A 72089-nucleotide genomic window follows, 5' to 3' on the forward strand; every position below is an offset into this window, starting at 1 on the left:
GCTTCTTGAACATCATCGTTTTCAATCACTAATGTGTCGTTGGGTTTAACGTAGATGTTCATATCATCTGCTAAAGATTCTAACGTAACATTTCCTTTATTGAAATTGTCACAGATTCCCGTAGACATGTTTAAAACAGAGTCATTAGCATCAGGTTGCTTGTCAAAAAATACTACCAAGGAACTTTTAAAATTTGGATCGTTTACGTTAGCAAATCCCACTTCTACAGGATACTTTTTACCACGTATGTATTGAAAATGAACATAAGCACTTAACAGAATTTGATTAAACATTTTTTCTCTTTTTTTATAAAAAAAATGATTAATAAAGTTTATTAAGATGTATTGCAAAAAGTATTGAAAAAGCGCATGGAAAGATTATAATTATTTTGTATAATTGTTAAAAAAAACAGCTTTATTAGTTTATAACTATAATCATATAATTATTATTAATAAAAAAAATCTATATATATATATATATATATATATATATATATATATATATAATCATAATTATAAACCAATAAAGATTTTTTTTTTTTTTTTTTACAGACTATGTAAGGTATACCACATTTTATTGCGAACAAAGTATACCAACAAATTGTATACTTTTTTACCTAAATCAAGATACTAATAGGATCAATATCTTCTTCCCATTAACAATATCCGAGATGCTGTTAAAGATTCCTACGTTATTTACAACGTTCAAGGCAGTATATACTATGTTAAACATGTGTACTGAAATCAGTTTTGTAACTTTTTTACTCGCACAACTCAAGAACAATGTTTTTTAACTATGGATTTATGCTTAGCTGTTACTCATTCCGTTATATTTGACATTGATATAAAATATCATGTTGCCGTAGAAGAAAAAATTAAGGAACCATTACAAAATTATTTAGACAGAATACTGAATGTAATTTTAAAACCATTATTTTTATCGAGCATTAAACATTTTACCTGTATTTTAAAATTTAGAGAGAATGGAGGTGTACATTTACATTTTCCTGAAATGATTATTGCTCACGATGATTATATTCGTTTATGTCAATCGTTGCAATCACAATTTGCTTATCAACACGAGTATTTTTCCTGTCAATTGGATGTTTTAAAAAATGCATTTTTAACAAATTGTGGAAAACCCCGTGTAGTTACTTATACACCTTATTATATATATTTTATTAATGAAGAATTTACTCATTTCATAAATTGTCGAGAAAAAGAAACTTTTTTAAAAGTAAAATCTACTTTTAAGAGGCAAAAAAAAAAAAAAAAAAAATATGGATTCTTATTTTAGAAGATTATTGTTATTCAATTCATTTTCAGGCGCAATTCAAGAAGCACATGAATATATGATGCCAGTTGTACCTACGTGTCTCCCGATATATAAATTGGTTTACAATACTTGGATAAATACCGATAAAGAAGTAGGTCCTAACGAAAGTATTGTAGGTTATTTTACTTATCGTCAAGAATGCCGGTATATTCACAAGGATAACGAATTAAAATTTAACGGAGGAAGTGCATGTTTATAAACATACAATTATTTAACATATTCTACAGTTCTCATATCCGACTTGGAATCAACAAATTATTATGAAATTATGAAACGATGGTTTGAAATTAATAATAGTAAAATTCCCATTGAAAATGATATTTTTCGTAACATAAACATGTTGCTGAGACAAGACAATTTGACCTTTTCCGAAAATCAAAATCCATTAAAAACTATTCTTCAATTTAATAACGGTTATTATTTCTTACCAGTGTTTTATTCACTAACGAAATGTTTGGAAATTTAGTCTCGAAAATTAATTCAACATTTACGAACACTCATTTACGATAGTGAGTTATTGAATCGATTGGAGCAAATTGACGATACATTGATTGAATACACTGCGAAAGATTTTGGTATCAATACAATATTATATTGTGGATCAAATTTAAATAAAAAACCAAAATCCTTAAAAGATAAAATTAATTTAATTATTCAAAATTTAAAAAATTTACTCTTGTGTGTAACAACCGAAGAACAAATTATAGATTATATTAAAAGAATCCCAGAACGTCATTTCCCTATGGTGATGATAAATATGTTGAATACGTCTAAAAAACCATCAAGATACATGTGGAATTTTATGAATGAATGTTGGCAAGAATTGACTAATCAAACAGATGTTACCAATTTAATCAATACAATATGGGCATCTATATTAATGTTTTTAAAAAATAACGAAAAAGGTGACATAAAAAATGTAAATATTAATTTAACAGTATCGTCCATCATGACAGAAACTAATGTTGAACAAAAATATATTGAAATTGACCGTCACAAATGGCATTTACGTGTAGAAGAAGGTATATTTGATTTAATGACTGGTTATCTCAGTGGAACTGTGCCAGAATTTTACATTTCCAATCGACGAATGAGAATAAATTAAAAAAATGTATCGGAATTGAGATCACGTGCCGGTTTAATATATACTTATCAACTACTTACAGACAAACAATTTTACTTGATGGTAATCTGTCCGACACACAAGAATATATAGACAAAGGCTGCCCAGACGAAGACGACTATTAAGACTTTTTTTCAATGTCAAAAAATGTTAATTTATATGATGTAAATAAAATGTCAATTTATAATAAAAGTGTATTGAACAATTTTCGTTTGTTAATAAAAAAAGACTTGTAATGTAAAATAAACTTCCAAAGTTGGTGATATTAAAAAAACTTCCAAAGTTGGTGATATTAAAAAAACTTCCAAAGTTGGTGATATTAAAAAAACTTCCAAAGTTGGTGATATTAAAATAAATTTCAAAAGATGGTGATATTAAAATAAACTCTCAAAGGTGGTGATATTAAAAAAACTTCCAAAGTTGGTGATATTAAAATAAATTTCGAAAGATGGTAATATTAAAATACTTCCAAAGTTGGTGATTTTAATTTCTTTTTCCAACAAATATTGCCTTTTTCAAAATTTGTCGATAAATTGAAAGGTTTTTTTTTTCACATTATTTACATTTTAATCTCCCATTTAGTTTACATTTCAGTCACCTTAAACTGGTATAAAAGCTAGAGAAAATTAGAAAATTATATCCTCTTTACTCGTTCGAGTGTTTCTAGTTTTTTTTAAACATGAGTATCTTGAACGATATTGGGTTTACAGCCCACGTTCATTTAATTCAATACAATGATTATTTACATCTCGTGGAAATTGCCATTTCCGACGTTTATTCGGAAAAGACTTTTGGAACTTGTGTGGATGCTCCGTATTGTTCTAGCACGTATCGAGATTTTGATAAAAACAATTACCTGTCTAAATACGTGCACAAGGTCAAATTTCCACCTCCAAAAATGGGATCTTTACCTTTGGACAAGGCAGAAAAAATATTTAAAATCGCATTATTTATGGCTCGATCGAGGAAGAGGTCAAAGTTTGGCAGTTAGAAGTTTCAGTCAAAAACGTTTTTTTCAAGCTCTTGGATTTCGAGTCGTCGATGGGGAAACTGACATGTTTCAACGAGACTGCACGTCTTTGTTCAATTATCGTCAAGAAAAGCTACAACCAGAGACAAGTTTTAACGAACGCAGTAACAGTATCGTGTTTATAAATGACGAGTCTCATCGACATAGAGTTCACGTGTCTGGTGACGATTCTCAGTGTGCTGGTCGTTTAGCTGCAGAACTCGCCAATTGGATTCACAAATTAAAATTGGACAATTTTCAAGACTTGACAAACAAGACTTTGTTAAAGTTTAATTTATTGTAAAAATTGTATATATAGAAAAATGTAATTGTAAAAATTTAAATGTAGAAAAATGTAATTGCATTCTATGGAAAAGGTTATAAATGTTTTTTATTCAAATTGCGAGTGTTTTTTTTTTCTGTATTTTTATTATTTGAAGAATAGCAAAATCTAATGCTTGGAAAAAAAATTTAGAAAAATGTAACGTTTGAAATATTAAAGTGTTTAAAATAATAATCTTTTGAAAAATTTAAAGATTTGTTACGAGTCATAACGTCTGTTACATTTCGTCGCAGACACCCTTGACAGGTGTTTATCTAACTTTATCGCCGGAGCGTGTATAACCTTGAATAAAATATGCGAGTCGTAAGAATTAATTTGTGAAAATAAAATTTTAGTTGTGTAGATTATTGATGCATAGCAAAACGAAACTAGATACATCAATAATTTACACCGGCTATTTAGATTAAAATGTATAAAATTGATTACTGGTATTATTAAAAGTACTTTTAAAATGGTAATTATTCAATTTTAATTTATTTGTTTCTGAAACAATTTAAAGTTTTAAATTTTTTATTTTGAACTTAAACTATCTCTTTTTTTACGTTCAGAACAACTAATACATCTAATTGCTTTTTCTTTAACCTCATTGCATTTATATCTATTACATCTCCTAAATGAAATTATATCTTTACAATCTATGCAATAATATTTTTCGCACATTATCTTTTCAACTTGTTATATTATAAAATAAATTAAATCACTAAGCTTATAAAAAGAGCCAATGTGTAAAGAAATACAAACTGTTTAAAAAATTAAATTCAATTTATTTTTTACTAAAATGTACAATTAATAATACAAAAATTAATATGAATATTTACATGTAATGAATAAATGTATATACAATAAATAAATAATAAATAAATATATAAAAATTTACACAAAAACAACAACTAATCAAACAAATCTTCATACAGATCCAGTGGCAAGTCTGGAGGATTTGGTTCAAGGTTTTGTATAAAGTCAAAATTTGGGCTCTTTAATCAATCCTTTATTGCATCTATAAGTTGCGCATCATTAGGTAATTGCGTTGGCATTTCTATAGATGCATTTTCGATCGGGATATTTAAATCCCGATCGTCCAGACCAAAATTGTTCAAATTATGAATCTAGAGACTATCTAGTTGTTGAGTTTGCAACGGTTGTGGTTGTGCATAAGGTTCGTACAAGTACTAAACCCCTGGCACATTGTTCATTTGACCAATACCGGGTGGTGGTTCGACAAAACTAGAATGTTCAAAGTTTGTTGTCGAGTATGGCACATTTTGTCCAACACTGTAACTCGGTTCGTTGTTTGACATGAATGAAACACTCTCACCAAAGCTAGTTTCTGGAATGGACGTAAAACTTGGCACAGAATGCTCAAAGCTAGTTTCGGTGACCATAGATTCACTTGTTTCAAAGCTAGTTTCGGTGACCATAGATTCATTTGTTTCAAGGCAATTTTCGGTGAGACAAGATTCATTTGTTGTAGTTTCAAGGGAATTTTCGGTGACACTTGCAGTAGCTTCAAAACTAGTTTCCATACTTTCAAAACTAGTTTCTGGAGCATTGTCACTTTCGGGAATGGTGGATTCAAAACTGTCATCATTGTTGGGCACATGAGGCAAAAAACTCGACGATTCACACTCTTCATCAACTTGCATCGTCGTTTCCATTTCTCGAGATGGTCCAGGTGGTGCAATTTCTGTTGATGAATAAGTGCACGAAACGACACTTTGAGAAACTGAGGGTAAAAGGGGTAATTTAAAACCCACAGAATCTCGTTTTTCGTGTCGTTTCTTTCGCCCTCTTTTGGATTTGAAAAAGGATTCTGCATTGGGAGAATAGTCTCTAGGAATCACCTTTTCTTCCTCCTCTAAATAAAAATCGACCATTTGATCCATGGCCGGTGTTGCAGGTGGTAAAAAATCTTCACCAGATTTTTGGGTGGTACATTTGGACTGCCTCGATTTTTCATTTACTTTCAAAAAAGTAAATTGCTTTCGCAATATTTTAAAAGTGTCTTTGCTCACAACGTCGATGGCAAAAAAGGATTTTTGGCACACCATCAAAACATAGTTTGTTTCCCTCAAAACATAATATAATGTCTCTGGTTCGAGGGTAAACGTATCAAATTGGTTTTGTGGCATGTTCATTGACCGTTGAGGCACATTCAAAGTTTTTTCACGTCGCTGCTTGTAAAAAACGATCGGGCTTTTACCAGTTTGGATCAAATGGTATTCGTCAACGTTTACAGTTCTCAACCCAAACGTAAAATACCACTTTACAAGAAATATAGTTTTGTACCGAAAGCACATTCTTTGGTCACAGTTTTTCGACTTTACCAATGGCTTTTGCAGTTTTTTTATCACATTGTTCCCCAAAATAGGTCTCACCTCCGCTACAGTTCCTGTCGCATTTCCAATCGACGAATGGGAATAAATTTAAAAAATGTATCGGAATTGAGATCACGTGCCGATTTAATATATACTTATCAACTACTTACAGACAAACAATTTTACTTGAAATATTTAAAAGCATTATTTACGGATTTGACGGATGATTTATACGATACGTTACGAGAAATTTTTTCCCAACATGGAGGACAATTAAATTCTATAACAGAAAGCATGCTGCAATTTTATGTTCATATTTGCAAGTACACTTCATTCGAATACGATATCATGATGTATTTGTTGGACGTTGTTTCAAGTTTGCTCATTGCAACCAATTATGTAAGAAAATTTTTTGTATTTAAAGGAAATACGAGAAATGGCAAAAGTAAATTTTTCCAAATGCTTCCCAAAGTGTTTGGAGGATATAGTTATACTGTGCGATCTATAAATTTACAAGCTGGAAATTATGGATTACAAGCTCAACCTGAATTGGCATCATCTATATTTAATTGTAGAATAGTCACTGTGGAAGAATTATCCGGTAAAATTAACGAAAATATGATAAAAGAATTGACTGGAAATTCGACAGCTAGTTTTCGAAAATTATACGAGCAAAGTCGAGGCGGAATTCCAACAGCAAAAATTTTTGCATCTACGAATTCTTTGCCGGTATGTACTGCAACTGAAGCATTTAAAGATCGAGTTGTTGCGATTCCTTTTGAAGCTACTTTTTCAAATGATGCGCCCGAAACTACTTCCGAGCAAGTAGAAACAGGAATATATAAATTGGAAACAAATGACTCTGTTATTGATGAATCCTATCAAGGGTTTTTTGCATTCATTTATCAACATTTTTTATACAATGTCAATTTAGAAGAGGGAGCAATCGATTATAGCAAAGAACCAGATTATTTGTTAGAGTACAAGGAAGAATTTTTAATAATGACAGACATTTTTAATCAGTTTAAACAATTTATGGATGTTCAAGTAGTTCCAGGTTGTGTAATTACTTTGCAAGAGGTTCGATCCGCTATTCGACAATTTTTAAAACAAACGCGCTTCCTTTGACGAAAATGAATTATTTATCCAAATTGATATGGAATATAAGCATTTTAAAAACATTGAACTGGATTTAAATTCCTTTTATCCTTCTACATCTGAAGAAAATTTTGATTATATGGATAATGAAGACAATGAATCTCTTGAAGAATTGTATGAACCTGCTTCCAAAAAGAATGAAATGGAAGAAAAAATTGTAATTTATCGAAATATTCAAATTAAAAACTTGAGAAAAGAAAGAAAGTAATGCCTTCCTATTTTGATCTCGAAGTTTTGAAATATTACAATTTAAAAATTGATTAAATAATTACTTATGTATATTTACAAAATCCATATATAAAAGAATATTTTGTTAAAAATAACATGTATCCAGAATTTAATAATGTTACTATTCAACTAGTGCGCGAGTTTCAGAGAAATGCAGGATCTCACATTAAACACATTTTAAATAACATGAATAGTTATGGATTTTTATACAAATTGGTTGAAGAACCTCATTTTAATGCAATAGAGTTGGATTATAAATATTTTCCTTTACTCTCAAATCGTTAAGAAGTTTTAAAAGAAATTGAAAAAATTGCTGAAAAATATTTTGAAAAGTACACTATAAAATTTTTGGCAACCTGTTTGTATTTACTATATTATTATGCATTACTTGTTAATCCTCAGGCAAACTGGATAATAATGGACTATTTAAATTTTGGCAATAAATTTCACCAATATTTTATAATAAATGATGCATATAGAACAACGAATGTAATTTACAAGTGTGATTTAAGATAAATTTAAATTGTAAAGATTATCAAATAAAAAAAAGTTTTATTTTTTTACCTTGAATGTTGTGAAATGAAAAATTCTGGTGAATCTGACATTAAAATTGGAGTTTTAAAATTGAGAACAGAATTATTTTTATTTGAACAATAAATTGGTTGTCTTTTGAATGAATGGTCATTCATACATTCAACATGTCCCATTAAATATTTATTATTTTCTATTCGAGTGTAATCGTAAACACAATGAGATTTTGGATCATTCGGATTGCTATGAATGTACATACCACAATTACATTTTTCTCCATCCCAACCGATAGTCAATTTATTTGTCATGGTATGTAAACAATAATCTACTGAACATACAAAAGGTAAAGTGTTTATCATTCGATTTCCACGTCTATCGAGTGAATCACATTTACATCTAAATCTATATGAATCATCTGGCAATTTTTCATAATAATTTTCGACTAGTAAATCTGCAGTTTGATTTAATTTATAGTCCTATAGTATATTTTGACTGTTATCTTGTAAAATGTAAAACAAGGAGGAAAAAACAAAAATGTAAAACAAGGAGGAAAATGAGCACCCCGGTACACCCCAGGTCGTTCATTTTAGAGCAATTCAAACTTGAAAATTGGACCAAATTCACTCGTAAATTTATTATTTTGGAAAACTGAGGGGGTAACATGTATGGCATTAATGGAGAAAAATTTAAAGTAACATTACCAAAATAAATAGCCAGACACAAATGTACAAAAAAATTTACTTTATTTTCACAATTTTACACTTAATAATGAATATACTTGTATTTTTGTTGATCATCACTAAAATAGTATACAAGATACTTTTTTTTTACATTTGTCAATTCTCTTTCACAGTCTCGTAAGTCTGCGTTCACTCCAATTTCACGCTTTTCTGTATGCGCCTCTTTTAAATTAACGATAGCACGTTTAAAGTCTGCAGAAAGAGCATTATAAGCCTCGGTAGGTAATTGACCTATAAATTCCAACAATGCATTTGCCAAAAGTTGATTTTCGTATTTTTCGATATTTATTTGAAACAGCGATAGTTCTTCAAATAAACTTGCATTTTGTTTATTGTCAAAGTTTTCGTAAAGATTGATAAGGTGATTTATATAATCCATCACAATTCGTTGATATATTGTGTACTCGACATTTGCTTCGTCAGTGTTTAATTCAAAAATTGAAAATGAATGTGCATCGTCAATCGAAAAGTTCAATTTTGACATGTCTTCCCGTATCTTTGTTGCATCGGATTCTAATCTCATGACATATTTTTTATTTCTAAATTGCAAACAATTTTTCAGCAATTGCAAAATTAAAGTATTTATATGAGGAGTCACGTTTATCAATCGGACGTTTTTAAAGTATTTGACGATATTTGATATAGAACGAACGTACCTATTTACAAATTCTTTGTGAAGTTGAATTCGTTCGGCTTCCTTTTCACAATTTCTATTTTTCCTCCACTCTTCAAACATGAAATATGGTATAGGTTCTTCATCAACCAAATCCCAATCAATGTTGTGCTTTAACGGCTCCAACGTTTCTTTTATAATGCCGAGATTAGAAAAACACTCTTGACAAAACACGCCGTTATATTTTTCGTCTTTACGTTTTCCACACCAGTAACAAGAATCGTGTAGGCAAAGGTAATCGTCTTTTACAAACATTGTATGGCACAACGGGCATTCGTCACAATTGTCATTTTTAATATATTTTCGAAGGCACTCGACGTGAAACTTGTGATTACACTCTGTCTCAAAATTTTCTCTGGGAGTGCAGGATAAATTGAAATGACAAATGTAGCATTCAAAATAACGGGGTATAACGCTTTCAGTCTCCATTTCTGTAGAGGGTGATGAAAAATCTTGGGACATTTTGAATAATATTTTTTGTATATTTTGCATTGAATTTATATTGGATGAATCTCTAAACATTTTGCCTTGAGTGAATAGACAAATGTGAGATGTTGTTTTAATCTTGAAAAAAAAAATGTTTACTAATTTATAATTTAAATATATTTCAAATATATATATATATATATATATATATATATATATATATATATATATATATATATATTTGGAAATTTATTATTATTATTATTTGAAATTTATTTAGATTATAAACTAGAAAAAGTTTTTTTTTTTTTTCAATGTTCTAAGAGAGGTTAGTCTAGTGACTAAGCATTTTGTGATTAAGCAATTTCTCTTTTGATAAAATTGATAAGCTTAACTATAAATTTCTGTACATTTCATTTCAAACAGGCATCATCAAAAAAATTATCACTATGGAGAATCCAGTCGATTGTTTAAACGTCGATTATGTGTTGTATGCCAAATTTATTCGGTGGAATAACCGTGATATTCCTGTGGTGATTTCCGTTACCAGTGTCGAAAATCCGGAAAACGTTAAACTCTTTTTTATTGAATATTTATCATTTAAAAAGAAAAATCAATACAAGTATGGTAGACATGTTTGTAAAAGGAGTTTTAGAGATAAAGACCTATATCCAGATGGAGGAATTACCTGAAATTTTGAAATCGTTTATAGAATATCAGGAAGATGGCTGGCCAAACTTTTTGCAACGTACGGACATCGGCAAAAACTATTGTTTGAAAAGTTTTGTCCACCGTTGGCAAACATTCAACCCAAAAATGACTATTTGTGCAATAGAACGTGTGTCTTGTGTCTCTCTAAGCAATAGGCCCAAATGGTAAAAAATGTAAAGACTCTATGGGCCGAAAATAAAAGTGTGGTTGCATAAAATTTTATAATTTTTCAATTTTAATGTACATTTTTTTGTTAAAATAAAAAATATTTAACAGATTTTATATGTGTATTTATTTGTTTACTTGTTTATTTTTTCTTAATGGTTTGAAGCAAACTTAAAATTTAAAATTTTGTAACCAAGATTAAACTTGCTACTTTTAAATTTTTAACCAAGATTAATTAAATTTAAAATTTTTTTTACCAAGATTAATTACATTTTATTTACATTTCAAATAAATTTTATTTCCACCCAAAAAAAAAACTGACCAGTTTTAAAATTCCTTCTTGAAATAAAATTTTTTCCACCCAAGATTTGAAAGGGTACTTTTGCATTTTTCATATGTAGGTTTTGTAAACATACTGACAATTTTAATATTATTTTCAAACATTTCCAAAAGTTTTTCGTTCATTTCCCCCTCACACAATTTACAATCCAATTTGTAAGCGATGGCTTGCAACTCATTTACGTATTCTGTACCAAAGTAACCCCAATCGTAAGCGTTCCACATGACATGTTGGTAATCCTCAAACGTATTTAAATGTCTATCATATTTTTTAAAGTCCACAGGAGGTAAATTAAATTTATCTTCCAATTCATTCATAAACTTTATAGTTTCTTTCATCATTAACGGAAACAGTTCACCATTTTCACATCCCTGCTTAATATTTGCAGTTTTATTAAAATTGGATTGCATTTCATCAGACAACTCGCCATTTTTTTGTTTGTATTCGACAATTTTAACGACAAATGTACTAAACTTTTTTATAAACACGCTATACGTGTAATCTCTGTCGTTTCTACATTCTGAAGCTAATTTCTCCAATCTCTTATAATTACATTTATAATCATATTCATCATTCATATTTTCTTTATTATTAAAAAACATACCATTTATAAAATGTGTACAAAATTTGTTGCAAAAATTTCATGAGTCGCGTGGTGAATGTTCTCTTCAAACATTTCCAATAATTTTGTGTTCATTTCCCCTTCACATAATAAACAATCCAGTTTGTAAGCGACATTGAGACAATCGTCTACGTAATCCGTATCGAAATGGTCAAAAAGATAAGCATCACAAATGACGTGTTTGTAATAATCAAATGCTGTTAAAGTTCTATCATATTTTTCCTCGTCTGCTGGGGGTAAACTAAATTTCTCGTCCAATTCCATCAAACTTTCAATTGTTTCAGTTATATGAAATGGCTCCAAAAAGCTAATGTTATCTTCAAAATTATGTTTCAATTTTGGCAAATTTTTAAAATTGGATTGCATTTCTGTAGACAAATTACCGTTTTTTTGTTTGTAATCGACAATTTTAATGACAAAGGTACTAAATCGTTTTATATATTCACAGTACAAAGAAGTTATTTTCAATTGATAATTCAAAAATTGATGAATGTATTCTATCCTTTCGTCACTCATACTGTGTTTATTATGAAAAGCAAAAAAACTATATTTATGTAGCTAAATGTGCGTAATGAAATTTTTTATCGAGAAAAAATTCTTTATAAAATGATGAGTGGAAATATTAAATGGTCAAACAATGAAATTGTCGAAGCATTCAGTAAAATCTCCAAGAATATTGAAATATAATTATTAGTATAATAATAATTAGAATAAATACTAGTAAATATATTTAGATTATAAACTAGTAAAAGTTTTTTTTTTTTCAATAGAAAAAATATTTTTTGAAACATCTTCACAGAGATTTGAAACAATACTTTATAAAATCTCCCGACCTCTCTCCTACAGTCATTCTTTGAAAAGGGAGGGGATGTTTTCGAAACATTTTTAGTGTTTTATTGACGTATTGATCGGAAAAACTTTTTCAAGTTTCTAATATTACTTGCCAAGCGTTATTCTTGTAAAATGTAGGAGTGTAAAATTTGCTACGATCTTATCCTCGAGAAGCCGTACAAGACGCCTTGTGGTTGCTATTTTCACGAGGAATGTTGGAACGAGAAAATAAAACAGGGAGACTTGAAAAAATGTTTGAAATGCAAAGTTTATATTATAAAGAAATTGGATTTTCCTGTGCGTGACCTGTTTACTCAATTGGATGACATGCAATGCATTTATTGCAACTGGAAACTGGTCAAGAAAATTTCTTTGACTTTAGATTCCATTGGACTAAGCCCCTCAGGGGCTTACCTACTATAGGTGAGTACGGGTGTCCCAATCCCGAGGTACCCAGGGATCTTGACTCCCTTTACGTTTCCACTCCCCTACGCCTTCTGCTATCTGCTGTGTTTTTCCTTCCCTCGACGGCAAGCGAGGGAGCTCTCCATGAGAAGCTGTCGCCGCTCTGTTTGCTTCTTGCTTCTCATGGACAGCCAAAACCCCACGTGTTGGCCGTGCGTGGCAACCCATTTGACAGACGGGTGGTGTACTGTGGTCCCCTGTACATCAATCGGCTGGTCGCTAGCCACCTAAGTGGTTAGTTTGCTAGGGATCAAGCGAAGGGGTTACTCCTTGGGCTTGGCGTTAAGGGTGGTCACTGTCCCCGGGGGTAACTCCGAGCGTATAGGTTCCGGCTAGCACCAAGGTAAGCGCCGAGGCTGGGAATGGCCAGAGCCGGTGGCTGCCTTCCCTCGTTGGGCTCCGTGGTGGGCGGTGCCGTCGGACCTGAATCTTATCTAATATCGTATGGGCTCCCGCAAAAAATCTCCCTTCAGTGGGCAAAAAGTACTTAAATCTTCTTTTAATCTTGATTACTTTGACAAATATTTTGTGATAAAACGACTATCGGAAAAAGAAACTTTTCATACTGTATCCCCATTTCTTGTTGAAAAGGCAATATCTGCGACCATCGGTGAGGTAAAATCTATTAAAAAAATGCGTTCTGGAGATTTATTGGTGGAAACAGATTCCAAAAAACAATCGAACCACCTTCTAAAATGGAAAGCTCATGCACACATGCCTGTTAGTGTGAGTATTCACTCGTCTCTTAACTTCTCCAAGGGTGTCATAACCTGCGGAGAACTATTTAATGTTCCTTTAGAAGAAATATCTGCAGAGTTAAAGAAACAAGGTGTGTCTCAAGTCAACCAAATAAAGATCCGTCGTGATGGGCAACTCCTCCCAACCAAGCATTATATACTGACATTTCACAATCCAAAATTACCAGAATATATATATGCTGGTTATATCAAATTACCAGTTCGCCAGTATATACCATACCCATTAAGATGCTTCCAGTGCCAGCGCTTTGGCCATTCGAAAGTTAATTGCCGCGGGACACTTACTTGTGCCCGCTGTGCTGAAAAAGGGCATGACAGCCAGCAGTGCACGGCACAAGAAAAGTGCGTGAACTGCGGCGGAGACCATCCCTCTTATGCTCGAACTTGCCCACGTTGGAAACTGGAGAAACAGGTTACAACTGTCAAAATAAAGGAAAATTTATCATACCCCGAAGCCAGACGTAGGATTCTTACTCAGACACCTACTCCTGGTGTCAGCTATGCTTCAGTTGCACAAAAAAACTATTGCACAAACTGCAAATGCCAAAATTGTGTGAAACAAACAGTTAAAATTAACCCTCCCGAAAAAACATCGGATTCAGATACTGATAAATCTACTAAAAGTACTCCAGAAATTCATAAAATAGAACCCTCGATTTCAAGAAAAGGTCCAAAGAAAAAACTAAAGAATTCGCAGACATTGAAGCTAGCTAAACGTGGCCTATCACAAGTAGATCTCCCATTGAAACTAAAAAAATCCTCCTCACGAAATTCAGTCGCCCTTGGACTGGCGGCAAAAGGTATTGTCCACAAAGATTTAACAACCATCTTTGGGGACAAAATAAGTAGCCCCGATTTTAAATTGCATCCCTCAGAGGATGAAGATGAACTTGAGATGAGTTGCGAATCTGAGGCAACTCCAACTAAGGCTTTTAATTATTCTCCTTCAAAAAAACGTTCTTAATGGGTACCTTCCTCTCGTGGAATTGTCGTGGCCTTCGTTCCAAACTTCAGGATATCAAGTCAATTTTTAACCGGTTTCATCCCATCTGTTTTGGTGTTCAAGAGACCCTCTTGACGCCTACTATTCCCATCAAATTACGCGGATATAGCTGTGTCCGGAAAGATGCAGGCACTGGATCTCATGGTTCTGGGGGTGTCTGCATCTTCACATCAAACCTTTATCCGAGCACACCCCTCAATTTACATACCACTCTTCAGGCTGTGGCTGTACAGGTCCATATACGATCTTTGGTCACAGTCTGCTGTATTTATCTTCCGCCTCATGATATCATACGTCAACTGGATCTTGATATCTTAGTGAGACAGCTCCCTAAGCCATTTATTATACTCGGCGATTTCAATGGACATAGTATTCTTTGGGGCTCGGATAGTACCAACTCTCGAGGGCAGCAGATCGAACAGTTTATTGCTAATAACTGTCTCTGTCTGCTCAATAATGATGAGCAAACGTACTTCCATGCGCCCACACGTAGCTTCCATTGTCTTGACCTAGCTATATGCACTCCTGAACTGCTACCGTTGTTGAATTTGACAGTAGGGGATGATCTGCACAATAGCGATCACTTTCCCCTAATAATCTCCCACGCTGATAGCGGCGGTGTGACTATTTGTCCTCCGCGTTTCCTATTCCAGCGGGCAGACTGGAATACATTTTCCCAACTAGCAGTTATCAATGAGGCCATGGTCAGTAATGCAGACATTTCGAAAGCCTTACAAAATGTCATTGATACGATAATGAACGCCGCTAACGCCACCATTCCAAAAACTTCCCCACGTCTAAGAAAATTTCGTAGACCGTGGTGGAATGAAGCTTGTCGCGACAGCCATAAGAAACAGAAAAAATCATGGAATCTATTTAGAAGGTACCCGACGACTGAGAACTTGGTCGCTTTTAAGAAAGCCAAAGCGCTTGCTCGTCGCATTCGCCGCCGCAGTCAGAGAGAATCATGGACTAAATTTGTTTCATCCATCACGTCCTCTACTACCAGTAAACTTTTATGGAAAAAGGTAAAGGCTGCTAATGGGATCTATAATGAAACTTCTATTCCAGTTTTAAAAACTGGTAATATGATGTATTCGGACCCATTAGACGTTGCTAACATTCTTGGCCAAGCGTTTGCACAAGTTTCCGCAACTGATTCTTACAGCCCTGATTTTCTGGCAATTAAGAATCGCGCGGAACGGTTGCCTTTGCGCTTTAAAACCCGAGATGTCATTCCATATAATTGTGAATTCAGGATGTATGAACTAAACATGGCTTTGTCTCAGGTTCATGATACCTGCCCTGGACCAGATGGAATCACGTATAACATGCTTCGCCATTAGAATACCATTTCCCTTTCCAATCTGTTGATATTATTTAACAGAATATGGATTGAGCAGAAATACCCTTCACAATGGCGAGAAGCTGTTGTAATTCCCATCTTAAAACCTGGCAAAGAACCATCTGTCCCTCTGAACTACAGGCCGATTGCTCTTACAAATTGCCTTTGTAAGACCTTCGAGCGTATGGTCAACATGCGTCTAATTTTCGAGTTAGAGAAACAAGGATGCATCTCCCCGTTGCAGAGTGGTTTCCGTAGAAGTCGGTCTACTTTTGACCACCTCATATTATTGGAAACCCAAATTCGCAACGCATTTGTTAGGAGGAACCACCATATTTCAATATTTTTTGACATAGAGAAAGCGTATGACCGTGCCTGGTGCTATGGCATACTTTCCACACTTTTTAATTTAGGTTTTAGAGGTAACTTGCCTATATTCTTACAAAATTTTTTAACACAACGTTCTTTTCGAGTTCGAGTCGGTAACTCTTATTCTAATAATTTTATTCAAGCTGAGGGAGTTCCACAAGGAAGTGTCCTCAGTGTCACACTTTTTAATATTCATCTTAGCCAAATTTTAAATCATTTGCCTTCATCTGTAAATGGAACCCTTTATGTTGACGATCTGCAGATCTCATGCCAAGGTAGTAACATGGCACTAATAGAGCGACAATTGCAAAACGCAGTAAATAGAGTGGTAGCTTGGTGCAATAACAATGGCCACACTATCTCCCCAGAGAAAAGCAGCTGCATTCACTTCTGTCGGAAAAGGAACATTCACCAGGATCCTTGTATTCGAGTTAAGAATATTCAAATTCCTGTGGTGAATGAAGTACGTTTTTTGGGAGTGATTCTCGATCGGAAACTCACCTTCCTTCCGCATATATTATATTTGCGGAAGAAGTGTGAGAAATCATTAAATATTCTAAAAGTTCTCTCAAAAACATCTTGGGGTGCCGATCGAGCCTCCCTTCTCCGTGTTTATCAGGCAGTCATTCTCTCCCGGATAGATTATGGATGTATGGTCTATGGTTCCGCCCGCTCATCTGTTTTGCGGCGATTGGATACCGTCCATCATTCAGCATTGCGCATTTGCTCTGGTGCGTTCCGGACATCTCCAGTTGAAAGCCTATATATTATATGTCACCAACTACCCCTTTCTTTAAGGCGACAGAAATTGTCTGCCACATTTTATTTTCGAACGAAATCTGTTCCGAAACATCCTTTGAGCGAAATATCATTGCCAGTAGGTCTTCGTCGACTTTATAATGCCCGCCCTTCTCACATCCTTCCATTTTGTGAGAGAGCCAAATTGCTCCTTCATGACTCGGACTTTAACACGATTCGTGTTAAAGCTGTTGATGTCTATAGTATCCCACCCTGGGATATCCCACAGTTTTCTTACTTGAATCCTTTCATTGGATTCGATAAATTCTCAACTGCTCCTGTGGTTTTCCAACAGATTTTCTTCTACCATCGCAATCAGTATTCTTCCTTTCATCCAATTTTCACGGATGGCTCGAAATCAGATGGTCATGTCGGCTGTGGCATAATATTTCCATCTGATACACTGAGCCACCGTCTTCATAATTGTTGCTCTGTTTTTACTGCTGAGTTGGTGGCAATTTTCTGTGCTCTACAGAAAATTTCACCCTCTACTCAGCGTAAATTTATTATCTACACCGATAGTATGAGTGCTTTGGAGACACTTTCGCATTACGACAATCGGACAGATCCGATTGCTATTAAAATTTTGTTTACATTGCGATTGCTGCAGAATGATGGGTTTCAAATAATTTTCTGTTGGATTCCGAGTCATGTTGGCATCTTGGGAAATGAGAGGGCAGACTTGGCTGCTAAATCTGCATCGACATTTTTGTGCATGGCTCTTCCCTTTTGTGATGTCAAAAGGTCCATTGTTCATCACTTCTCTTCAAACTGGCAAAAGTTATGGGATCTGCAGATCGGAAATAAATTGCATTCTGTTAAAACGGACATTGCTTTGTGGCCTGTTCATCCTATACGTGAGATGGATGTTAAATTGACTCGTCTCCGTATAGGGCATACGCGCTTCACCCATAAACATCTCATATTTGGAGAAAATGCGCCTAAGTGCAACAGTTGCAAAGTTTCTTTTACTGTTCATCATGTGTTAATTGAATGTCCTGTTTTTAATTCTTATCGTGCACGTTTTTTTACTTCGGCATGTTTAACATTACAAGACCTGGTGGGTGAAAAATGCCACCCAAATATTTTTAATTTTTTAAAAGCTATTAGTTTTTTCACTTGTATTTAGCATTTTTTTCTCCTTTTGTGCTATAAAAGATTAAATGAATTACTTCTGTTTTGCTTTCTAATGAATCATAGTTTCAACTCTATTTGTATTTGTTTCGTCTTTTGCATGTGTTTTTATCTTTACACCGCTGATCTTGTTTTTTTTTAATAAATGAATCTTTTATAAACATTTTTATAATTCTACCATTAGATTGGCGCAGCATGGCTATTGCGCCATAAAAATCAATCAATCAATCAATCCATCCATTGGACTGAGATTTGTCTTTAACCACCATTGCAATTTCTGCTAGCAGCAACATGAATAAATCGTCAAACATACCATTAGCCATTAAAGAGATTTTATCAGACTTGAAACCCTACGACGGATCTTTTTTCAACAGAGGAAAATTAGTATACGGAGACTCTGCAAAACCATTCAATAAATATGACCATTTGTACTGTAAATGGTGTAAAAATCCAGTCATGTTTGAGAACAAGGATATTGAATGAAAGAATCCAGACTATCCCATTTTTCCCATACCGTGCAATTACTTTTCGTGTTTCAGGTGCAATAGTTTGACGTATGGAACTTTGCTGGGCTGTACGTACCAACAGTTACCCAAATGTGCCATTTGTCAAGAAATTGTGACACAAGACCAACATTTTGAGAGATTTTGTTGCATGTTTACCCCTTTTCATTACGAGTGCAGTTGGAAACATCCCGTTTGTCCAGAATGTGGATTTGAGAGTCAATTGACGTTTGAAATTCCCAAATCGGATCCTTCCATAAAAGAATGGTTAAGAGTTTGGTGAAAACGACGCATGTGTAAATAATGATTATTTTTCAAAAAATTGTATTGAAAAAATGTTTGAATAAAAAAAAATTTCAAAAAAAATTTATCAAAAACATTTTTTTTTTTCAAAAAAAATGTTACAAAAAAATTTTTTTTAAAAAATTTTACAAAAAATTTTTTCGGAGTGAAGATGTGATCCAAATTTTCGAAATTTTTTTTCTGAGTGAAGATGTGACCCAAATTTTTGAAATTTTTTTTCTGAGTGAAGATGTGACCCAATTTTTTGAATTTTTTTTCTGAGTGAATTTGTGGCCCTAATTGAAATTTTTTTTTTCTGAGGGTTGAAGTGTGACAGTAGGGGCGTGACTCAAATTTATGAAAAAAAAAATTTCAATTTTTTTCTGAGGGTAGAGGGATGACCTTGAAATTTGTGAAATTTTTCGTTAATTTTTTTTCAGAGGGTAGAGGGGTGACCTTGAAATTGGTGAAATTTTTTTCTGAGGCTAGAGGGGTGATCTTGAAAGTGGTGAAATTTTTTTAAAATTTTTTTTCTGAGGGTAGAAGGGTGACCTTGAATTTGGTAAATTTTTTTTCTGAGGATAGAGGGGTGACCTTGAAATTTATGGAAAAAAAAATTTGAACTTTTTCTGAGGGTGGCGGTGTGACCTTGAAAGATTGTGTGAAATATTTTAATTTTTACACAATCGCCCTCCTCCCCCTTTGAGAGGAAATGGTGTAAAAATTTATTTTCACTTTCTCTTTCTTTTTCACTCTTAAAAATATTCAAAAAAAATACTAGTTTAAAATTTATATATATATATATATATATATATATATATATATATATATATATATATATATATATATATATATATATATATATTAACTATATTATTATTTTTTTTTTCAATAATAAAAATTTTTTCAAGCAATTGAAAGAAAAATATTTGACACAATTTCCTCTTGGAGGAAGAAAGGAGGGAAATTGTGTGAAAAAATTTGAAAAATATTTCAAATAAATTAAACATTTCTCTATGGGGGGATTCTGTGAAAAAAATATATTTACTGCAATCTTCTCCCAATAAGAGGGTGATTCTGTGAAAAAAATTTAAAAATATCTAACATAAATTAAACTTTTCTCTATGGGGGGATTCTGTGAAAAAAATATATTTACTGCAATCTTCTCCCAATGAGAGGATGATTCTATAAAAAACTTTTTCTTGACACGTGTTCAAACCCAGAGGAAAATATAAATATATTTTTAAGTTATATTTTAAAAAATATTTCAGTAGAAGGGAGACTTGGTCAATTATTTTTAAAACTACTGTGAGGATGTTTTAAAAAATTTCCCCCTTCTGTTGACAGAAGAAATGTATGAAATATCTTTGAAAGTGTATTAGAAAAACTGATGGTAGGAGAGAGGGCGGGAGATTTTGTAAAACGTTCTTTCAAACCTTTTGAGATTTTTTTCCAAAAAATTCCCCCCATCAAAGAATGTAGGAGAGAGGGCGGGAGATTTCAAAAATATTTTTTCAAACCTCGGTCAAGTTGTGTAAAAGAATAATAATAATTATAATTAAAAAAAAAAGTATACTAGTTTAGAATTAAATTATATTTATTAAATATATATATATATATTTGAAATATATTTAGATTATAAACTAATAAAGTTTTTTCTTTTTTTGAATAATAATATTTCTTTTCACCAAGAAGGAATTGTTTCGGGTCCATCATGAAATTTTTGCAATTTTTTTAAAACCCTAAAAACAAAAATTCTAGTCAAAATGGATAGTTTTGACCAAGTTCCAAAACCCGCAAAACCTTCTTACAAATACTATGAACCTTTACCTAGAAAACAAAGCAAACGAAAACAATTACAGGCTCATCCGTGTAATGAATGCGAACGTTATTACGAATCGTTTCCAGAAGAACACAAAAGGGCACAAATATTGTGTCGTCATCGAGGTAATAAAAGACCCCCAACACCCGAACATTTTTGGGATTTGGATTTTCCCAAATACAATATTCCCGTCGAAACGTATCATTTCAAACCCATCGAGAAAAATAAATATTTAAACCCGTCAATGTGCGAAAAGGCTCAAATGTACGAGGGTCTCAACATTCGATTGATTCGTCATTTCGATTCTCGAGATTGCCCGGTCATTTTTGATGCACTCGAAAAGGAAATTGTCTATTTGCCCCCCAAATCGTGTCAAGTCACTATAAAAAATAAAAGTTTTAATGTTTCTCGTAAAGTGGCTGCCTACGGTGACGATACACGTACACATTTTCCGGTACAGATTACGAAACTAAACCATGGACAAAAACCTTGATGTATTTAAAAAAATGTCGCATTCGAATTGACGGGTGAATCGTACAATTTTGTTTTGGTGAACCGTTACAAGGACGGAAACGATAAAATTGGGTTTCATAAAGACGACGAAATTGATTTGAAACCCAATTCGTGTATCGTGTCTTTTTCGTTTGGTGCAGAAAGAAAATTTGTTTTTAAACGGTCCCATTTCCCCAATTACGAAATGACGTTGCCTTCGGGAAGCGTGTTGATTATGAAACCGCCCACCAACAAGTTTTGGTATCACGCATTGCCCGAAAAAAAGGAAGTAAAAAATGTTCGTATCAATTTGACGTTTCGAATCATTCAAACGAAATTGTAAAAAAGAATAGAGGGATAACTTTTTAAAATGAGAGAAATAATGCACGGTTAGGTATATTTTATAAATAACTCGACCCTATTCCAATCGTAAACTAAAGAAATTTCCTTGTTTTACGGTTGCTGGACCATGAGATAGACAGTCGGCCACAAAATAAGTTGAGCACCGGTACCCTACCTGATTTTTTCAAGATGCTTAAAAATCGATAATCGATTAAATTGTATCGATTACACTATCGATTTAAAATTCAATGTTGGGTAATTGATATAAAATAATCGATATAAAATAATCAACTGTGTAGTATCGATTATTTTATATCGATTTTAAAATTCAATGTTGGTTAATAAATAAATTAAATATAGATTACTCTATCGATTAGTCTGTATCGATTATCTTATATCAATTTAAAATTCAATGTTGGATAATTGATATAAAATAATCAATATAAAACTACACAATCAATATATAATACACAAAATATAATATATAAATAATCAATAATATACTACACAATCAAATGGTGTAGTATCGATTATTTTATATCGATTCAAATTTCAATGTTGGGTAATAAATAAATTAAATATCGATATTTCAATTGTTATTCAAACATGGTTATATGAAAAAACTCCAAAAAGTGATGATTTAAAAAAACTTTCAAAGATGGTGATTTAAAAAACTCCCAAATATGGTAATTTGTTTATTTTTTTTTTAAAGTTGGTAATTTTAAAAAATCCAAAAATAATTATTTTTTTATTAAATTTCAAAATTTGGTGATTTAAAAAAAATCAAAGAGATAAGGATTTTTTGATTAAACTTCTTAAGATGGTAATTTAAAAAATACAAAGATGATATTTTTTATTAAACTTTTAAATATGGTTATTTGTTTATTAAATTCAAATATAATGATTTTTTGATAAACTTCCAAAGATGGTGATTTATCCAAATTTAATGATTTGTTTCAATGTTTGTTTTACGTTTGCATTTTGTAGTGATATAATTGAGTGGATTTAAAATAAATTCTTTTAATTAACGATAATTTTTTTTTGAAAATATAAAAATTACATCTTTGCATTGCATAAAATAATTCAAATTTGGTTATCATTTAGATTTCTTTTTACAAAAAAAATAGATTCAATATCGAATATCAATTTTTTAAAAGAAATAATTTAACTATTTTTATAAATGAATAATAATTGTAAATAGAAACTATACACTTTTCTCAACACATAGAATTTTATTTAATAACATATAATTTTTTTTACAAATTTTTCAAATACATTTTTTTTTTTAAATTTTGTCTGTTTTATTTTTTTTTAAATTCCTTATGCACTTTCTTCATGAATATTTTCAAAGCCTCTAGGTGTTTATAAGTTACGATTAAATCCTCGACGTTTCTGAAAAAAAAATAACAAAATTATAAATAAATTTACAAGTGTGATTTAATATGACATTTGAGAATAGAATTATTTTTTTTTATTTGAACAATAAATTAGATGTCTTTTGTTATACATCATGTTATGTAACTAAATGTACAAAAAATTAATAAATAAAACTACAGGTATCATATATTTGAATCATTAGGAATGAATATATATCTACTACAATTGCACATTTCGAGAGTTAAAACACTATGCGGAGAAATATATGCTCACTGTGCAGTTATTATAGATGAATATAATTATATAATTCTTTATATACATACTTGTGCCTAATAAAAAATCTTATCATTGATATTAGGTCTTGGAAAATTTTAATTGTATAAAATATATATTTTATACAATTTTTTCTTCTTCTCTCTGTACCTGAATCCGAGTCCGAATCATTATCTTAAAGTGAAAAGGTAATATAAAATAAATATTATATAATATATTGGCACCGATATACTACGAGTTTTTTCGTACAAAAAACTAAAATAACACAGTATGATATAATCCATGCTTGGTGATTAAAGTGTAAAAAAATATAATTAATTAGCCGCCTTTGGTGACCAGCTAACTCACCAATATTAATGCTCGTTAATCTTATTTCCTCTTTGTAAGTAATGAGACAACCTTGAAGTAAAGGACGTGGCTATAATCACACGTTGTTTTCCAAAATCAGCACATGCGCTAAATTTAATTTCAGCTCAGTTTTTTTTATAATATGATTTATGAAAACAGAGTCACTGAGCGTTTAAACTTTATGGGTACTAAAGAATATATATCTTAATTTATGTAATATTTCAAGAATTTGTTAACAAAATTTTCTCAGATTAATCGTGAGAAGATTTATTAATTAAATTTTAAATGCATCAAACACTAAGAAAATAAAATGAATCGTATTAAATAATCGATCAAAAACATGTTTAAAAAAAACTTCTTAAAAAATAATGTACTTAAAACTATATACATGTACAAAAAATATAGAACTAACATATAATAAAATTTAATTACAAAAGCTAAAACTAAAGAATCATGCGTTGATAATATTGTCAACAATCAGAACACAATACGCATGGGTGAATTTTTCTACGCCAGTTTGGGTAACGCTATTTTAATTCAAAAGTACTTCAGAATGAATCTGAAAGACCGGTATTTGGTATTTTGGGGATTTTTTTGGCGCAAGAGCCATAATTGGCTAAACTGCGCCATGCATATGGTTAAAAATTGAAATCAAAGACATCAAATGCCAGAAGATCAACAGTAGTTTCTAAAAAGTGCGTTAAAAACATGGTAAAATTGGCAGAAATGTTTAAAAATTTGCAATGTAATCAAAAAACAGAATAATCAAATATGCTGAAAAAAACAAATAGCTTTCAAGAAATTAAAAAGATTTGGATGGTGTATTTCATCCATCAAGGCACGCAAGGTAACAGATGAGCAATTAAAAAAGTTCTGACGAAAGTTCTGAAATTTGCAATGTAATCAAAAAACAGAATAATCAAATATGCTGAAAAAAACAAATAGCTTTCAAGTAATTAAAAAGATTTGGATGGTGTATTTCATCCATCAAGTCACGCAAGGTAACAGATGAGCAATTAAAAAAGTTCTGACGATGTGAATTAAAAGGACATTCGATCAAAATATGTTTCACAGTAAAATCAGTATGAGAAGTGGGACATACGGGCTCGCTATCTCCAAAAATGAGGTGCTTATGAGTGCAACGCGTGTGTCCTATACGGAGGCGAGTCAATTTGACGTCGATCTCTCGTATAGGAAGAGCAGACCATAATCCAATGGAAGGTTTGAAAGAATACAATTTATTATGGATATGGAGATCCCAGTTCCTCTGCCAAGTAGAAAAAAGATATCTAAGTAATGTTTTCTTCGCATCACTATATGGTAATTGGTGTGATAAAGGTGAAGAAGCAGTTTTTGCGGCAAAATCAGCCGCTTCATTGCCACATATTCCCACATGACTCGGAACAAAGCTAAAAATTATATTAAATCCCTTACTTTCGAGAAGCTGCAGAATAGTCAGTATTTCCAAGGCAAATGAATGGAATCGATTGTCATAGTGGCATAGTGCTTCCAAAGCACTCATGCTATCAGTGTATATAATAAAATTGCGTTCATAGGCAGATGAAATCTCCTGAAGCGCACAAAGAATTGCCAACAACTCAGCAGTAAATACAGAACAAAAATTATGTAAACGATAGCTCAGAGTCTTGGATGGAATAATAATGCCACAACCAACAAATCCATCCGACTTCGAGCCATCTGTAAAAATTGATGTGAAAGCTGAATATTGACAACGATGATACAGAAATAGCTGTTTGAAAACTACTGGCGCTGTTGTGGATTTCTCAAATCCAACAAAGGGATTCATAAAGGAAATTTGTGGTATATCCCAGGGTGGAAAGGACGACAAATCGACCGACTTAATAGGAACATTATCAAGTTCCGATTCTTGCAGAAATTTTTTGACTCTCTCGATGAAAGGGAGAATGTGAGAAGTGCGAGCAGCATAGAGTCTGCGAAGACTAACTGCAAGTTTCATTTGACTTATGGGATGATTCAGGACAGATAACACTCTTAAAAAATACAAGGATGATACTTTTTTACGCCTTAGATGCAACGGTAGCTGACGACACATATTATAAAGGCTTTCTGTGGGTGAAGTACGAAAAGCTCCTGAACATATTCGCAAGGCAGAATGATGGAGGTATCCAGTCGTCGTAAAACGGATGAGCGAGCGGAACCATATACCATGCACCCATAATCGAGACGGGAAAGTATGACTGCCTCGTGGATACGGAGAAGAGAGGCTCTATCTGCTCCCCAAGAGGTTTTGGAGAGCACTTTTAGGATATTCAATGATTTTTCACATTTTTTCCGTAAATATAAAGTATGAGGGAGAAAGGTCAGCTTTCGATCAAAAATGACTCCTAGGAAACGCATTTCAGGTACTACTGGAATAGGGGTATTGCGAACATGAACATTTGAATCTGAATGATTGCCCCGTTTTCTTCAAAAATGGACACATTGACTCTTTTCAGGAGAGATAGTGTATCCATTATTATCGCACCAAACTAGTAGCTTATTAATTGCATTCTGCAGTTGCCGTTCTATTAAAGGCATGTTGCTTTCTTCGCAGGATATCTGCAAATCGTCAACATAGAGACTTCCATGAACAGAAGGGGACAAATGATTAAGAACCTGACTAAAATGAACGATAAAAAGTGTAACAGTGAGGACGCTGCCCTGTGGAACGCCCTCCGATTGGTTAAAATGACTAGAATAAAAATTTCCCATGCGAACTCGAAAAATTCGGCGAGATAAAAAGTTCTTTAAACATATGGGCATGTTTCCTCTGAAACCAAGATTAAAAAGTGTAGAGAGAATGCCATAGCGCCATGCTCGATCGTATGCCTTTTCGACATCGAAGAACACAGACACAAAGTGATTCCTCCGAACGAAAGCATTACGAATATGGTTTTCCAGGAGAATCATATTATCAAATGTTGATCGTCCTCTACGAAAACCGCTCTGCAAGGGAGGGATGAGGCCTTGTTTCTCCAATTCATATACGAGGCGGCCATTGACCATGCGCTCTAAGGTTTTGCACAAGCAGCTAGTCAAGGTTATTGGCCTGTAGTTCAGAGGGTTTGATAAATCTTTATCTGGTTTTAGTATAGGAATCACAATCGCTTCATACCATTGAGAAGGATACTTCTGCTCAATCCAAATTCTGTTAAATAAATTCAACAGATTGGAAAGGGAAGTGTTATTCAAGTGACGAAGCATGTTGTATGTGATTCCATCTGGCCCAGGACTGGTGTCATGTGCTCGAGACAAAGCGAATTTTAACTCATACATCTTAAACTCGCAATTATAAGGAAAACTTCTATGGGTATTAAATTGCAAATGCGTTTGTTCCATGCGACGCTTAGACTGCATAAAATTAGAGCTATAAGAATTAGATGAGGAAACGCCTTCAAATGCTTGTCCAAGAATATTAGCTATGTCTAATGGATCAGTATATTTAGTATTTCCTGTTTTTAAAATAGGAAAGCGAAATTCCCGATAAATTCCATTAGTAGCCTTGACTTTGTTCCACAATTGCTTAGTGGATGTAGAGGACGTAATAGAAGACACAAAATTAATCCAGGATTCCCTCTGGCTACGTCGACGAATACGACGAGCAATGGCCTTGGCACGTTTAAACGCGATAAGATTTTCAGTCGTTGGACATCTTCTAAAAATGTTCCACAATTTCTTTTCCCTCCCTCGACTGTCGCGACAAGCCTCATTCCACCACGGCCTGCGAAATTTTCGGAGGCGTGGAGAACTCTTTGGAATGGTATTATTAGCGGCATTTATAATTGTGTCAACGACATATTGTACTGCTTCCGTTATGTCTGTAGTGTTGACCATGATCTCAGTGATATCAGCAAGTTGTGAGAATAAATTCCAATCTGCCCGCTGGAACAGAAAACGCGGAGGACAAGGAGTCGCACCGCTATTGTCAGCATGGGAGATTATTAAGGGAAAGTGATCGCTGTTGTACAAATCCTCTCCAACTGTCAAATTCAACAAAAGAAGTATTTCAGAACAAAGGGCCAGATTGACACTATGGAAGGTACGTGTAGGTTCATGAAAATGCGTTTTTTCATCGTTATTGAGCAGACAGAGACAGTTATTATTAATAAACTGTTCGATCTGTCGCCCACGAGAATTTGTTTTGTCCGAACCCCACAAGTTACTATGTCCGTTGAAATCGCCGATTATTAGAAAAGGTGAAGGAAGCTGATCTATTAAACTATCAAGATCCTGTTGGCAAATCCCCTCAGGGGCTCACCTACTATAGGTGAGTACGGGTGTCCCAATCCCGAGGTTCCCAGGGATCTTTACTCCCTTTATGTTTACTCTACACTGCGCCTTCTGCTGTCTCCTTTGTTCTTCTTTCCCTCGAGGGTAGGCGAGGGAGCTCTCCATGAGAGGCTGTCGCCGCTCTGTTTGCTTCCTGCTTCTCATGGACAGCAAATACCCCCACGTGTTTGCCGTGCGTGGCGACCCATTAGACGGGCGGTGCACTGTGGTCCCCGGTGTATCAATCGGCCGGTAGCTAGCAACCAGAGTTACTAGTCTGCTAGGGATCAAGCGAAGGGGTTACTCCTTGGGCTTGGCGTTAAGGGTGGTCACTGTTCCCGGGGGTAACTCCGAGCGTATAGGTTCCGGCTAGCGCTAGGGTAAGCGCCGAGGCTGGGAATGGCCAGAGCCGGTGGCTGCCTTCCCTTGTTGGACTCCATGGTGGGTGGTGCCGTCGGGGCCCGAATCCCCATCAATGTCGTATGGGCAAAAAACAAAACAAAAACACCATTTCGATTTCACAACCTAACAATTTTCCATCTTTCTTTCTAGTTCATAGAGTATCTGATGCAAAAGAGTCTTTCCATAATGTGTCCCCTTTTCTTGTCGAGAAAGCCATTTCTGGTAATGTAGGTGAGGTTAAATCTATAAAGAAGCTTCGATCTGGCGATTTGCTAGTTGAAGTTGGATCCTCCAAACAATCCAAACAAATTGCTATGCTAAAAAATATGTCTACAATTCCTATTCAAGTTAGTCCCCACCCGACATTAAACTCCTCCAAGGGAGTTATATCCTGCGGAGAGCTATTAAATGTTTCTGTTGAAGATATAACTAAAGATTTAAAAAATCAGGGAGTGACCCATGTACGGCGTATTTCTATACGAAGGGATGGCCAGCTCCTAAAAACAAAACATTTAGTATTGACATTTGATTCTCCTAAATTACCTGAGCACATAAAAGCCGGATATATGCGCCTATCTGTCCGAGAATATATTCCAAACCCATTGCGTTGTTTCAAGTGCCAACGCTTCGGGCATTCTAAAACTTCTTGCCGCGGGACTGTAACATGCGCCGTTGTGCAGAATCTGGTCATGACAGTACTAACTGCACTGCCGAAGAGAAGTGTGTGAATTGCAAAGACCAGCACACTTCCTTTTCCCGAAACTGTCATGCTTGGAAACAGGAGAAAGAAATAATTTCAACTAAGATCAAAAATAAAATTTCTTATCAGGAAGCTCGCAAACTCATAAAATCGAAAACACCTTCAGCTGGGATAAATTACGCTTTTGCAGTTAAAAAAATGTCGGCTACCATATCCACTCAGTGGGATCTGAATGACCTATCTTCTGGTAAGGTTTTAAAACCATTAGAATCTACTCAAAGAGCTCCTATTCCAGTTAATTTGCCAAATCTTTCACCTGTGTCTGTCACCTGTCTTCACCTGTCTTCAGCTTCGCCGGATTTAACTGGTTTTCAACTAGTGACACACACTAAAAAGTTTAAAAAGGCCTCACCTGTGGAAACAAAATCATTAATCAATGCTGAAAAAATTTCAAAATTTTACTCTACCTCACCTCACCAAGTTCCCACCACTGTTGCATCGCAAATTGCGCCAACTGTGAAACCCAAATTATGTAATAAGCCAATTGCGGCTGAAATAAAATTACCTTCTTCTGATACGGCACTACAATCCATAGATAATCTTCCTTTAGTAGGAGCAAATTTACAACAGTCTAGTCAATCTGATGCTGATGCGGAAATGAGCTCTTCCACTGCATCAGATGGGGATATGTTGGAATATCGTATGTCTGAGGACTTAGAAGACTCGCCAGAAACTATAAGTCCTCCTCCCTCGATTAAATATAAAAAAGAAAGGAAAAAAAAACCTTATTCCATCGAAATATAACTCGTAGCGAACTTGCACCTTACTTTTTTGTCTTTTTGATGCTGTTTTTTTGCTTTCAACATTAGAAGATTCACATCTTGAAATTTATTATATTTGCTTTTGTAATGTGTATATATATTGAATTTTATCTATATGTTTGCATCTCTAATGATATTTTAATTTTTTCCAACATTGTTTCTTAAGCATATTTTGTATAGTTTTTTAAATTTGACAATTTCTCTATTGGAATCAGATAAGAAAAAAGGTTTTAAATTTCACTATTTTTCAATTTCGCTGTAATTTTAAAATGTTTTTAGAATTTTAACTTTTAATAGTACATTACCATATGTTTTAAACCACGATCCTGTTTATCCACCATAAGTTTGGCGCAGTATGGCCAAATTTGGCTCTTGCGCCAGTAAAACTCACTCAACCAACCAACCTGTTGGCAAATAATATCATGGGGCGGTAGATAGATGCAACAGACTGTGACCAAGGCTCTAGTGTGCACTTGTACAGCCACAGCCTGCAAGGAAGTGCGTAGAGATAGCTGTGTGCTTGGATACAAATTAGATGTCAAAATACAGACACCCCCTGAATGATTTGTTGCAGAGTCTATGTCTCTACGAACGCTGTTATAACCGCGCAGTTTAATATAATTATCAGTCTTCAAGAAAGTTTCCTGAAGACAAAGACAAACAGGATGATATTTGTTGATGATGGACTTGATGTCTTGTAATTTAGACCGAAGGCCACGACAATTCCAAGAGAGAAAAGTGCCCATGAAGAAAATTGAGCTGCTGAAGAGTTAATAGGAACATGTGGTGGAGTTGGAGAAATTTCGCAACTCATATGCAAATCTTCATCCACATCGGATGGATGGAGTGAAATTTGGTCGGGACTTTTGGGCAAGCCACTGAAAATGGACAAGTCCTTGTGAACAATACCCTGCGTCGGAACTCCCAAGGCGACGGAATTTTTAGCTGCTGACTTTTTCAATTTTACAGGCAGTTCCTGTTTTGAAATACCGCGTTTTGCTAACTTCAACGTCAGCGAGTTTTGCAATTTTTTCTTCTGCTTCTTTTTTGGTTTCTTATTTCTTTCAAGCGTACTATTGCTGGAATGTTCAGAGTCAGAATTCATTATATTTTCAGGTGGCTTTGAATTAGTGTCAAATTTTACACAATTACTGCAAGAACAGTTTGCACAAAAGGTGTTCTGGACAACAGAAGCGTAACTTTACCAGGAATAGGGGTTTGTGCCTGAATTCTACGCCTGGCTTCGGGATGTGAAATATCTTCTTTAATTTTTATCGTGATTATTTCTTTTTCAAGCTGCCAGCTCGGGCATGATCGAGAAAAGGAGGGGTGATCGCCTTTACAGTTCACACACTTTTCCTGTGCGAAACATTCCTGGCTATCATGCCCTTTTTCTGCACAGCGGGCACATGTTAAAGACCCGCGGCAATGGCCAAAGCGCTGGCACTGAAAGCATCTGAGTGGGTTCGGAATGTACTGCCTCACTGGACGTCGTATGTAACCTGCGTAAACAAATTCTGGTAGTTTCGGTGTCTGAAACGTTAAGATGTGATGTTTTGTTTCGAGGAGTTGTCCATTACGCCGTATAGTAATGCAGCGGACATCTATAACTCCTTGTGGTTTCATTTCTGATTTTATTATATCTATGGGGACATTTAAGAGTTCCCCGCATGTAATGACACCTTTTGAGGTATTCAAAGACTGGTGAGGACTTACAGTAATTGGTACATTTCCCAGTGCTTTTAATTTTTGAATCTGCTGGGCTTGCTTACGAGAATTCACCTCAACAAGCAAGTCACCAGAGCGCATTTTACGAATTGATTTAACGTCGCCCACTGTTGCCGAAATAGCCTTTTGCACAAGAAAGGGGGAGACAGTTTGAAATGTTTCGTTATTGTCAGAAACTCGTTTTACGATGTAAAATGGGTCAAAATGATTCGTTAAGTTGAAAGATACAGGAGTGCTTCGATGCCCACTAAAGGGACCGCGTTTGGGAGTGCCCATACGACATTGATAAAGATTCGGGCCCGACGGCACCGCCCACCACGGAGCCCAACAAGGGAAGGCAATTACCGGCTCTGGTCATTCCCAGCCTCGGCATCCACCCTAGTGCTAATCGGTACCTATACGCTGGGAGCTACCCCCGGGGACAGTGACCACCCTTAACGCCAAGCCCAAGGAGTAGCCCCTTCACTTGATCAGTAGCAAACTAACCACTCAGGTGGCCAGCGACCAGCCGATTGATACACCGGGGACCACAGTGCAACACCCGTCTGTCAAATGGGTCGCCACGCACGGCCAACACGTGGTGTTTTGGCTGTCCATGAGAAGCAAGAAGCAAACAGAACGGCGACAGCTTCTCATGGAGAGCTCCCTCGCTTGCCGTCGAGGGATAGAAGGACAAAGCAGACAGCAGAAGGCGTAGGGGAGAGAGAACTGAAAGGGAGTAAAGATCCCTGGGAACCTCGGGATTGGGACACTCGTACTCACCTATAGTAGGTGAGCCCCTGAGGGGCTGAAAGACCGATTAATTAACAATGTTTAATTTTCAATGCATCAAACATTAAGAAAATAAACAGAATGGTTTGAAAATAATCAGCCGATAAATCTTAAGCCTAGCCTCATTACTGTTGGGGAAAAACCTTACTTGTTTGGCGGTGGGGAAATTGAAGACTTTTTTGGTGGGAAAGTTAGTTTTTAATTAATAAATTTGCAATGAAATAATATTGTGGCTATAATTGAGATGTAAGTTATCATATCTTTTAAGTTAGATTTAACTGCACACGGTGTGCAAATTTGATTAAAATCGGTCAAGTAGTTTAGGAGTCAATCGCGGACAAACAACGTGACACGTAATTTATATATATTAAGATATAAAAAATAATTACAATGATTCTTTTTCTCGACTGCTCCTAAATTTCAATAATAATCTTATAACTAACATAATATTTGGTTAAAATATTTTAGAATTTGAAGTATGTAAAATATACTTACCAAAGGGTACAAGTGCCATCTTCTTATTCAATAAATTAGAATAGATATATTCACAATTTTTACGCTCTTTTATACTAATAGTAACTAGTAAAAATAACAAGATTTATTGACACCCGTTGAATAATCGCTTCCTCTTTTAATCTAGACAGGAGTAGATCAAAAAACACCGCTCGAAATGTTAACTAATTAATCTTTTAAATGTTTTATTTTTAGAGAGTATTTACAATTTCATATTGTTACAAACTGTTTATAGGGGGATATTTGTCGAAACTTATTAATAAATCAAAATTTCATTAATAAAAACGGGGATTTTATGTTAAATTAAATTGTGCATTTGTTCCAAGCATAAAGTTACGTTAGATTTCTTTTTAAATAAACAAATCATTATATTTGTGAATTTAATAAACAAATAACCCTGTTTTAAAAGTTTAATAAACAATTATCATCTTTGTATTTTTTTAAATCACCATCTTAAGAAGTTTAATAAAAAAATCATAATCTCTTAGATTTTTTTTAAATCACCAAATTTTGAAATTTAATAAAAAATAATCATTTTTGGATTTTTTAAAATTACCAACTTTAAAAAAAAAATTAATAAATTACCATATTTGGGAGTTCAATAAACAAATCACCTTTGGGAGTTTTTTTTTAAATCGCCATCTTTAGAATTTTTTTAATAAAATAACTACATTTGGAAGATTAATAAACAATCACCACCTTTGGCAGTTTTTAATAAAACAACCAGCTTTGAAAGTTTTTTTAAATCACCATCTTTGAAAGTTTTTTTAAATCATCACTTTTGGGAGTTTTTTTTATATAAGCATGTTTGAATAACGATTGAAATATCGATACAGACTAATCGATATTTAATTTATTTATTAACCAACATTGAATTTTAAATCGATTTAAAATAATCGATACTACACAATTGATTATTTTATATCGATTATTTTATATCAATTACCCAACATTGAATTTTAAATCGATAGTGTAATCGATACAATTTAATCGATTAACGATTTTTCAGCCTCTTGAAAAAATCGGGTAGGGTACCGGTGCTCAACTTATTTTGTGGCCGACTGTAAATCTTTACTAGTTTTTAAGAAATATAATCCAAGAAAATGCAAACATGTCGAAGAAAACGCAATACGATTGTTGGAATGTTTTAGAAGCAATAAACGACGAAACCAAAGTCCTAAAAAAAGGTTTGGATGGGGGGGGGAGACAAAAACGTGTTAGTAAGAAATCTTGTGCTTCCAAATGTAAATACCGTCGCCAAAGAAAACAGTTGCGTCATTAATAAAGATGCCATCAATCAGTATGTTATCTGGATTAACAGATTGCAGTTCTGAAATTATTGATTCGGTTACATTTTCCCTGTCTATTGCCGCTTTGGAAAATTTGCAAAGTCTTTATACAATGCTTTTTAAGTCTGGTATTATCCATTCAGCTTTGTTTTCAATGTCCAATGGTAGTGATGCAAGTTTTTTCTCCAAAAGATTTAAAATTATGGAGATAAGTGAGTCATTTCTTGAAAGAATTTCAATACAATTATTTTTTTCATTTAAGAACATTATTTGCTTTTCTGGAATATCAGCAATAATATTAAAGTTTGAAGAAGTAGCGCTAGATACCGTTTTGTCGAAGTGGCTGCGCAATTTTTCCCAATTCGATTTAATTCAGATCAACCTAGAAATCTGAATTTGGATGCCTTCACGTATGATCTATAAATTAAAATAGATTTGCTCTTGATCATTAAATGAAAATTTATCAACTTTTCCGTATGTTAAATAATCAACTAAATATTTCTCACTTGAAATTGCTTCAAATTCACGACAAAAGTCTCCATTCATTTTGATTTTGCCTTCCATATCATTCAATGTTTACATAATGTTTGAAAATCATCTTTAGTCCACCATTCATTTTTTTAAAGATTATTATTGTTACCATTTAAAGAATAAAGATCGTTAATTTCATTAGCTAATGAAAAATCTGCCAACAATAATTCATTTTTAATTTCCATCTGGTGTGGAGCGTTTTATTTCAAATTTTACTGGCTCTTCTTTCGGAGGACCATACTTATTTTTACAAAATTCACTACATTTCGCTATTTTAATGGCATAAAATAATTCTAATGGGCTAAGGCAACGTTTGCGGCATTCTTTTTTAATATCAGCCAGTCTATAATCCGAATTTAATTGCATTAGTACACAAATCAAATCTTTGTTAGTTGTTACGATGTATAAACCAAAATATGATAGTGGACAGTTGAATATTGAATGTAATTTTAGTGCATATTGCATATTGCTTTCAAGAAAAAATAGTATATAAAACTTACCGGCTCGACGATTGGAAGATGATCGAAAATATCTTCCAGCTACGAAAAATTTTTTTTGGAGAATGTATCAAAAATTTATCGTCAAACGGGGAATTGATGCATTCGGGTGTTTTTTCCCTTTTTGCTCTTCTTGTTGGCGGTATTCCTTTTTTATTCGTTCTCTGCGCTCCCATCTACCCCAACGATAGTCGTCAGATTCTGGCTCTGGATCGGGGGCATAACAGGGAGGAGGGGATGATTCCGAACAGAGTAAATCAGATTCACTTTCAGTGTAACTTTTGAAATCAAACGTTCTAGCAACACTATCCTCCTCCTTTTTCGATTTTATAAAAAAAAAAAAAAAAAAAAAATCCATGCTTCGATTAACTCTATTAACATACCTAAAAATTCGTTACGATTGTTTTTTGTTTTTTTTCGTGTTTTTATCAGGGAGCCAAAGTAATTTACGTCTTCGAAATTAGTTGAGTCCATTTCTTTTACATTGGAAACAACATTCTGCATAAAACAACTTTAGCTGCAATGAAATCCATTATGTATAAACCTCCGAAAGAAACGGTGCGCGCGCTCGATAAAAAACTAACGATTCTGTGTATATATTTTTCCATATATAGAGGGTAACAATGCATATTGTGGATGTTACCTATCTCACATTTTCTCACGAGCTCGGTACTGACGCCGACGTAAGGCTTGCGAACACGTGGAGGCTGGTATGTATATATTTGCAATATGTGCGAATGCTATTATTGTTCTGATTGCAAATCTTTAATTACTTTTAAAAAATGTGATTCAAGCAATTGTAAACGTGTTGAAGTAAGGGCTTCTCAGAACGGAGAAAATCTTAATAGGTAAATTAATTTATAATTTGGTAATTATTAAATAATTTATTTATTGTTACTCTTTTTAAAGTAGTAATTGAGGAGGATGCTAGTGTATGTATGGATGCACTTCTCACAATTGCTCTTGTAGCGGGGGAAGAACATTTGGTAGATACATTAATCGATTTAGGATTAGTTGAAGAGTGAACTAAATTTGGTTTTAACGTAGGGGCTGATAATATTTTAATTCCATTAACTGAGACTTCAGTATATGTCATAACTAACGGAGGTTATGCGGCAGCAGGAATAGCAGCTTCCACAACAATATCAGGTACTTCAGCGGGAGGGGTTGTTAAATGTCATCCACGAAAGATTACAAGAAATAAGTAGAAAGATTGGGTTGGAATGTTTTAGAAGCAATAAACGATGAAACAAAAGTCCTAAAAAAAGGTTTGGATGCGGGAAAAGAATAAAACGTGTTACTAAGAAATCTAGTGCTTCCAAGCGCAAATACCACCGCCGAAGAAAACAAATGCGTTATTAATAAAGACGCGTTTTGGGTCTAGAAACTATATGCTTATGATCCCTATAGAAGACCAACATCTAATAAAGCTAAAAGTCCTTAATTTTGTGAATATGTATTTCATCACGATGGTATTGTAATGGGCAATTTTGAGGCGTCAGATAAGGCCCCAGAAATTATTTATAGACACACCGATTTTGAAAACGATGATAAACACTTTGACATAAAATTTCATCCATACATTAATAATCAGTACGTATGGTCCATTTTGAATGAATCAGAAGGCTCCCCACCTCCTTCTATAGTGTGGGAAAGTAATCAGTTTACACTAACTACTGATGATGCAGGTATAGGAATTTTATGAATTAACTCGTTAACGCCCAGCTTCATTTAAAATTGAAATTTTGTTAAAAACTTTTAAAATTATGTTCTAAACACTTAAATATAATATGCATTTAAACTCCACACCATTAATTTAGGATCCGAGATAATTACTGTCCTATAAATAGAACGCTGGGCGGATATGGAAGTTTTTGAACACTTGGTACTTCTCCTCTGTTTATAGTTACTTGCTTACGTTTCTGTTCCCAAACAATAGAACTTTAATATTTAATGCAAAATAAAATGAAACACAAATAAATTTGACATTTAAACATATTCACACTATTTATGGTAATTTGGAAAACATTTTGTACATAGAGTTACATTACATTTCATTCAAAATGAAAGAGGTTTTCCCGAACAATTTTGCATTTCACATCGTCTTTGTTTTTCTCTTTTACCATTTATATGGCCAACTCCATCACATCTAACAGTGTCTCTTTCCTTCACTCGAGATGAAATTCTATAACTTGGTCTACCGATTTGTTTTTGTCCTTTGTTGCCTTTTTTTAGATAGACTAGTACAATATGTCTCCTTCTTTCTTTGATACTCTTTTTCTCTGCATTTATCATGTTGTAAATAACATAGGTTACAACAGTCATATCTACAATTCGGGTAAAAATTGGCCAATGCCATTTTTTTCCCACGGATTTTTATGGTATGTTTCTTTAAAAGCCAATCATGAGAATCTACACCACCCATGTTTTAGTTATAATTGTTTACGAGACATGGCTGTTCGATTTTATTTTTCTCAGCTTTTCCTTTTTCACGCCTTGAAACAGATGTTAGTGGCTCAATTATGTCAAAATTTTTCGCAAGTGTAACGCATTTGTTATCATTCCATTTTACCGCAGTAATTTTATTTTTCACATCAAAGTAGAAATCATGTGAACTACGGTTAGTCTTTTTGAAAGTAGAATTAATTTCAAGGGGACAATGCTGTATTCTGTCACTTCTTATTGTTCCTGTTGCTCGAAATCCACTCTTTCTTAGGTCAACTAACAAATTATAGGAATTAAAAAAATTATCAAAATAAACTATATGACTCTTGGTATCAGTAACTGGCTAGAGAATTTTTTTTTTGCAACTCGAGTTTTCAAGGGCTTTTTTGAAAGAACCAAGGTAGAAGCAGCATCGACAATTTCCTTGCCACAATACAAATCAAAATTATAGCAGTAACCATTCTTCCCACATAATGCCCACATCTTATACCCGAGTTCAGTTTTTAATTCATCTACTTTAGGTGGCAAAGGAATTATTTCGGACTCTAATTCCTCCGAAAATAGATATTCTACAGCTTTCTAGGCAGTTTTTAAAGCTTTTAAACGCGACATCTTGAACACCTATGAAATAAACTAAATATCAGAAAATTTAACGAATCCGCCCAGCATCCTATTTTTAGGACATTAGTTTAAATTTCTAATAAAAACTAATAAAAGTAAAAATAATTTTATAACGTTATAAGATATCTTTTAGTAGAATATCTGAAATATAAATTCTGAAAAAATATTTAAACTTACCTTTAAAACCTTTTCGTACGATTACAATGAAATTCAGCAAGAAAAAATCATGAAAATGGCGAAATTTACGCGTCTGCAGCTGGATGAAAAATGCTTCCATCCGGTCCAAACCGGTTTAAGTAAGTAGGGTAAAACCATTACTCTTCACGGAGTAGAAAAAGAATAGGCGAAACGTTGATAAGCTTTATTTATAATAGTGAAAATTAACTGCCCTATAAATATGACGCTGGGCGGAAACGGGTTTTAAGCAATTTTTTGTCTATTGGAGTTCATTTCTTTTCAAAAGGAACGGGTGAAAACTTTGAAAATTTTGGCATCTAATTATTTTTCCGACTTTTCAGATGCTTGTAGCTACAGATCTAAGCTGCAGATCTAGGAGGAATTATTCTCCATCTGTCGGGGATTTTAGAAGCAATAGAGAAATTTTGGAAAATGGCCAATGCTCAAACACCTTTCCATGCAGAATTTTGGAGACGTATCGATGAACAAGATTCAAAAAGCAATTGAAAGTTCTCAAGTGCCACCGCTGCAGCCTCCTCCTCTGCCTCCTTTTCCATTTTACCCTCATCGATCCGTGACACCTTCACTCAGTATGAACCAAATGATGGGGAGCGATGCAATGAAATGTAAAGATAACTTACTTGAAGAACTGAAACCTGAATTTGATCGACGCTTTTTAGAATGTTTCACTCAGGGTGAACCTGCAGCATGCGCTGAAGAACTTATGCAGGAAGTCCAGAAAATAATAGCTCCAGAAACCCAAAACTGTGAATTGCTATACATTGGCATGATTTAAAGTTTTCTTAACTTTGTAAATACTTTTGCAGCTCATTCTCAGTTAGAGAATGCAACTGTAATGCATGGCAACAAAATATATTGTTCTTCATGAAATTTTGAATTTGCTAATCATTCAACTGCTTAATTATTTCTTTCCAGCTTCCTATTTTGACACATTTTTTGTACCTCAGAATCAATAAAGCAGATTGTTGGTGCTCCATTTATAATTGTTACTTGATTTAATGCAAAATTATGAGATAGAGCGTCAGTAGGTGCTTTTATAAATCATGTGGTGCTTTGTAAAAAGAAAAGAAGAAAGACATAACAATATACATCTAGGCTCCCAATAAAGTAAGTAAAAATACTTACCTCAACTAATCAATTATGGAAGGGAATCCTAAAAGTTGATGTTCAATGGAAGCTAGATTAAATCTAGACAATCAAAGAGAATAACCATCGGGATTTTCCCCTTTATTGTGATTTTATTATTAAATGTAATTATATAAAGACAAGTATCTTCAGCGGCATCATCATCACTCTCCAACGCAGCGGTTGTCTGAATATCTCTCCCGGCGGCAATAAATAAAATTTTTGATGAATCTTACAAAATTACATTGTAAATGGAATAAATAAAACTTTAAAATTATATCTTAAGATATACAAACCGTTAGATGTAGACATTCACAATTACTCAAGTGATGTTTAGTTTCCCACTCGGCCTTTTTTGTGTAAATCGCTTCAGTAACATGAAGCTCACATGGTAGCAAGTTGTACACTATGCAAACAATGAATACAGTTTCTTTAGAAACTACATCTTGCATTGCTCTACAGTGGGTTTGCTTTCATTTCATAAGGACCTAAAATTTTTCTAAATTCTAAAATCAACAGTTATGCCACAACATTTGAAAGAAGTAATAAAGGCGAAAGGAAGGCCTACCGATCATTAAATGCAAGTTGGTCAGCATGAAAAAGGTTTTTCATGTACTATATAAATACCGTACCGAAACATTTTTGTTCCGTATTAGTGGTATTTTTTTATTTTTTCTTTTGAAGTATTTAATTTTCTTCATAGTTTTTCCTTTCCAATATTCATAAATAATAAATGAAATTGTGTTAAACCAATTTTAAAATGTTCTTTTTTATAACAAAATATTTTTCTGTTAATAAAAGTTAATAAAATTAGACTTTTATTAACAGTCAGCTCTGTACGGAAACTTTTTTTACCTGCTGTATATGAGCAAGCGCTAGTGTTCAGATTGTAAATCTTAATTGTAATTTAAGCAATTGCAAACATGCTGAAGAAAACGCAATAAGATTGTTGGAATGTTTTAGAAGCAATAAACGACGAAACCAAAATCCTAAAAAAGGGGTTTGGATAGGGGGGAAAGACAAAAACGTGTTAGTAAGAAATCTAGTGCTTCCAAACGTAAATGCCGTCGCCAAAGAATTCAAGCGCGTCATTAATAAAGATGCCATCAATCTATATGTTATCTAGATTAACAGAGTGCAGTTCTGAAATTATTGATTCGGTTACATTTTCCCTGTCTATTGCCGTTTTGGAAAATTTGCAGTCTTTTTACAATCCTTTTTAAGTCTGGTATTATCAATTCATCTTTCTTTTCGATGTCCAATGATAGTAATGCATGTTTTTTCTCCAAAAGATTTAAATTTATGGAGATAATCGAGTCATTTCTTGAAAGAATTTCAATAAAATTATTAATTTCACTACATTATTTTCTTTTCTGGAATATCAGCAATAATATTAAAGTGTGAAGAAGTAGCGCTAGATACCGTTTTGTCGAAGTGGCTGCACAGTTTTTCCCAATTCGATTTAATTCAGTTCAACCTAGAAATCTGAATTTCGATGACTTCGTATAAGATTCATAAATTAAAGTAGATTTGCTCTTGATCATTAAATCAAAATTTATCAACTTTTCCGTATATTAAATTATCAAGAACTGAATCTATCTCATTTGAAAATGCTTCAAATTCACGTCAAAAGTCTCCATTCATTTTGATTTTGCCTTCCGTATCATTCAATGTTTAGATTATTTTTGAAGATCCCGTTTAGTCCACCATTCATTTTTTTAAAGATTATTATCGTTACCATTTAAAGATTAAAGATCGTTAATTTCATTTTTTTATTTACATCTGGTGTGGAGCATTTTATTTCAAATTTTAGTGCATAAAATAATTCTAATGGGCTAAGGCAACGTTTGCGGCATTCTTTTTTAATATCAGCCAATCGATAATCCGAATTTAATTGCATTAGCACACAAATCAAATCTTTATTAGTTCTTAAGATGTATAAACCAAAATAGGATAGTTGACTGTTGAATCTTGAATGCAATTTTAGTGCATATTGCTTTCAAAAGAAAAAAGAATAAAAAACTTACCGGCTCGACGATTGGAAGATGATCTAAAAAATTCGTGCATATCTTCTGGCTACGGAAAAATTCTTTTTTGGAGAATGTTTCAAAAATTTATCGTCAAACGGGTAATCGATGTATTCGGGTTTTTTTTTCCCTTTTTGCTCTTCTTGTAGGCTGTATTCCGTTTTTATTCGTTCTCTGCGCTCCCATCTGCTCCAACGATAGTCGTCAGATTCTGGCTCTGGATCGGGGGCATAACAGGAAGGAGGGGATGATTCCGAACAGAATAAATCATTCACTTTCAGTGTAACTTTTGAAATGAAAGGTTTCTTCTGGAAACATTCTAGCAGCACTATCCTCCTCCTTTTCCGATTATATATATAAAAAAAAAATCCATGCTTCGATTAACTATTAGCACACCCTAAAATTCGCTAGGATTGTTTTTTTTCTCGTGTTTTTATCAGGGTGCCAAAGTAATTTACGTCTTCGAACAAGTATTTTTAAATCAGTTAAATACATTTCATTTACATAGTGTGCATAAAACAGCTTTAGCTGCAATTAAATACATTATGTAGAAACCTCCGAAAGAAGTAGAGCCGAAATGAACAGTGCGTGCGCTCTATAAAAAAACTAACGGTTCTGTGTATATATTTTTCTATATATAGATGATAACAATGCAAATTTTGGATGTTACCTATGTCACGTTTTCTCACGAGCTTAGTGGTGACGCCGACGTGAGACTTGTGGAGACTGGTATGTGTATATTTACAATATGTGCGAGCGCTATTATTGTTCTGATTGCAAATCTTTATTTACTTTTAAAAAATGTAATTCAAGCAATTGTAAACGTGTTGAAGTAAAGGCTTCTCAGAACGGAGAAAATCTTAATAGGTAAATTAATTTATAATTTGGTTATTATTAAATAATTTATTTATTGTTACTCTTTTTAAAGTAGTAATTGAGGAGGATGCTAGTGTATGTATGGATGCACTTCTCACAATTGCTCTTGTAGCGGGGGAAGAACATTTGGTAGATACATTAATCGATTTAGGATTAGTTGAAGAGTGAACTAAATTTGGTTTTAACGTAGGGGCTGATAATATTTTAATTCCTTAACTGAGACTTCAGTATATGTCATAACTAACGGAGGTTATGCGGCAGCAGGAATAGCAGCTTTCACAACCATATCAGGTACTTTAGCGGGAGGGGTTGTTAAATGTCATCCACGAAAGATTACCAGAAATAAGTGGAAAGATTTGGTTGGAATGTTTTAGAAGCAATAAACGACGAAACAAAAGTCCTAAAAAAGGTTTGGATGCGGGAAAAGAATAAAACGTGTTAGTAAGAAATCTAATGCTTCCAAGCGCAAATACCATCGCCGAAGAAAACAAGTGCGTTATTAGTAAAGACGCATTTTGGGCCTGGAAACTATATGCTTATGATCCCTATAGAAGACCAACATCTAATAAAACTAAGAGTCCTTATTTTTATGAATATGTATTTCATCATGATGGTATTGTAATGGGCAAGTTTGACTCGGCAGATAAGGCCCCAGAAATTATTTGTAAACACACCGATTTCGAAAACGCAGATAAACACTTTGACATAAAATTTCATCCATTCATTAATAATCAGTACATATGATCCATTATGAATGAATCAGAAGGCTCCCCAACTCCTCCTATAGTGTGGAAAAATCAATCAATTTACACTAACTACGGATGATGCAGATATTGGAATTTTATGCATTAAGCAATTTTTGTCTACTACAGTTCATTTCTTTTCAAAAGGAACGGGTGAAAACTTTTAAATTTTTGGCTTCCAATTATTTTTTCGACTTTGAAAAATTCAAGCTGAAAATCTAATGCAATGACTTATGGATAGAGAGATAGGTAGACCCGTTCCTACTTATTCAATTTTAGGTGAAACAGGGCATTCTCTGTCTTCTGACACAAAGAAATTTTGAGATAATGAAGTAGCCCGATCTTCTCAAGGTGATCTACTCCCCATCTTAATAAAAGAAGCAGAATTGTTAGAAAACCCTATAATATTGGAATAACTTAAAAATCACAATGTAGAAACAGATGACAATATGGATGTGCCACCTGTACCTGATTTGCCAGGAGAAACATGAAACTGAAACTCCAATTACCACTGTTTATTACAGACATTAAGGCAATAGCTAACACATTGGGTGAGGCATTCTCGAAAGTGTCTAGTGAAGCAGCTTACCCCCAGGATTTTATATCTTACAAATTAAATGAAGAAAGAATTTAATTAGATTTTAATACAAACTCGAGCGAGGAATATAATTCTGACTTTAGTTTTATAGAACTAAAAAGAGCATTGCAAAAAATCTCGGCTACTTCTCCTGGTCCTGATAATATTCATCTCTATATGATCAACAATCTTAATGAACAATCTTTAAAAAAATATCCTGCAACTATATAATAGAATCTGGCGCAAAAACTGTTTTCCTAATTCGTGGAGAAAAGCAATAGTAATTCCTTTCGCTAAACCAGGGAAAGACACCAAAGATCCAAACAACTACCGGCCCATAGCACTTACATGTTGTTTGTGCAAAATTTTGGAGAGAATGGTAAATGCTCGATTAATATATATTCTAGAAAGAAAGAATTGGTTATATCCTTTTCAGAGCGGTTTCCATGGAGCCAAAAGCACTTTGGACAACATTATACAATTGAAAACATCAATCAGAGAGGCTTTTATAAGCAAGAAACATTTAGTTTCGTTAATGTTTGATATTTAAAAGGCTTACGATAGAACTTGGAGATATGGTATATTGCGGGACATATATAGAATCGGCCTCCGTGGGAATTTACCATTGTTTATCGAAAACTTTTTAAGAACGAAGAATTTTCAAGTGCGATATGGCAATATTCTGTCTGAATGTTTCCATCAAGACGAAGGCGTTCCTCAGGGAGGCGTCCTAAGTGTAATTATATTTATCATAAAAATCAATAATATTATAAAAAATCTTCCGTCAGGCGTAAATGGCTCATTGTATGTTGACGATTTCCAGATACATTGTTCAAGTGAAGACATGGGTATCATAAGGGAAAAGCTCCAAGAAGCGATTAATAACATTTGTGAATGGGGGGGGGAATTAATGGTTCTATCTCTTCTCAAAAATCTGCAGCAGTTCATTTCTGCAGAAGACGAGGATTGCACCCAGATCCGAAACTTAACTTAAATAACTAACTAATTTCCTTTGTTTCTGAAATAAAATTTTTAGGTATGATTCTTGATTCAAAACTTACCTTTAAACCACACATTGATTATCTGAAAAGGAAATGCACGCTTTCCATGAATACAATGAATATACTCTCCAACTTATGGTACGGGGCAGAAAGCGGCTGCTTACTCAAGATCTATAGAGCATTAATACGCTCAAAACTTGATTATGGTAGTGCTATATATGGATCTGCCTCGAAATCTACATTACGACCCCTCGATACTATACATAATCAGAGTCTCCGATTGTCAATAGGTGCATTTAGAACTTCCTCAGTTTTGAGTTTGTATGTTGTTTGCAACGAGCCTCCTTTAGAACATCGACGGAACATGTTAGCACTCAATTTGTTTTTAAAAATAAAAAGTGACGATTCTCATCCATTACATAATAAAGTCATAAATCCTATCTATAGTTCATTATTCGCATTGAGATCATCATTCATTCCCACTTTTAGTTTCAGGATCGGGCAAATTCTCAAAGATCTACGAATAGAAGACTTCCCAGTCCTTAATAAATCGGACGAAATTCCTCCATGGAAAAATACAATTATAAATTTTATTGATACTTTTGAAAACTGGCGTAAGCCGACAACATTAAATTTCATTTATCAGTCCATTTTTAACGCTCACAGACAACAATTTTCTAATTATGAAGCTGTTTTTACAGATGGATCGAAAGCTGATAACAATGTGGGTGCGGCTGTAATGCTAAGGCATGAGATATTCTCAGAAAGATTGCACAGATTTTGCTCCGTTTTCACATCGGAAATTTACGCTATATACAGGGCTTTGATAAAAATAGCAGAAAAGAATTATAAAAGAAATATTTTATACACAGACTCCAAAAGTGCAATCGAAGCTCTCAAAAATGTTTCTCCTTCAAGCCATCCAATAGTAGTGAAATGTATAGAATATTACCTTTATTTATCAGAGAAAAGTATACAGATAATATTTTGTTGAATTCCTGGGCATTCAGGAATTCAGGGAAATGAAACAGTAGATAATGCTGCGAGAAGTTGTAGAGCAATAATTGAAAATTTTGTTCCTTTAAATGATGCTTTGCAAGCTATAAAAAATCAGCTTGAGAAAAAATGGCAAAATTTTTCGGACCAGCAAGATAAAAATAAGCTACACGAAGTTCAGCCCTTGGTAAGATCTACAAAAAAAATAATAATTTAAGCCGAAGACAATCAATTCTATTAAATAGTCTTAAAATCGGACAAACTAGATTAAAACACAAACATCTTCTCAATTCAGAATCAGCACCTACATGCTTTTCCTGTCATAGTCTTTTAACCATTAAGCATATTCTGGTGCAATGCCCTAGTTTTAATGCATTTAGATGAAACCATTTTGGTAAAAATAACATTGAATTAAAATACTTGCTGGGAGATAATTCCCATCCAAATTTGTTTTTGTTTTTATATGACATAGGAATTGATACGCTCCTCTGAGTTGTTTTGTATTTTTTGTATGTGTGTGTCTTACTTGAAACATTGTATAGTAAGATAAGTCATGCGTTTGGTGCAGCATGGCCAAATATGGCTTTTGCGCCACTAAAACAAACCCAACCAAGTATTACTGTTCTTTTTCAGATGCTTGCAGCTGCAGATCTAAGACCAATTATTCTCCATCAGTCAGGAATTTTGGAAGCGATGGGGAAACTTTGGAAAATTTCCAATGCTCAAACACCTTCCCATGCAGAATTTTGGAGACGTATCGATGAACGATCAAAAAGCAATTGAAAGTTCTCAAGTGCCACCGCTGCAGCCTTCCTCATCTCCCTCCTTTTCCATTTTATCCTCATTGATCCGTGACACCTTCACTCAGTATGGATCAAATGATGGGAAGCGATGCATTGAAATTTAAAGATAAGTTACTTGGAAGATCTGAAACCTGAATATGATCGACGCCTTTAAGAATGTTTCATTTAGGGTGGTGCTGCAGCATGCGCTGAAGAACTTATGCATGAATTCCAGAAAAGAATAGCTCCAGAAAACCAAAACTGTGAATTGCTATACATTGCCATGATTTAAAGTTTTCTTAACTTTGTAAGAACTTTTGCAGTTCATTCTCAGTTAGGGAGTGTAACTGTAAAGCATGACAACAAAAAACAATTCACTTATATTGTTCTTCCTAAAATTTTAAATTTGCTAAATAATTCCACTGTTTAATTATTTGTTTCCGGCTTCCTATTTTGCACCATTTTTAGTACCTCAGAATCAATTAAGCAAACTGTTGGTGCTCCATTCATAATTGTTGCTTGATTTAATGCAAAATTATGAGATGGAGCGTCAGTAGGTGCTTTTATAAATCATCTGGTGCTTTATAAGAAGAAAGAAATAACAATATACAGCCAGGCTCCCAAAAAAAGTAAGTAAAACTACTTACCTCAACTAATTAATTATGGAAGGGAATCCTAAATGTTGATTCTCAATGAAGGCTAGATTAAATCTAGACAATCAAACAGAATAACCATCGCGATTTTCCCCTTTATTGTGATTTTATTATTAAATGTAATTATATAAAGAGAAGCATCTTCAGCGGCATCTTCATCACTCTCCAACGCAGCGGATGTCTGAGTATCTGTCCTGGCGTCAACATTCGGAGAAGCGACATCGTCTGTGTCAGTATCGAAGTTGTCCTGCAATAAATAAAATGTTTGATGAATCTTATAAAATTACATTGTAAATGGAATAAATAAAACTTTAAAATTATATCTTAAGATATACAAACCTTTAGATGTAGACATTCACAATTACTCAAATTATGTTTAGTTTCCCACTTGGCCTTTATTTGGTAAATCGCTTCAATAACATGACGCTGACATAGTAGCAAAATATCTATTAATTCTTTGTAAAAAAGGAAATAACCGTAAAAACTGCTTTTGTATCCCAATTAAAAAAATGTTTCTAAGAATTGATCTGAGATTACTTAATTATTTTAGAAAAGAGAGAATCCTTAATTATCATAATTCTAAATATTTATTCTGAAGACTGTTGATTTTAGTAATTTCAGTGAATAGAGCCATACAATAATTTTTTGAAAAAAATCAGCAAATCTTTTGTTAATCGAACTCAGTCATAGCTACTTTGTTGTTATAATTTGTATGGAGGTCCAAATCGAATTTTACGCAATTAATTTTAATAAAAATTAAAATTAGCGAACAATAATTGTAAATATATTCTTGTATATTAGTTTCATAAACTTCTAGATGATTACCATATTTGAATCAATTTCTTTCAAAATAACAATTGCAATTCTTGCCCAATAGATTTATTTAAATAACTTCTGATGAAAGCAAATAAATAAATATTTTGGGGCAATAGAATTTATCAAATATCAAGCTTGTGACTCTTATTTTGTCAAGGTTTTACATTCATTGGAAATTAGTATATAATTCTAAATTATGATATAAACATTAGACAAAAACATGTATTATCAAATTAAAGTACAAGAATGTTAAGTTAAAAAAGAAATACAGCATTTTTGGTGTGACCCATACACAAATTATCACATTAAATCACTGTTAATAAAACATCAAGAAAATATTTTGTTTTAAATTCAGAATTATCCACATTCAAATTAGAAACTTTATTTAAAACAATAATTCAGAGCGGCCCGGAAAAGGGAAATAGATTCCAACAAACAATTTTTAAAAAGTATAATATTGATAATTTCATCGAAAAAAAAAACACTAATTCCATCTGAAACTAGTGATAATATTAAAAGTTAAATAATTATTGTTCTTTAAATAAAATAGTGTTCGTATTAATGCTACGGCACTTGTTTGTTTGTAACTCTTGTGTTTATTTTTTCCAATATGACACAGACGTATCTTGAAATATTCGAACAAAACTGATTTTAAGAGCAAAATTTTTAATTATTTAATGGATTTTGATCCATGCTTGTTCAAAGCATTAAATATTCCCTCTGAAGTGAAAAGATCAAGCTGGACAATTTGAGAATATGAACCTATTCATTAAATTTTTGGCTATTAACTTGCCAGAAATTTGGCGCACCCGTATTTCCTTCTCAGCAATATGGCAGATTTTTAAAACATCTTCAGAGGGATAAATTAAACCCCCTCTATCTTTCTTCTTTGATAGCATGCACTCGTACTTTCGTATTCCTGAAGAAAGTTCAAGAAAGGAATCCACTTTTAGCTCAGAGTAGAGTTTATTATCATTTATTAATACTTTTAGACAGTGTGAGCATTTCAGTTTTACTTAATTTTCGAATTACAAATTCAGCAATGTAAGATGAAACGTCACACATTCACAGATTTAATAGTATTTCTGTAATTATATCCCCGTCTTCGTTCTCTAAATTTGCATCATTGATAGATTTGCTGTTCACATTAACCGCAGATGAAACCTTTAGCATTGAACTATTAACCAGAGCAATACAGTTTTCATTTCCACCATTTATTACATCCACAAGACGCAAATTCCTTATATAAGCAGCCTGCATATGTTTGGAAGTGAGATTATTATTATAGCCTCTTTTACTTCTGATGACCGAAAGAAACATTTCCAGATGGTCTTGTGAAAATTTGTAAGTCATCAAAAAGTTCATTTTTGCTTTTGGTTCTTTAATTAAATTTTTATAAAATGAGGTAATACACTGTAAACAAATTTGAAAAAAAAAAAAATAGAAATCGAGTTTTCCGGTTGTTTTCCAGGATTGGAGGTCCATTAAGAGCAGCTTTATATTCTTTAATATAGTATAGTTCCGCCTTTTCCATAAAGGTAGAGAGCACTGTTTGAATGTTCTGAGATATGTCTTTTAAAGTTTCTTCCTTGTAAATATCTTGAAATTAAAAGATCAAAAATGTCATTAAAAAATCACACAAAATTCGCTATTGATTCGGTTACAATTTCCCTGTCTATTGCTGTTTTGGAAAATTTGCAAAGTCTATTTTCAATCCTTTTAAGTCTGGTATTATCAATTCATCTTTCTTTTCGATGTCCAATGGTAGTAATGCATGTTTTTTCTCCAAAACATTTAAATTTATGGAGATAAGGGAGTCATTTCTTGAAAGAATTTCAATAAAATTATTAATTTCACTAAAGAACATTATTTGCTTTTCTGGAATATCAGCAATAATATTAAAGTGTGAAGAAGTAGCGCGAGATACCGTTTTGTCGAAGTGGCTGCACAATTTTCCCCGATTCGATTTAATTCAGTTCAACCTAGAAATCTGAATTTCGATGCCTTCATGTATGATTCATAAATTAAAGTAGATTTGCTCTTGATCATTAAATGAAAATTTATCAACTTTTCCGTATGTTAAATTATCAACAACTAAATCTATCTAATTTTAAAATACTTCAAATTCACAAGAAAAGTCTCCATTCAATTTTATTTTGCCTTTCATATCATTCCATGTTTAGATCATGTTTAGTCTCCCATTAATTTTTTAAACATTATTATAGTTAACATTTAAAGATTAAAGATTGTTAATTTCATTAGCAAATGCAAAATCTGCCAGCATTTTGTAATTCATTTTTTTATTTCCATCTGGTGTGGAGCATTTTATTTCAAATTTTACTGGCTCTTCTTTCGGAGGACCATACTTATCTTTACAAAATTCACTACATTTCGCGATTTTAGTGGCATAAAATAATTCTAATGGGTTAAGGCAAAGTTTGCGCCATCCTTTTTTAATGTAGGTCAATCGATAATACGAATTTAATTGCATTAGTACACAAATCAAATCTTTATTAGTTCTTAAAATGTATAAACCGAAATAGGATAGTTGACTGTTGAATCTTGAATGTAATTTTAGTGCATATTGCATATTGCTTTCAAGAGAAAAAAGAATAAAAAACTTACCGGCTCAACGATTGGAAGATGATCTAAAATATCTTCCGGCTACGAAAAAATTCTTTTTTGGAGAAGGTTTAAAAAATTAATTGTCAAACGGGGAATCGATGTATCCGGGTGTTTTTCCCCTTTTTGCTTATTTCTTTTCCTCTTCTTGTTGGCGGTATTCCTTTTTTATTCGTTCTCTGCGCTCCCATCTACCCCAACGATAGTAGTCAGATTCTGGCTCTGGATCGGGGGCATAACAGGGAGGAGGGGATGATTCCGAACAAAATAAATCAGATTCACTTTGAGTGTAACTTTTGAAATCAAATGTTTCTTCTGTAAACATTCTAGCAACACTATCCTCCTAATTTTTCGATTTTATATGATGGGTAGTGATGCATTGAAATTTAAAGATAAATTACTTGAAGAGCTGAAACCTGAATATGATTGACGTCTTTTAGAATGTTTCACTCAGGGTGATCCTGCAGACAGCGCTGAAGAACTTATGCATGAATTCCAGAAAAGAATAGTACGTTTGGCACAGCATAGCCATGTCTGGCTTTTGTGCCATTAAAATTCAATCAACCAGAAAAGAATAGCTCCAGAAACCCAAAACTGTGAATTGTTATACATTTCATGATTCAAAGTTTTCTTCACTTTGTAAATGTTTTTGCAGCTCATTCTCAGTTAGACAGTGTAGCTGTAAAGCATGACACCAAAATATATTGTTCTTCCTAAATTTTTCAATTTGTTAAATCATTCCACTGCTTAATTATTTGTTCCCAGCTTCCTATTTTGCACCAATTTTTTGTACGTCAGAATTAATAAGGAAAACTGTTAGTGCTCCATTCATAATTGTTGCTTGATTTAATGCAAAATTATGATATGGAGCGCCAGTAGGGGCTTTTATAAATCATGTGGTGCTTTATAAGAAGAAAAGAAGAAAGAGGTAACAATATACATCTAGGATCCCAAAAGAGTAAGTAAAATTACTTACCTCAACTAATTAATTATGGAAGGGAATCCTAAAAGTTAATCCTCAATGAAAGCTAGATTAAATCTAGACAATTAAAGAGAATAACCATCGGGATTTTTCCCTTTATTGTGATTTTATTATTACATTTAATTTTACAAAGAGAAGCATCTTCAGCGGCAACGTCATCCTCTCCGGTCGCCAAATTGCGGAGAAGCGGCATCGTCATCACTCTCCAACGCAGCTGTTGTCTGAGTATGTCTCCCGGCGGCAATAAATAAAATTTTTGATTAATCTTATAAAAATACATTATGAATGGAATAAATAAAACTTTATAATTATAATCTTAAAATATACAAACCGTTAGATGTAGACATTCACAATTACTCAAGTGATGTTTAGTTTCCCACTTGGCCTTTTTTGGGTAAATCGCTTCAGTAACATGAAGGTCACATGGTAGCAAATTGTACAATACGCAACCAATGAATACAGTATCCTTAAAAACTACATATTGCATTGCTATACACTGGGCTTGCTTTCATTTCATAAGGACCTAAAACTCTTCTAAATTCTAAAATAAACAGTTATGCAACATCATTTGAGAGAAGTGATAAAGGCCAAAGGAAGGCCAATCCTACCGATCATTAAATGCAAGTTGGTCAGCATGAAAAAGGTTTTTCATATATTATAAAAATACCGTACGGAAACTTTTTTGTTCTGTATAAGTGGCATTTTTATTTTTACTATTTCTAACAATTTTCTTCAAAGTTTTTCCTTTATAATATTTATAAATAACCAATGAAATTGTGTTATACCAATTTTAAAATTTTCATTTTCATAACAAAATATTTTGTGCCAAAAATTAAACTTTTATTAACAGTCATAGAAACTTTTTTTACCTGGTATATGACCAAGCGCTATTATTCAGATTGTAAATCTTTAATTGTTTTTAAGAAATGTAATTCAGCAATTGCAAACATGCCGAAGAAAACGCAATACGACTGTTGGAATGTTTTAGAAGCAATAAACGACGAAACAAAAGTCCTAAAAAAAGGTTTGGATAGGGGGAAAAGACAAAAACGTGTTAGTAAGAAATCTAGTGCTTCCAAACGTAAATACCGTCACCGAAGAAAACAAGCGCGTCTACAATCAATATGTCATCAATCAGTATGTTATCTGGATTAACAGATTGCAGTTCTGAAATTATTGATTCGGTTACATTTTCCATATCTATTGCCGCTTTGGAAAATTCGCAAAGTCTTTTTACAATCCTATTTCAGTCTGGTACTATCAATTCAGCTTTGTTTTCAATGCCCAATGGTAGTGATGCAAGTTTTTTCTCCAAAAGATTTAAAATTATGGAGATAAGTGAGTCATTTCTTGAAAGAATTTCAATAAAATTATTTATTTAACTAAAGAACATTATTTGCTTTTCTGGAATATCAGCACCCCTCAGGGGCTCACCTACTATAGGTGAGTACGGGTGTCCCAATCCCGAGGTACCCAGGGATCTTTACTCCCTCTCAGTTCGCTCTCCTCTCCGCCTTCTGCTGTCTGCTATGTATTTCCTTCCCTCGACGGCAAGCGAGGGAGCTCTCCATGAGAAGCTGTCGCCGCTCTGTTTGCTTCTTGCTTCTCATGGACAGCCAAAAACCCCACGTGTTGGCCGTGCGTGGCAACCCATTAGACGGGCGGTACACTGTGGTCCCCGGTGTATCAATCGGCCGGTATCCTAATCATTTGGTTAGTCTGCTAGGGATCAAGCGAAAGGGTCATCCTCTGGGGCTTGGCGTTAAGGGTGGTCAACGTTCCTGGAGATGGCCCTGAGCGTATAGGTTCCGGCTAGCACTAAGGCAAGTGCCGAGGCTGGGAAATTCCAGAGCCGGTAACTACCTTCCCTTGTTGGACTCCGTGGTGGGTGGTGCTGTCGGGACCCGAATTACTCTTACCTTGTGTATGGGTAAATCAAAGAAATCTCCCTTCAGTGGGCGTCAATGTGAAGAAAAAATTTTGAAAGAACATTTCGATACGTATTTCATTGTCAAACGAAAGTCTTCAGCTAATGAGACATTCCATACAGTCTCTCCATTTTTAGTAGAAAAGGCTATCTCTGAATCTCTAGGGGAAGTTCCCTCAGTACGGAAACTTCGTTCTGGTGACTTGCTTGTTCAGGTCAATACACGAAAGCAAGCCCAGACTATATTGAAATTAAATAATCTTGGTTCTATACCCGTTACCGTCAGTGCACATAATACACTCAACTTTTCCAGGGGAGTTATTTCGTGTGGTGAATTGTTTCACACACCAATTGAGGAAATTACACAAAAGCTTAGAAGTCAAGGAGTAACTAATGTCCGACGTATTACTATACGAAAAGATGGACAACTTCTTGACACTAAACATTTAGTGCTCACATTTCATACTACCAGAATACCAGATTCTATAAAAGCGGGTTACATGAAATTGGCCGTCCGGCATTATATTCCGAATCCCTTACGGTGTTTTAAATGCCAACGATTCGGTCATTCGAAAGCTTCCTGCCGCGGGACACTTACTTGTGCCCGTTGTGCGGAAGCAGGCCATGATAGTTCTGCTTGTACTGCGGTTGAAAAGTGCAAAAATTGCAAAGGTTCTCATGCTTCCTTTTCTCGTATATGCCCCACTTGGAAATTTGAAAAGGAAGTCATTTCAGAAAAAGTTATGAAACAAATAACGTACGCAGAAGCAAAGCGAAATGTCAAAGCCCGTTTACCGGCACCTGAAATAAGTTATGCAAGAGCGGTGCAAAAAACGGTTCAAACAAAAAGCACTCACATGGACCCTGTGGTCTTGCCTTCTGTTTCCGTCGTATTCCAAGCATCATATATACCTTCTGAAACTTGTCCTAAACCTGCTGAAGCCTTTATAAACTTGCCTTTAAATAATACTGCTAAAAAACCATGTTTATCTAAATCTGGAGTTCCAGATTGTACTGCTGAACCAGCAGACTTCTCTAATTTTAAGACTGTTCAAAATAGGAAAAAACTGAAAAAAGGTTCTAACATTAATAGGAATTATTTGTCCAAAAGTGTGGGCAAAACCTTGAAATCTTATAAAACTGTACACAGTGCAGCAGCATCCAAAGTAAATTCAGATAATAATCACAGTTCTAAGTTTTGGAAAACTTCACCCAAACAGGTTTCAAACACCATTTCAAAAGATGTCAACCCTTCCTCTAATTCTCCAAAAGATAAAGTCATTGTTACTGATGAAGATGCCTCTCATGTTCATAACTATCCTGCATCTAAGAAAGCGGAAGTTTTAGCAACGGATGAGGAAATGAGTACTTCGAGTGCTCCGGAGGACATTCTGGAATACAATATTAGTGAGGAGCTAGAGGAGACATCTTCAGATGTTAGTACCCCCTCTCCCCCTCCTCCTAAAGCAACAAAACAAAAGCTTAAATATATTATTCCAACGAAGTACAAAAATGTATAATTGTTTGCTTGTTTGTGCCTACTTCGTTTTTTCCATTTATTTTAAAATTATTTAGTAATGTTCGAAATATAAATCTTTTTGCCTTCTTTGAAGATTTTAGTCTTTGCATTTTAATTCTAGGCTAAAATTAACTCTTGTTTTAAACATTTCTTCGTGTTTCATTATTCAATTTTATTCGCTGAGATTTTGTTTTTTACTTTTGTGCTAATTAGGTTTTAAAACTTTGATTCCATGTTTTTATTCAATTGCTGAAACTTTAAAATTAAATTGCATCTGAATTTCAAGTTTTATATAATACCGTATGCTTGGCGCAGTATGGCCAAATCTGGCTTTTGCGCCAAAAAACCTCAACTACCTACCTACCTACCTGGAATATCAGCAATAATATTAAAGTGTGAAGAAGTAGCGCTAGATAATGTTTTGTCGAAGTGGCTACACAGTTTTTCCCAATTCGATTTCATTCAGTTCAACCTAGAAATCTGAATTTGGATGCCTTCATGTATGATTCATAAATTAAAGTAGATTTGCTCTTGATCATTAAATCAAAATTTATCAACTTTTCCGTATATTAAATTATCAACAACTGAATCTATCTCATTTGAAAATGCTTCAAATTCACGATAAAAGTCTCCATTCATTTTAATTTTGCCTTCCATATCATGTTTAGATCATGTTTGAAGATTATATTTTGTTTACCATTCATTTTCTAAAGATTATTTTCGATTGCGGTGCAGGAAATATATTGTGTACAACTCCAGCTATATATATGAATTCCTTAGTCACTTCCATTGGATATTTATTCCAAAAGGAAGCTTTTTTTAATTTTTATGGGTCCGATAACTTTCTGCAAAACAGTTTCAGGAATTTATATAGTCGTTACAAGTCATTGTTCCAGGAGAGAATATTTGCGATATTCGCTGCTGGATGTTTTTCTCAGGTTGTACTTCTATGTGGCCATTTTATATGATCTAAGCTGAAAGATTTGCTTCAAAATATGTTGGAGAATATCATGGTCAGGAAATAGGACAAGTTCATCTTATATTTGAGTAAGTTGTTCTCCAAAGAGCAATTATGGCGCACTTGTCATAGAAAAATGCTTTTAACCAGGGGAAAAACTACAACAAACTATGTTGAAAGTATTGTAGTAACAACTCAAGTCTTATGTTTACTCAAGTATCCCGATTGTAGCATTCAGTAATAAAACGGTCACGTTGCTAGCTCTTAATATGCATCTTCGTTCTTTATTTGTACTTAATTAACTGCTTTTTGTTTTACCCATCGATAGTATTTGTCGATAACCTTAACAGGTTATGGGCCCAGCGTGTTTTAAATCTGCGTGAATTTAATATCTGCTAAAATTTTTGAAAAGCGAAGTGAACCGCGTGCTAGGCCTAACAGCGAGACGCTATGGATTTGACAGTACAAATCGACAAACTAGATGGTGCGGAAAATTGGAGCAAATGGAAGTGGCAAATGAAAATGCACTTTGAACAATATAATCTCACATCAATTATCGATGGAACTAAAATTTGTCCGGTCGCTGTTAACGGCGATGTTAGTGCGGATGAGCACGTGCGGTGGCTGAATGGCGGTGTGATAACGCTAAGGCAGCCGCGCTTATTGCAAGTACGTTGAGCGCTTCTGTAGCCGATTTAGTTATGACGTACTCGAATGCAAAGGACATTTGGGACAAATTAATTAGCGTTTTTGCAGAGACTTTATTTATTGATGACACAATTTTTTTCAAGTCGGTAGAGATCCTAATGACAATGTTGGTACACATGCAGCTAAAGTTGAAAGAATCTACACGGATATGAACGGTGAATTTAATCGTATTGGATCAAGCAATATTCCAGAAGAATTATTGCATGGCAAAATATTGAAATATTGGTTACTGTGGGTCCAGAATTCAAAGAATTCAGCAATGTTTGGGAGTCTCTAGACTCTGATAAACGAACAACCAAGAATCTTGTTGAAAAGTTGTGTACAATTGAACAACGTGTTAAATCTAAAGCTGCTGTGGATTATGGCGCATTTGTAGCTCGTGTGCCTGGTTTTAAGCAAAAACCTGTGAAAATGGGGAAAGACTTCCTGAAAGTACTCCTGTACGTAATAAATCTAGTAATTTCAAGCAAAAGAACTGTTTTGTGGTTCGAATACACATCTTTGTAAGGACTGCCCTAAGAGAAAGTCAAATGTCTCAAAGCATAATAAAGGTGCATTTGCCGCTAGTGCAAACAGTACACATCCTGATGTTTGGGTCTGTGATTCTGGTGCTTCACATCACATGACTGCTAACAAACAGTACTTTACTTCGTACAAACATTTTCCTGTGCCCATTGAGGTATCACTTGCTGATAATAACAAGATCTATGCATATGGATCTGGCAGAATAAACATTGAAGTTTGTATTCAAGGTTAATGGTATGATGCTCACATGGAAAATGTCTGGTATGTCCCTGATGTGAAACGGCATCTCTTCTTTGTACAACAGGCTACCAAGCATGGAGTTGAAGTAAAAATGAACAAAAGGCATGCTGAATTTTTTCGTAATGTTGTTGCAGTTGGATCCTAGAGAGATGGCACATACATTATGTCTATGAGGATTGTTATCCCAGCAAGTCCAGCTGAGATAAGTATTGCTACAGAGATTGAATCTTTGCAGCTATGGCATAAACGCCTTGGTCACCAAAATAAGCGGCATGTTCGAAAGCTGATAACTGATATGGGCATATCTGTAAGTCATGTAGCGACAAGTGAATTTTGTGATGGATGTGATCTTGGAAAAGCGTATCGAAAATCCTTCAAGTCACGTCCCTATAGAGCGATGTCAATTGGTGAAATTATTAATGCTGATGTTGATGGCCCTATGTCTGTGGGCTCCTTTAGTGGTGCAAGATATTATGTTTGCTTTAAAGATGACCATAGAAAATATCGTAGAATCTTCTTTTTGAAAAAGAAAAGTGTTGTTAGTTGTTGTCTACGTACGTTTTTCAATGAAGCGACTAGTTTGGTTTGGTTTTGTATGGTTTATTGGCGCAAGAGCCACACTTGGCTATACTGCGCCAATCATGTGGCAACATTAGAATATGTTTAAAAGCACATTTATTTTTTTATGAAGTTCACATATAAAGATAAAATAGCCTAAAATATGATAATAAAATTCTATAATTTGAAAATAAAAGATAGTTTTAACGAACAATTTATGATCCCTCCAAATTTAAAAAACTAATGCAAAGTGGAAACCAAATGTTTAAATACGAAATGCTAAATACAAGTATAAAGACCAGTCGCTCTTAAGAATTTAAAAATATTTGGGTGGTGTGTTTCACACACCAAGTCTTGTAAAGTCAACGAAGACGAGGTAAAAAAACGAACACGATAAGAACTGAAAACAGGACAGTCAATTAACACATGATGAACCAATTTTATAAGAAAAAAATTCAATTGATTTTATTGCTATCTTTAAATTTTTTCCCCATTTTTTAAAAGCTAGTTTGACACCGAGATGGGGTTTACGTTTCGCCAACCTATACTTTTCTTTGCGTGAAATTTTGAAAAAACGACGAGAATGTGACACTGCATCGTGCAGAGACGACGAACGAATAAAAAAAAAACTTTTGTCGCACGAAAAAATAATAATAATAATTGCATCATTACTCGAACTTTGAGGAAAAAAATCAACTGTTTCCATTCCGATAAGGAATGACGCACGAAATAATTACATCATCACTTTTATGAAGAAAAAAAACTGTTTCCGTTTCGACAAGTACACGTTTCCTGTCTCAAACGCTATAAAAGTCAGAGACAATTTTTGTCACTGTATGCAGAATTGTTCAGTATGGCCGACCAATACATTTTCACCGAAATTTTTGGCTGTGACAAGGAATCTCTCGCCACGCCGCTCGTTCTGGAACAGTTTTGCGACGACTTTTCCCCGAGTTACAGCCCAGTTGCCACGCCGTTTCTCGACGAGTACGAGACCATGTTTGCCGAAAATTCTCCGCCGACAGCGACAAAGAGACGACGACGCCCAGCAGAATGCCTTGCACCACCAGCACTGCCGCCGTCGACAGCGACAAAGAGAAAAAGACCAACGAATCGCCCAGCAGAATGCCTCCAAAGACCACCGTTGACAGCGACATGCCTCGAAAGATTACCGAATCGCCCAGCAGAAAACTTCCTCTACCGCCAATGAGACGTCCGGCAAACGATTCCGACGAGAAGACGATTCGCAGCCACCCTGCAAGATCATCGCCGCCGATTCTGCCTTCTCCACCAAACCACGAGATCTTCGCCTGACTACTGCTACTGCTGCTCGTCGTCGTCATCCTCCTCCTCCTCCCGTGACAGATTTAAAGCTGCCAATGTTTGCTGCTCCTGCTCCCCCTAAAAAGACGACGTTTCGACGACCGGTAGCCACTTTTAAACCGGTCCAGAGGAAAATGTTTCAACACAAAACTCTGTACGTCTTGGCGGCGAGACGAGGCGAGTACGTCATCACGGACGGCGTGCGGATTTTTGTGAGATTCCATCCGGAACAGTGGGATCGTTGGATGAAAGAGGACTTGGAGCAAGTTTACCTGAACGCCAGCATTCTGTAGGACGAAACCTACCACGACCTTTTAAACAGAGTGAGAGCAGAGGCCAACAGATATTATCCCATGCACAAAATCCAAGTTAAAGTGTGGGAAAAGGATCCCGATTTGGGTCCTTCAAACTGTGCTTCGAAGAGGACTGCGTGAGGTGGCTAGCCATCCGAGGCGGCATTCAAAAGTTTTTCCTCTACGAAATCGACGTTGCGTCGGTTCACTAAACCACACCCACTCTACTTTTAGAAACACGTCACGTGACATCCGGTGAAAGACTGCATAAAAGACACTCGTCGCCGTTCTTCGAGCCTCTCGTTCTTTAGCTTTTTGCGAGACATAGCATTCCAAGTACGAGTGATTCCAGAGCCCGTGGCCGCAGCACCTTTGGGACCCTTTCTCCACCCCCGAAACAAAGACTACTTTTTGCAACTGCCGGACATGACTTGTTTGACGTTTCGAATGTCGCCCGAGGAAATGAAATTTTATCGACTTTACGACGGCACGCCGATGACTTGGAAGCACAAGATTTTACAAGACAATTTTGCCAGAACGGCCATCGCATCGACCCGAATGCATCGAGAGTTTCGGCCGGACCGGATTCATTTCGACCGTTTGCAAGAACGTTACCAGAAGCCCTTGAAACTCAAAGGGCACAAGACGGACGTGAGAGCAGGCTACTTTTGGGACCAGAGGCAACAGTTTTTAGTCAAGGCCTATTTCACGTTCGGTCAAAGAACGGTGCCGTCCGGACAGATCCACGTCTATCGCACCACTGCCGCACCGATGCTGTTTTACCGGTTGGACCCCAACAAGGAGCACGTCAGGAAATTTCGAGTGGCAGACAAGTGGTTCCACAAAGACGACCAGTGGGTATACGATCAGTACGTGCTCAGGCCCCATTAAACCTACGCCGTACCCAAGAAAACGACTTATGCCGTCTTGACGGTGCAAAAAACTTTATTTTCCTTGCACGTGGTCGAGGGATGGAAAGACGACGACGATAGTTTTTCGAAACCCGATGCGGAACGTCGATTAGTGAAAAACGTGTACGACGACGACAGCGACGGGAGAAGGCGAAGGAAATCGGAGGAGGAACGTAGCAGCAGCAGCAAAAGGCATCGACGAACGGACGAGGTTTTCGAAGAGATTGAAAAATGGCCCGCACCGACGTATCCTCCCGGTACGAGTTTGGAAACGATGCTGACCATCGAACAATTGAAAAGTCAAATTCAAACTCTGACAGAAAGACTTGCCAAATATGAAAATGTTTGATTCTTTTTTTTTATGTTGAATTTTTATTTGATTCTTTTTGTGTGATATTGAATTATTATTATTATTATTACCTGTACATAAAAATGAATAAATAAATGTTTTTTTATGTTAAAACCATTGTGTTGTCATGGGCTTTATATACATTTTCCCTTTTTTTCTTAAAGCAAATTTCATAAACCACTATTGTAAAAAATATATATACACAATTTCCTTTTTTTAAAGCAATTTTATAAGAAAAAAAATTCAATTGGGTTTTATTGCCATCATTAAATTTTTTCCCCATTTTTTAAAAGCTAGTTTGACACCGAGATGGGGTTTACGACTCTACATTTTTTTGTATAAACGAAATGATATTCTCATTGAAATATCAAGTCACCTTTTCCCATTTTTTTTTTTTTCATGAAAAATTAATTTTCTTGCCAAACTCGGTCACCTAAAAAAAAAAATGGGGATCCCCATTTATTTTAAACATTTCCCTTTTATCATCAGAAATGTATAAAAAAGTTTTTTTTAATACTTACCGACCTCGGTCAAAGAGCGACCTAAAAAAAATAGAGGAGATGAGAAATAACGACACACGGGTTGATAAATAAACAATATTTATTCGTTCTAAATTAATTTTACACAGTTAAAATTCAAACACAAATCTATAAGGTCCTTTTTCAAACTCAATTCTGTCCATCCCACGAAAATTTCTCATGTTTACATACACAATTTCTGGTGTGGATGCCGGAACGGGTGGAGGAATATACTCCTCCGAGTCTTTAGCCCAGTCGTCGCAGGCTTTTTTTTCTTCTTGCCTGCGCCTCTCTTCCAAAAATCTTGCATATTGAACGGCGATGACTGTGCTGCAACGCCAGAGTTTCGAATGCGCAAAGTGGTGTGGCGACAGGTTCTCACGAGCGGACAGCAGCTCTGACCCAAGGGCAGTCTCCGGCAATCTGAATCTTGATATCGACGACTCTCGGGATGCCTATAGACTCGAAATACTTTTTGGCCTCCTCTCCCTTGACAGCCACCAGTTCATTGCCGACCAATTGCCTGGCCCGTCGCTGCGCCTCGTCGAGTCTCGTGTCTCCCTGGAAACTCACCGGCAGCGTGGAGCTCTGTTCGCTGCCTACTCGGTTGACGCGCCGGTCTTTGTGCGTCATGTAGTCTCCCGAGTGATCGATCGTGAGGAGCAGGGTCTGGCGCTGGCTCTCGTCTTGTCCGTCTCCGAGCACTGAAGAGATGCCTATTTCCACCGGCAGAAACGTTCCGTTGTTGAAACGGAACGTGTGAGCGTGGGCGAGGAACCGCACGGTTTCTAAATATTCTAGCGCCATCGGGACAATATGTTACCAGGTGTGGGGTCACGAACCAAAGTGGGCCCTCGCCTCGACCGGAGCGATATTTATACATTTTTCCCACGAGTCATGCGCATGCGCCAACTTTTTAAAAAATACGACGATTACTTTTCTTCCGAGATGGATCAAAGAAAAACTTTTTCTACCAGCCGAGAAAATTTTTTTTTCAAAAACGCACAGATCCGGTTTAAACCGGTTTTGATGACGTAATGCGCATTTTAAAAAATACAACGATTATTTTTCTCTCGAGACGAATAGAGCTTCTAAAACTTTTTGGCCAGCCGAGAACAATTTTTCGTGCCATACCACGCCACGCGGCTTAATATATATATACATATCGATACCCCCCCCAAATTATAAACTCTTGATCGATATATTGCCAAGAGTTGAAGTTCTTTATTTTATTGTGGTCGCGAAATACATTTCAGACAAATGTTACCGTTATTTATTTCATTTGTAGGATGAAATTTTTTTTGACCAAGAGCTGTACTACTTTATTGCATTGAAGGGATGAAATTCATTTCAGACAAGAGCTTTAGTTCTTTATTTCCTTAGAGTGATGAAATATTTTTTGACCAAGAGCTGTAGTTCTTTATTTCATTTGTTGGATGAAATGTTTTTTTTTTTTTACCAAGAACTGCAGTTCTTTATTTTATTTGGTGGATGAAATGTTTTTTTGATCAAGAGCTGTAGTTCTTTATTTCATTTGGGGATGAAATATTTTTTTTGGTCACTCGAGGTGCGAAATAATTTTTTCTGTCGATAGCTGTCGTTCTTTGTTTCACTCGAGTCGCGAAATATTTTTTCATGTGGCCGAGAATGAAATTTGTTTCGTCGATCGAATTGGTCGTAGGTGAATCGGAGCCATTGCAATGTCGATGACCGAAACTCGCATCGTCTAGCTCGAATTATTTCTTTTTACCACGTTTGGAGGAGCCCATACGATATGATAAAAGATTCGGGTCCGACGGCACCGCCCACCACGGAGCCCAACAAGGGAAGGCAATTACCGGCTCTTGTCATTCCCAGCCTCGGCATTCACCCTAGTGCTAATCGGTACCTATGCGCTGGGAGTGACCACCCTTAACGACAAGCCCAAGGAGTAACCCTTTCGCTTGATCCCTAGCAAACTAACCACTTTGGTGGCTAGCGACCAGCCGATTGATGCACAGGGGACCACAGTACACCACCCGTCTGTCAAATGAGTTGCCACGCACGGCCAACACGTGGCGTTTTTGACTGTCCATGAGAAGCAAGAAGCAAACAGAGTGGCGACAGCTTCTCATGGAGAGCTCCCTCGCTTGCCGTCGAGGGATGGAAGAGATACAGCAGACAACAGAAGGTGTAGAGGAGTGTAAATATAAATGGAGTAAAGATCCCTGGGAACTTCGGGATCGGGACACCCGTACTCACCTATAGTAGGCGAGACCCTCAGGGGGGAGGCGGAGGAAGACTTAAATGAAAGGTATGAAGAAACTCGGAGTGAAGAACGTAATCTATCCAAAGAACAAGAGCCTGTTAGAAAATCAGGAGGAAACCGAAGCTGTCCTGCATGGATGAAATCCGGAGAATATTTGATGGCAAACATAGCTGCAGTAGAAGAATTTGATAACCGTGAAAATCCATCCACATATTCTGTAGCTCTTTGGTCAAGTGAAAGTGACCTGTGGCTAGAAGCAATGAAAGAAGAAATAAAAGCCCTTCATGAAAATAAAACATGGGAATTTATTGAGAGACCCAAAGGTTCCAAAGTTATCAACTGTCGATGGGTGCCGAGGGAAAAAAATTAATTCAGATGGTACTGTGGAACGACACAAAGCTCGTCTTGTAGCCAAGGGTTATGCCCAAAAAGCAGGCTTTGATTACGACGAGACATTCAGCCCTGTCGCAAGATATGACACTGTGAGACACGACCTTCGTAATACAAGGCCTCACAACTCCCAACGCGTTCAGCCCGTGATGTCATGAGGTTGGATGAATTTTCTAGAAAATTCTAAGGCAACTGGTGTAAAAGAGTGCGGTTAGTCACGGTAGATGTTGGCGTAGCGAAGTGTGGGTAATGTGTTATTGGTTTTATTTAAAAGTTTTCTGATCTTTTTTCCATATTAATTTTAATTTATTGTAATAAAGATGCCTAGTGCGTGCTGTGTTCCTAATTGTAAAAGTAATTGCACGAAAAATAGCTTCAATGTTTCTGTACTTTCGTTACCAAGCGATGAAAACACTAGAAGAGCATGGATCTCTGCAATAAAGCGGGATAATTTCGTGCCAACTAAATATAGTATGGTAAGTTTGATTCTTTTTTGTACAGTTTTTAGTTAATTAATTCTTTTGAACTGTGAAACATTTAAAATTATGTATAACTTCCATTTATCTTCTGTCATTTTGTTTTCTCTACATTTAGTTGCTTATGCTTCCAATTACTTTGGCATTGTTTGCTTGAGATAAATAAAAAAAATCTTTGTTTTATTGTTACTTCTCATAGTCTTTTTTTAAATTTGTTCTTAATATTTAAAATGTTTTGTTTCTGTATCTTTTTAATTATACTTCATATATATTTTTTAAAATTTGACTTAGGCCTAGTATTTGTTTTATATATGTAGGTCTGTGCTAAACATTTTCCAGAAAATCAGTTTTTAACAGTTAGAGAAGCGTTTAATACCAGTACAGGAGAACTTATTCAAGTACCAATGGAGTGTAAAAGGTAAGTTTTTTAGAAATATGTAATAATTATCACCAAAATCTTACTAAGTACTTAAGTGATTTACTGTTATTATGCTCTTATAAAAAAGTTTAAAATCATCTAACGAATAATAAAATTTAATTTTTAATTATATATATCATGACTATAGATTGTAGCAAATTAAATTTATATTTTGTTCTAAAATATTATGTAAAAAAGTTAGATATAGTTGTAAAACAATATGAATTACATGCTCATATAGGGTTAGAAAATGTAGTTTTTATTTGTTTATCTATAAATCATTAGATTATATATAAAACAATTAATATTTATTATTTTTAAATATCATTAGTAATACACAATGTTTAATTATAAATGAATGTAACTTTTACAAAATATCTTAAACTTTTTAAAAAAAAGTAACAAAAAGTTACTGTTTTTAAATCCATTTTTCACACCTTGTAAAATCAATTGATTAATTCATGTAGAATATTGTATTACTTGAATGGTAGTATAAATAATTATTTTAGATATGCCAACACAATATTAAACTATTTATTTTGGATGAATGAATGTTTCTGTTGATTTTAAATTTTATTATTTAATAGTATGATTTTATTTAATACTCCCCAACATACGTTAGCTTTCAGTTTATGTATTATAAAATTACTAATTTTTTTATCTAATGAATTCCACTTTTTTTCCTAGGCTAGTTCCTGGTGCTGTACCTTCAATTTTCCCTAATTTACCCTCATATTTTTCCTCGGAATCAAAAGCAAGAAGAAAAATTCCAATGGATAGGGCAACACGTAAGGATATGGAAAACTTAAAAGCAGCTTTAAATAGCAGTATCCAGGACATAGCAAAAAAAGAAGTCATTCTTTATTAATTTCTTCCAAATTAGAAGCCCATGCATATGTTGCAGATCATGAGGTTAGAAGTTTAGGCAATTTTTCTTTTCCACTAGTCGTAAGTAAATCAGGTACAATTATAGAAATTATAGATCATTTAGAGAATTTTATGTATGAGTTAAAAGGGAAAACTGAAGTAAAAGATAGAGTCCAGTTAATATGCGACTTATTAAAGGCCCTTTCGGAAAATTCTGAAGTTAGCTCGCAAGCAATTAATTTTTTGATGGAGCAAGTTTCTTTTCTTGGAAATAATAAATATGCAAGCAGATATTCATCTGATATAATGATATTTTCATCTTTACTGTATACTATAGCACCATCTGCATATAAATTCCTAAGACAAAGTGGATATTTGGTTCTGCCTCATCCAAATACTATAAATCATCTGTGTTCAAAGTATAGTGTAAGCCCAAAATCAGAACAGCTAGATTCATATTTTTTGTTTTACATAAAACAGAAATTTAAATATTTGCAGGAGAAAGATAAAATTGTGACTTTATTGCTAGATGAAGTTCACATAAAAGAATATTTTGAGTATAAAGGTGGTTGTGTAACGGGCATGTCGTGTGATTCTGAAGCTTCTGCTTCTAGTGCCCAAGTTTTTATGGTTAAAAGCATTGCATCCCAGTATATGGATGTTGTTCATGTTCTGCCAGTGCATTCCATATCAGGGGAAATTTTGCATGAATTTATTAAGAAAATCATTATTGGATTGGAAGGTATTGGGTTTATAGTTATTGGTATTATTATTGACAATAATTCAGTTAATAGGAAAGCTGATCTTATTGTTATTCTCATCCATTTAATAAACAAAGACCACTATTCAAGTGTATGAGAAAATCTGGTTAAATCAAAAAAGTGATGGCAATTGTTTCTTCTATCCTAATTTTGATTTGCAACACTCCCCACTTTGAGTTTATAAGCTGTTCATAAACTCAAATAAAAGTTCATAGTCTTTGGACAGGTCTCAGAAATCGTTCATAACGGGATCACCTTGGTTCCAAATGTTCAGTTCCGTCAGGTAAGACAGGATGAGAAGTTTCATTCGGAAGGAGAGGCGAAGAATCCATGTCGGTTCCACAGTCAGATTCTTTAGAAGAAAGTGGAAGACCATCAGGGGCCTCTATCAGGGAAGTCTTCCTATCTAAAGAGATGGGAAAAGTCTCTCGTCTATTAGCACCTGAAATTGGAGGAGAATTAGCATTGTATTCAACAGGTTTATCCTTTTCGCTCACTTCAAGTGGATATAATTTCTGCACAGGACGCAGAAAAAAACCAAACTTGGTTTTAACTAGAGCTACTCTAGCTCTATTGTCTTTTCCTTGAAACAGTTGCAAAATTCTGCCCAAATTCTAGTTCAGTCTTTTGGTATTATCTTCAACCAAAACGATGTCTCCAATACATAAAGCAGTTTCTCTTTTTACCTTTTGTATTTCTCGCAATTGTCCCAAGTATTCCGATCGAAAACGTTTCCTTAGATCCTTTTGGATTCTGTTTCGGTAGACCAATCTTTTATTAAACTTAGTTTCTTCAATTAGGTCTAAATCAGTTCGGTTTCTTTAATATTGCGCAGGAACATTGCTGGGGTAAGGGGTTCCAAATCTTCGGTTGGTTGGTTGGTTGGTTGGTTAATTGGATTTTTCTGGCGCAAGAGCCATGTTTGGCTATGCTGCGCCAAGCTTATGGTAGATAAAACACTATACTGCGCTAGACGTTTGGTATTCAAAAAACATGTCAAGTACGATTCAGACATACAATTTAAAATTACAAATTCTCGTGATAAAATGAAAGACAAATAAGGAATAGTATCAGTATTCTTAAAAATGCAAATTATATCCCAGAAAGGAAAATTTTCCAAAAATGTTAAAACATTAAAATATCAATGAAATTTAAAACGTGAAAATGCAAATCACATAACATTAGAACAGATGCAATATACTTCAAAAAGAAGTTAAAAAATTCATTGTAATCTCTTTATTCGATGTTTCTTTAAGTATTTGTTACGAACAGGTGTATTTGATGATTCATCATAAAATTTTTTAAGATCAACCCATTTAACCGTACATTTTTGGGGACTTTGTCTAAAAACAGTTTTATTAACTGCAGTGAAATCGGTAGAATGTTCCGGAGCAGGTGGGGTTTCATCGATTGTTTCGTGAGGGTTGTATTCAATAGTATTATCCGATTCTATTTCAGTGTCAGTATTTTGATTGGGCTTATCTGTGCACATGGTTTCAAACACGGAGTTCGTTTCATTCATTTTATCAGCTGATTTGGAATTTATGGTCTGCGAAGAGCTAAAATTAGAGGCTGGCATAGATTGGGAGACTTGTCGAGGTGAAGTCTTCCAGAATTTAGAATTCGATATATTTTCAGAATTGTGATCTTTTTTATATTTTTTCTTATATGTAACAGTTTTAAATTTATTCAAGTCCTGTGGTATTTCACCGGATGGGACATTACTAGTTTCGCCAGTTGGCTGAGGAACATCAGTTCCACCAACTGCTGGATCAAATGCAAGTTTCGAAAGGTTTGTTTCTTTGCAAACTGGAGACATTTTACTTTCCGTTTTTTCAGTTCTCACTTCATATTTTGATTTTCCTTTTTTCTTAAGATTCTTTGCAGTTCGTGAAGGAAGGTTTTGAGCAATAACGGGAGTACATGGATTAGTATCTGGCTGTGATTTATTAGTTGTGAAAGGTTGTAACTTTGTAAGTGGAGGACAAACAACTCGAGTTAATTTTTCATCTGTCTGAGTACAACCAGAAATAGTATTTTTGACTACTCGTGAGTAGGGTAATGAAGCTGATGTATTGGAAGGTTGGGGATACACAAGTTTCCTTGCCTCAGAATATGATAAATTTTTAGTTACTTTGAATTCTTGAATTTTTTTTTTTCCATTTTCCACTTATCGCAAACCTTGGAATCTGAGGTGTGGGGATTATCACAATTAACACATTTGGGATCTGCATTGCATTCTGTACTCGAATGTCCAAAGGATGCACAGCGGGAACAAGTCTGTTTACCTCGACAAGCGTTTTTCGAATGGCCGAACCTCTGACAGTTAAAACATCGTAAAGGAGTAGGAATATATGGGCGAACCTTATATCGTGCATAACCAGCAAGAATAGTTTTCGGAAGCAGAGAAGTACAAAAAGTTACGATTATGTGCTTCGTTGGAATTAGTTGACAATTACGTTTTATTTTTATTCGGCGGGCTTCACAAACTTTTTGGCTTTTTAGCTCACTAACAAGTTCAGACTCTGAAACAGATTCGAGGTCAAGTTCAGAAATAACACCACGGCAATAGTTTAATGATTTATGAGCATATGTTTCCACAGGAAATTCTCCTAAATACTTCAAATTTTTAAGAACAGATATTTGTGATTTTGTGACTGCTTCAATCAATAAATCTCCAGATTTAAGTTTTTTAGTATCGTTGACTTCTCCAATGGTTGAGGCAATAAGTTTCTGAATAAGAAAAGGCGAGACTTTATGGAAGGTTTTTTCAGTGTGCAAGATGATAAAAGAAGTATTTTCTGTAATCGAATATCCGGACAAAGACGTTTCGAAAAGACCCATGCAAAGTACAATTCATATTCGGGTTTCGACGGCACCGCCCACCACGGAGCCCAACAAGGGAAGGCAGCCACCGGCTCTAGGCATCCCCAGCCTCGGCGCTTACCTTGATGCTAATCGGAACCTATACGCTAAGGGCCACTTCCAGGAACGTCTACCACCCTTAACGCAGAGCCCCAGAAGGTGACCCCTTCGCTTGATCCCTAGCAGACTAACCACTCTGGTGGTTAGCTACCGACCGAATTGATACACTGGGGACCAACAGTGCACCACCCGTCTAATGGGTTGCCACGCACGGTCAACACGTGGGGTTTTTGGCTGTCCATGAGAAGCAAGAAGCAAACAGAGCGGCGCCAACTTCTCATGGAGAGCTCCCTCGCTTGCCGTCGAGGGATGGAAGGATCAAGCAAATAGCAGAAGGCGTAGAGGAGAGTAAGTATGAAGGGAGTAAAGATCCCTGGGTACCTCGGGATTGGGACACCCGTACTCACCTAAAGAAGGTGAGCCCCTGAGGGGTCCAAATCTTCGGCATCTTCCGAAACATAAGTAAGTGGTCTTGAATTCATTACTCTTTCACAGTCACAAAGAACTGTGTTCATTTCTTCATGATTTAAAGATGTCTTTTTTAAAGTTCTTCTTAAAATCCGCTTCATAAGGCCGATAAGTCTCTCCCAAAATTCTCCCCACCAGGGGGCATTTGGAGGTATAAAGGTCCAAGAAATAGTTCTTCAATATTCTTCAGATTCTTAAGAAACCTTAAAAGCCAAGATGTAATTCGGACAATTTTAACATACGATGAAAATTGAAGATAATACTTTTCCTCAAGTTGTAAAACAGAAGTGGTTACGATAGTCTTCTTCTTTTTTGATTAACCACTTCCATATTTGGAAAATGAGCAGATTTTGGCCAATCTTCTTTCGACCTTTTGATCTAATCAGGTCCTTCCCACCAATGACTTTTGATGAGGGTCTTCACTGTACATCCTCTCGATGGGAGATCAGCTGGGTTAGAAATACCAGGTACATGTCTCCAATTTTCCACAGAAGATAGTTTTCTTATCTCCTCCACTCTATTAGCAACAAAGGTAGCCCATGTGCCTTCTCTTTTTATCCAATGTAGAACATCCATTGAATCAGACCAGAAAGTGCTTTCAATATCTTCCAAATGCAAATCTCTCTTTATTGTATCAGCTAACCTTGCTCCGATCATGCAAGATAAAAGTTCCAATCTTATGATAGAAATACCTTTCAAAGGAGCAACCTTTGATCGTGCTTGGATGAATTGGCAGGTCATCTTGCCATCTTTCTCAACTCGAAGAAATGCGCACGTAGCGTAAGCTAATTTTGAAGCGTCGCAAAAGACCTCTAGTGACAAGCTGGCGTCTTTAAGATCGAGGTGTGACAGCCTCCGTGAAATTTCTAATTCTTTCAAGTCTTTAAGTTGACGCTGCCAAATTTCAAATTTTTTCTCGATATCTTCAGGCAATGGAGAATCCCAAGACTCTTCCATCTTCCAGCACTCTTGCAGAATCAGTTTGGGAATTAGAGTGACAGGGTAGGTGACTCCAATCGAATCAAAAATTCGATGAGTAATGGAAAGTATTTTTCTTTTCGAAACGGGTCCTTCTTCAAGAACGGGCTCTTTGAAAGAGATGGACAAAGTATCCCTTTCCACATTCCACAAAAGACCAAGAACTTGTACCTCGGGAAAATAGAGATCATGTTGATCAAAGCTTTCCTCCAAAATAGGTGAATGCATGTTACTATGTCTCCAACCACGTAAGTCGAAATTTCCTAATGCCAACAATTCTCTAGAGTCTCGTTGAAAAGACAAGTATTCTTCGAATGTTTCCACACTCGTTACGCAATTGCCAACGTACATAGAGTCTAGTAGCTTTTCAGCTGCAGCTTTCAAATGTTTAGGTGCCCGTTTTAGATGAAAGTTTAATACTGCAGCTAGCAGGAAGGGACTGCACGATACTCTAAAGACTACTCGACAATGTCTATAAATAATAACCTTTTCATAATCGCCACCTTCCCACCACAAAAAACGTAGAAAGTTCCTATCGTTTTCGTGTAACCTATTCAAGATTGCAGGTATTAGTTCAATTAAATTAGGTCCTGGTTCAATACAAGAGTTCAGAGAACAAAAGTGTCCATGACGAGCGGACCCATCAAATACAGGGCGGATTTTGGTTGTAGAGTTTTCTTTGAACACAGGTCTGTGTGGTAGGTAATGAATTTTCTTATTTTTGTCATGATCATTTTCATTAACCCTTTCAATACTCCCCTCATTTTCCCATTCAAAAAACACTTGCTCATAATCTAATAGTCTACCATTACCTTTTAGAGATCTTACAGTATTTTTCAACCTTCTTTCGGCTAGTTGAAAA

At 34.7% G+C, this 72089-nt stretch overlaps 2 protein-coding genes across 2 annotated transcripts; one reads left to right on the top strand and one right to left on the bottom strand.

Moving 5' to 3' along the window:
- The first annotated feature begins 27914 nt into the window (after nt 1-27914).
- Nucleotides 27915-29281, top strand: LOC129956667 (uncharacterized). Its single transcript, XM_056068599.1, has 2 exons — nt 27915-27921; nt 28704-29281. Exons 1-2 carry the CDS (start codon nt 27915-27917, stop codon nt 29279-29281), a joined length of 585 nt encoding a protein of 194 aa, XP_055924574.1.
- Nucleotides 29282-31214: 1933 nt separating this feature from the next.
- LOC129956668 (uncharacterized) lies at nt 31215-31883 on the bottom strand. Its single transcript, XM_056068600.1, has one exon. It carries the CDS (start codon nt 31881-31883, stop codon nt 31215-31217), a length of 669 nt encoding a protein of 222 aa, XP_055924575.1.
- Between the last annotated feature and the right edge of the window lie 40206 nt (nt 31884-72089).

This window comes from Argiope bruennichi, chromosome 11 (genome assembly GCF_947563725.1).
Source record: "Argiope bruennichi chromosome 11, qqArgBrue1.1, whole genome shotgun sequence".
NCBI lineage: Eukaryota > Metazoa > Arthropoda > Arachnida > Araneae > Araneidae > Argiope > Argiope bruennichi.

What these genes read in the sequence shown, in the direction of transcription:
- LOC129956668 (XM_056068600.1), bottom strand. Translation starts at nt 31,883, where the DNA reads ATGCGCTCTGGTGACTTGCTTGTTGAGGTGAATTCTCGTAAGCAAGCC.